Source organism: Panthera leo, chromosome F3 (genome assembly GCF_018350215.1).
Source record: "Panthera leo isolate Ple1 chromosome F3, P.leo_Ple1_pat1.1, whole genome shotgun sequence".
NCBI lineage: Eukaryota > Metazoa > Chordata > Mammalia > Carnivora > Felidae > Panthera > Panthera leo.
In genome coordinates, this window is record NC_056696.1 from 64445856 (window position 1) to 64515059 (window position 69204).

Below are 69204 nucleotides of genomic sequence, written 5' to 3' on the forward strand. Positions count from 1 at the left end.
CATGACTTACCGTTCCCAAACGTGGCCCGTGCCTTCGAGGCCCCGTGCTTCCACAGCTAAACTGCACAGCCTGCAACCCAGATGCCTCCTCCTCTGAGCAGCCTTCCCGGATGCCACCCCCAGTGCCCGGAGTCCTTCTGTGCGTTACCGGAGCACTCCGGAGATGCCGCACGTGATCACCCCGGATTGCACCGGTTTCTCCCCTCACCCCAACTGCCAGCCACTCAGGGTTGGGGCTGCGTCCCCTAAATTTCTGCAGCCCAGCCAGTGTCTCAGAGTGAACAAAGAAACGTCTGTCGAATGGAAAGTGGGAGGGTCAACGATGCTAACGCGGTTCTTACGAGGGGGAAGCCGGGGTTCCAAGGCTCCATGGGAGCCCCGCTTTGAGGGCTTCCACTGTCTCTGACAGAGCCGCACTCCTTGGGCCTCTGGAGACCCGGAGGGAGCACGTGGTAACAATTTCATGACTTCCAGTCTGAGGTCACCGAGCAGGAGGGCACGCAAGAATGACACATACAGGTCATGAGGGATAGTCTTTTAATGAAACTTGCTATTTATATATTTACACACACACACACACACACACGCACGCACACACACGGAAAAAGAAAACAACAAAAATAGGTATTACAGCTTAATAAAACCACAGCTAGCACTGAGGGCTGGAGGTGACCCGGCAGCACACCCTCCCCGAGGTGCCGTCTACGGGTCTGGAGACAGGACAGCAGGAGGGAGACAGATCGCCTGGCCTGCACCTCGGGGCTTCCTTGTGGTTTGTTCCTGGCATTCAGCCTTTGTGTCCTTCCTGGTCGGGAAAGCTGGGACTCGGGTGGGGTGGGGAGTAGGGGGCGGTCTAGGGCAGGATGAGAAGGGAAGAGGGACCCCGAAGAAGGGTAAATTAGGGCGGGCAGTTAGGAGTCAAACAGGAGCGAGAAGCTTCTATTTGCCCTCCCGGAATCGGGCAGGGGTGAGGAAGGGGAGACAGGTAGGGGGAGCTGGAGAGGAGAGGGAACTTGTTTCTCTCTCTTTGGGGCAGTTCTACTTGTTCATGTTAATTCCAGTCTAAGCAGGCCCAGAGAGGTTCCAGTGACACGCTAGTGGCCTATGTCCCCGTGGGACAAGTGGCCTAGGATGTGAACGGTAGAGCGGGCAGGAGTTGGGCTCCTCTCAGTAAGACACGGCTCCTGGCTCCCGAGGGGTGATGAAAAGGACGTCGGCCTTGGCGTTGATGCAGTAGGTGACGACGAGAGAGAAGACGAGGATGCCGAAGCCCACCATCAGGGTGATGAACTGCGGGAGGCGTGTGCAGGGAGGGAGAGAGACGCTGTCAGAGCCCAGCGTGGTTCTGGATCACCGCTTGGGGCTGGGAGCCAGGACCTCGGGATCCCAGAGCTGGCTCCAGGCACCGAGTGCTGAGCAATCACAGACAAGGTCTTCCCGACTGGAAGACGGAGTGGCTCCGTTCGAAAAGAGGAGTATCCCTGTTCTTCCTCCACTTTGTATTACTAAGATTTTAAGTATCTTTTTTTAAAAAAATTTACTTGAGAGAGAGAGAGAGGGAGAGAGAGAGAGAGAGGGAAGGAGAGAGAGAGAGAATCCCAAGCAGGCTCCATGCTGTCAGCACAGAGCCCAACACGGGGCTCGAACTCACAGGATTGTGGGATCATGACCTGAGCTGAGACCAAGAGTCAGACGTTTAACCTACTGAGCCACCCCGGAGCCCCTAGATTTTCAGCGTCTTGAAGTTAAGATCCATGACTTTGGTGGCAACTCTCCGGTGGCAACTCTGACATGCTGGTGATGGGGACTCAATAAACCGTGGCGCCCGTGCACACCCTAGTGCCAGCAGCTGGAAATCCCAGCTGGGAGGGGAGCTGTGGGGACGCTGCAGGGTGAGGAGCTCCTCCGGGGGGCCCTCCTCCTGGCGGGAGCCCACCTCCGGCGTGAACACACACTCACTCTGTCGGTGAAGACAGACTTCGCGATGGGGCGTGCCGGCGGACAGGGGACAGAGCGGCAGTAGGTTTTTGTGGCAAATGGGAGATGGCAGCAGTTAAGAGGTAAGAGGCAACAGAAAGAGGGCAGGGCGGTCTCTGGCATGCCCCTCCCGGCTCACCTCCAGCTCTCTGCTGGCTACCAGAAATATGCGGGCCCGGATGTCTTTCCAGCGGCTCTCAGTCCATGTGGAGTATTCAGTAGAGCCCCACTGCCTCAGTTCAAAGGCAGGGGACAGGGCCCTGGCCAGTCGCGCCGTGGAACGCACACAGCGGGGCAGCCGGTCCGTCTCGTTGGAGTTCAGAGGGCCCTGAACCCACGCGTACTCATACAGCTGCAACGGAAGACCGGCCACAGGGCGGGGCTGAGGCGATCCTCTCTCACCCCGGCCACGCCGTGCTTCTGCCCAGGCTCCTGCCCTCCAACACTCAAGTTCAAGGGGCCGCATCCCTCCGCCTTTGCATCCCAACTCCTTGGGTCCAACTGGGCCTAGGACGCTGTCCAACTTCCCCCGGGGGCACGGGGCCCTCGGGGCACCTTCGACACCCACTCCCACTCCCACTCACATCCTTGTTTTCACTGGGGACTTTACTTGGATCCTGGCACTGCTCTCGGGGGAGGTCGACCACCTGGCCAGTCAGATTCGCCAAGGCATACTGTACCACGTAGGTGGTGTTGGTGGGGCTGGAGACGGCGATGTAATGCTGAAGAGGCCCATCACCTGAGTGGAGAGCACAGGGAAGGGAGGGTTTGGAGGGTGGAAGGTGGGTGCGGGTGGGAGGGGAAGGAAGAGCCCGAGGTTGACGGGAGCCAGAGAAGAGAAGGGAACGGATCCCACATGTATCAGGGGAAAGAAAGGAAAACAGGGGAGAAGGAAAGGAAAGGAGAAGGAAAAAAAAACAGCAGAGATTAAACCAAGCTGATGACTTTTTCCATCTCTTGCCTCGGCTAAGGGTGCCATTCCCCCAGCGCGTGCTTACCCAAGTAGGACCTCAGGTCCTGCCGGAGGATGGACTGGAACCAGGAGTTGTTGGCCCTGACCAGGAACCCATAGAGCAGGCGAGTGACCTAGGATTGGGACAGTGAGAGTCAACAAGCCCGTGACCCAGAGCCAAGCAGAGCTCTCAGTGGAGACCCTGTCGCAGGGCGGGAGCCGGGTCGGCCAGGGACTCTGGGGCTGGGGACGCAGAGGCTGGCTCACAAGGATGCCGGAGGCCCACCGGGAGCGCCCTGGCGCAGCGGGAAGCCTCGCTGGCACGCGCTGGCATGCTGGACTCCCAGGTTTGGGAGAAGGGGTTAAGTGCAGTGCAGACGGGACGGCCTGCCGCGTGCGCAGAGCCGGAGAGGAGGCGGGCCCCGCTTGCCCTTACCGTTTGGGGATCGGCCTGAATGGTGTCACTGAAGTTGGTTCCTCCTGCCAGCTGGTACAGGGCACGTCCCAGCACCGTGGCCACATCCGCCAGGGCCTGTGGCAGGCGGGAAGGGGGGGCTGAACGGCCCACCTCTTCTACCCTCTACAAGATGGTCTAACCACCTAGAAGACGTTCTAACCATCTTCGCTGTGTTCCCCACGCTCCCGGCCAACCCGGGCGAGTGCTACCTTGGCAGTGTCCGTCACAAAGTTGAGGTCCTCTTCGGGGCTCTGCCACTCGGGGTAGCTCACGTTAATGTTCTCCGCTGTGTCGTAAATGCTCTGGTAATAGCTGCCGGGAGAGCGGGCATGAGCCTCGGCCACACTCAGCCAGGGCCCTGCCCCGGTCCTCCCTCACAGGCCCTTCATGTAGGAGCCTGGCGTGTCTTTTCATCATCCGGGGGAAGGAACAGAAAATGAGGGTCCCATACTGAAGAGGGTGTGGAGAGGCAGAGCAGTGAAATACAAGGACCTTCCGGAGAGACAAGGTAGAAGAGGCAGATGAGATCAGAAGGCAGGAGACTCCCTTCCTGGGAGGTCTTCAAACAGAAGAGACACTTCCCCAGAGTTTGGGCTGGAGACGGCTGAGAGGACTTTTGGGGAGCACGCCCCACATCACCAGAGGTTGGATGACGGTTCCAATGAACGTGAACATTGAGGGTGCCTGGGGGCCGAGGGGGATGAACGGGTCTTTCCCAGACACACGACACTGCCCTGGGTCCAAGCACCGTATGCTCCCTGGGGAGCCCCGTGAAGGCAGAGCTTAGAAGAGAAGCTTAGAGGAGAGCTCCCAGCCTTCAGCACCAACAGATGACGGCCCCACATAGAATCAAGGCCAAATGTGTGCAAATGAGGACTATCCCTTCACCCCGAAGCGATGCCGGGGTCGGCTGACCTCAGGTGCTGGAAGTGTCCCAGCCCTAAATAAGCAAGAAGGTGCTCCTTGGCTGGGGTCGGAGGGCCAGAGCATCAGCAGTGTTACTCAGAAACCCATTTGGCCTCATGGAAGAGGGGAGGGAAGCTGGGAACCTAGCAATCTGGCCCGAGTAAGAAGTCCCATGAGCCCAGGGCTTACGTTAGGGGCTCTTTGGGGTGCCCAGGACCAGGAGAGAGGTGACTAACAGAGCCTCACCCCGTATCTCTGGAGTCCCCTCAGCACAGGGGACGCTTTTACCCCAAAGGCAAGAACACGTTACATTTCAGAGTGTGAGTGTTGCCTGCGTCCCGCTCGGCACCCTTGGGCAGGCCCCAGACCCGGCCAGCTCGCTGTCCTCAGGGCGCTCCTGTTGGGGATGCTGCCCTCTGCTGGCAGCCCCAAGGACCCAGGCCTCGGGAGAGCTGGGGGAGGCGGACCAAGCACTTCCGGAAAGGCTGAGGGGGCCCGTGTTCTAAGATGACATCAAGTCACACAAGGCGACCGGCTTAGGTGCGAACAGGTCACTGAGCAAAGAACACAAATTGACCTGAGATTTGGAGGGGTGCTGTGGGGAGAGGGGAGACGGGAGAGTGGTGATCTTTCCTGACACAGGAGACACTCCCCCCTCTGGACCCCAGACCACAGGACAGATTCTCTGGGAGAAGGAAGAGGGTGTGGGCTCGGTGGCTCTTACTGGTTATGGAAGACAGCAGAGTGGTCGGCAAGGACGACACCAGAGATGTTCCGAGCCCGAAGAAACCTCTGCAGAGAAGACGGCGGGAGGGGCTGGGACTGGTTCGGCCTCCGGAGGACCACAGCAGGCACGCCGGCCCCGCTCTTCTCCAGGGTGCTCAGGAGGGCCTCCACCTGGGGGGGGAGGGGTAGCTCAGGGGAGGCTGCGGACAGGGAAGCCGGACGCATCTTCTAGGCCCACGACGCTCCCGCCACGTCCCCAGCTCGTGGTGCTGCCCCCGGCCCTCCTGCACCCCAACTCCTCAAGCCTTTCAGGATCCAGGCTCTGAATGTCCTGCAACTCCAGCTGTGTCATCCTCACTAGACGCCTAATTTCCTACTCTGGCCGAACTGGAGGAACAAGTAACAACGCCAAACGACACCAAGGGCCACCCAGGAGCCCAGGGCGGGGAGGGCGCGGACACTGGAGTGGCAGGAACCCCATGAGAGAAACAGGCCCAAAGCTGGACGCTGAGAGGAGGGAGGGTCTTGAACAAGTAGTGAGGAGCCTGGAGGACGGTTTGGGTAGAGGGTCCGACACAGCCAGGAAGCGAGCAGGGCAGCCCGGACAGCTGGGCAGCAGAGAGGGAGGGGCCGGTCACTCCCGGGCCCTCTGCGGGGCACGGAGGCGGGGAACCGCCCACCCCAGGGAACCGGGGCCACGAGCTGCGCTCACGGCGCTTCCTGCGGAGCCGGAACAGCCACGCTGTTCATCCTTGAGCTGGTACCCCGCCTGAGGTCCTGTCTCACAGGCCCTGGGGGGTGGCGGGGGTCAGGCCCGGGTGAGGGGTGCCCACATTCTGAGCCGTTGAAACAGAGTGAGGCGGAAAGATGCTCAGATTACCTGATTGTGTACAGACTCATTTTTCTGGGACATGGGGTCTGTGTGCATCCAGAGCTCTAGAGAATTCCTTAAGGCCACCTGGGGGAGGATGAAGAAACAACACTTGGCTGCCCGCGGGGGCCCGTGCCCCGAGACCAGAGGAAGGAGGAAGGTCAGAGAAAAGTCAGGGAAGAGGCAGTGGCAAGGAGGACAACGAACAGCGGAGGAGGAGGCGGGAGGGGGAGGGGGAGGGGGAGGGGGAGGAGGGCACATGCAGCACACCTGTCCCAGCTCCACGAACGAGTCAATGTTCTCTAACTGCACAGGAAACTTGCCCTTCTCCATGTCGTACACCATCCTGGAGCTGCCGATGTAGTCAAAGGTCTCCTGACGGCGAAGACAAGGAACAGAGATTCCCAAGGGTCGGGGCAGGCTCAGTCTCCAGAGGCCAGATCACCAGGGCTCAAGGCACGAAGGCTACGGTCTCATGTCACCGCAAGTGCTGGCCGGCTTACGCAGTCACGTGACCTCACCCGCCTCCCTGCCCGGCCTCCCAGCTGTGACTTTTCCTCACGTGTGTGCATCACAGGACTTCTCGAGCCCAGAAACGGGGAGAGCAGCCTCGGTAAAGGCCCGAGGCGAACATCAGCTGTTATGTGCCTGCTTCCTGCCTCTCCCTCCCCTCCGCCGACGCAGCCGCGGCTGCCCTCCCCTTATTCCAAGGCCAGGCTGCGGGGGCAGTGGGGGGAGGGGGCAGGAGCCTCAGGGCTCTTGGGTGGAAGTGGCAGTGAAAGAGTCCAGAGAATAAAAGCAAAAGGCTGCCTCCCAGAGATCGCATCAACGGGGCGCGAGGGGGCGGGCAGCACACCGATTCCAATCCCAGGCCAGGGTGTGAAAGCTTCCTAAGATGTGTGACTCTGGGGGGAGACACGTGGAGACATCTCCAGAAGCTCTTTGCTGAATGACGACTCAGGTCAAGCGCCCGGATCGTCCCCAAACGATAGCCACTCTCACATTTACCCTCCCTGCTGTCCTGCCCCTCCCCGCCTACCCCAGCAGAAGAGCCCCTACCCCTTGGAAGAAGACAAACATGACATTGCGGGGAAGGGTCAGCACATCAGGTGCCTTCTGCAAAGCTTCAGCGGCAGCCAGCTGGGTGACGAAGGAGGCGACGGCACTTTCAGCCCCTGGGGCCACGTTCCAGAAAAAGGAACGACTGTCCAGCTGGGTACAGTGGAAAAGGCAGGGGAGGTAGGCTTTGAAAATGGCAATTAGGACCGGGCCCCAGGCTCCCTCTCCTATTCCAGCCAAGGGAATGTGTGTGTCCTGGGACAATGGCCATATGAGGGGGCCCCACGGCCCAGACCCCTCTTCCCTGGAGGCTCCCCAGCACAGCGACTCTGAAACGTGATACGCCCGCAAGAGGCCCCCCAGCCCTTTTGGCGCCAGCCCTGTCCACCCTGACCAGGGACCCGCACTCACCCGGGTGGCAGCGACCACAACCCTGTCATCAGGCTCTAATGCCCCGGATATATTTATAGGCTTAAGCATGCTCCACACGTTGTAGTCGGACAGGGGGTCACAGACGATTTCTGAGCAGGACAGAGCGAGAGAGCGACAGAAGTTAGGGAGAAGCCACAGAGAAGGCCTGGAGACGCCTCTGACTGCTGCCCCGTGGACCCTGTCAATCATTTCCTGCCTCCACTGCTTTAGGTTGGTTTCTCTGCCCTGTCCGCTGCAGGGACAAGTGGCCTCAACTGTTGGGAATTGTTCCCGCCTCTCTCGCCCCGTGCTCCCTGCCTGAGCTCCCCCCTTCCCAGGTCCCCAGCACACCCGCCGGGCCTCGGGTCTGTCCTACCTGGGTTGATGCTGAAGGTGCTCTGGATGGAGCTGCGCCGCATACAGGTGACAGTGCTGATGACAGCATGCATGTGGGAGAAGAGCTGCATGGCGCACAGCGGGAAGGTGGGCGCTGAGCCGTTGGGGCTCAGGTTGTGATCGCGATAGCACTAGGAGGGGAGACGGGCCCCGCTGAGGCAGCTCGCGTAGAATCCCTCCCCTGCTTCCCAGGAGGGCCCGGCCCTACCCCGACGCTCGCTCGTCAGTCCCTGAGCTATAGTACAAAGCCAGGATGTGTAAGGTCCGAGAGAAAACCTCACCAAGAGATGCGAAGGGGCACAGACTCAATGACTGAGTTGGGGCGGACGGAGTGTCCCCATCCCAAACAGCCTGGCCCAAGTTCCCAACGTGATTAGCTGCCAACTGTGCTGAACCAAATATCAAAAATCAGATTCAAGACAGCTTGGACATCAACTCACCATGTAACTTTGGAACAAATCTAACCGCTCTACAGGTCAAAACAAAGAAGCGAGGCCAGAATTAAAGATTATTGTAATTCAGAACATTCAGAAGCCTCTGAGCTGAATCTCTCGCAGCTCCCAGTCTGATGACCTTTTTCCCACACTCGGGGTTCCTAACCAGGCACAGCGTATTTCAGATCAAGTAGAGTTTATGTTCTCTTCCAGCCTAATAGCCATCAATGCTGGAAGAAGAGGCAGGAGAGAAATGGGAAGGGACAGGCGAGAAAAATAAACATATTGGCTTTTCTTGGAGCATCTACCATGCAGAGGTGCCCTGGTGGACGAGCCCTCCAGGCGGGCGGAGCGCCTACGAGATTTCTCTTTGCTAGGAGCTGGCAGCCGTTACCTGCTTGATGACCTTGGTTTCATTTTCATCTTCAAGAAGGAAGATGGGGAAGCTAAAGTCTTCATAAGCCAAGCCGTCGCCTAGGGGGTTCCACGGGATTTCTCTGCAGTGAGCAAATTCTGGCCCATACGAGTTGGAGTAAATGCCTGAAGGGGAGGACGGGGGACCGGCTGTTGGGACACTAAGCATTCGGGGCCTGAGTGAGGGAGGAAGGCTAGGATATCGTAGGGCTGGGACCAAGAGCTCCAAAGGAAAGGGGGACTCAAGGAAGCAAGCATCGACCTGTCACCACCTACAGGGAAACAGACACTGGTATCAGGGCGCCCTGGGCTGGCTGGTTAGGGATCGGGGCCTATGACAGAAAAGGAGGATGGAGGGAAGTGGACGAAGGGGAAGCAGCAGAGGAAGCGATGAATGGCAAAGACAAAGAAACACTGTCTTCTGTTTGGGAGTCAGCTGTTCACGCTACACACAGACGGACGCATCCCTCCGACCCTCCAAAGACACGAGACTGAAGCACCAGTGAGCTCTGCGTGACAGGAGGTCCCCTGATCCTCCGGGGCTCTTACCAAACCCATCATTGGGACACTGCACACTAGGAGAGGAGCCCGACGCAGGCCTGGGTTTGGCCAAGGACACCGCAAGGCCAGCAATCCGGCTGGTTGTCCCCTTCAGCTTCTCCATCAGATTCCTGGGACAGGGAGGGAGTGCCATGGAGGAAGACTGGGAAGGTTACCCCTGGCCCAGTATCTTGCCCCCAGGGATGGAAACAAATGGGAAACTAACGGAATCCAAACCTCTGACTCCTTGTTGAACACATGCGGTGTGTTGACTCTACTCCTAAAGAAGTGAAAACCCCCCCACCCCAACTGTTAACTCGTTTCTTGCCTCTTTTCTGTCTCTAACTCCCAAGTGAGGACTATGACCCGACCTGAGCTTCGGCTTCATCTCATCTACCCTGTCCCTGAGTGCCCCTATGGGCCCTCCCTCCTGCCTGGGGTCTTTACTCACTGGATCCTATTTGTAAGGTCACCCAGACGACTCCTCTGATGGGGCAGGTTTTCTTCCGAGACTCACTCTCGCCCCCTGCCCCGATCGGACCAGGGCAGCCAAACGAACCTTTATACACAAGTGTGGGGATGGCCCCCCAGATCTTCCCGGCTGTGGCTTCCCTGAAGGCACACGCAGTTCTTACCTGGTGAAGAGCTCGCCCTCCAGCAGAACCACATACGGGGGGTTGGGGCCGTCAGTCAGCACCCACTGCAGGTCCCTTTCTTTCTCCACCACGTGGAGGATCCCTGTGTCCCCGCTAACGGAAGCTGCCAGGACAGAATGGGCTCAAATTAAAGCTCCCGCAGTTGACGACTCTGCCTCTGCCTCACTGATTCTGCAGATCACTTATCTCCCAAACATGGCACCGGACACTGGGTTAACGCAGCCACCTCCAGACTTGGGCTTGAGCTGAAGAGCTGACTGCCCCAGCTCCACCTGAAGGCGACCAGCAGTGACTGGAGGACGAGACAGCCCGAGAAGTCTACTCATTCGCTGAATCTCAGAAAGGTCGTACGATCATTCTCTCACCCTCTTCCCTCAACCTCATTTAGCCACATGTACACATTTCCAGAAGAGGAGACAGCATGGTTTTCAAACCTGTATTTTCTCCAGGAAATGGCAGGCTTTAGATCTCTGGCTCAGAGTTCTAGCACTGAATCTTCCTGTGTGAAGACATATGTGCAGACTCCCTTGACCTGAGGACAATTCCTGGGTCTCCGTTCCTTTGCCCTATTTGGGAATGACTTTACTTGCTTTTAGCCTGTTTTAGGCAGGGTTACTCAAGAACTTTGAGATCTCTAGAACAGAGCTTCCCAACTGATGGGTCTTGATGGGTTAGGGACGAGCTGATATTGACCCCCCTCATTTCTGGGGACCGAGGGTCTCCAGAGACCCTAGGCTGGCCACTCCCAGCCAGGAGCAGGCTGACCCGGTACCCGAAGATGCCCTACAAATACCATACGTCTCCATATATGCCAGGATGCCATACAAATACTATTTTCTGTATCTCACGAATGACAAAGATCGGGCAGCGCTGCGGTGAAGGATGGGTAAGCCATCGTCGAGAATGCCTTGAATTCTATGCAGCAGTGCCTGTCGCGTCCCTAGTGATCCACGTGGAGACATCCTACCATCTCCCCACGAGCCTTCTCGCCAGTGAAAATTCCTATCACGTATGAAAAGTCACATATTGTTTTAGAGCAATAGTTCTCGACCCCAGTTGAATCACTGTGGAGTTTTAAAAAATACAGACGCTTGGGCCTTATCTCAGACCTACTAAATTAAAGTCTCTGAAGGTGAGGCCCAGGTACGTGTACTTTCAAAACTTGCCACATGATTCTTTACTATACCTAGCCAGTTGTGAAAACTACAGCTCTAGATCAAGGCACTGAAACATTTATAATGTGCACAAGACAAAGACCTTAAGCACTTCCAGACTGCCGGCCAGGTAGAAGTTTTCTTCCGTGGGATTTGGCAAAATCGAGACATGGACCCAAGTCCCCAACATTCAACTATGTCTTCCACGTGGTAAGTACCCAATAAGTTCGTGTGGATGGTGATAACGATAAACTTTAGAGGAATATCAGGACCTGGAATAACCGTAATAAAGACTTAGCTACCACCGGCAGTTCTAAGTCTGACAAAAGGCAACAGTCCTTGGCATGAAAAACCCGGAAAAAGGAAAAGCTGTTCTGACAAACAAAATATATATAACTTCAGCTCCAAGGAGGACAGGGAAAAGATAAGCCAGGACGCTGGAATAAAACACCTGGATTCTAATCTGGAGTCCGACTGGTGACTGTATAGTCCAGAGTAACTTGCTTACTTTTTCTGGGCCTTCCATGAAGAGAAACTTTTTCACCCTTGTTCATCTCATACCATGGAGAGAGGTTTAAAAAGGAAGGAAAGGAAAGGAACCAACAGATAACCCTCTTTGAACACTTTAAAAGGGGCCAACAGGGGTGCCTGGGTGGCTCAGCCGGTAGAGCACGTGACTCTTAATCTCTGTGTTGTAGGTCTGAGCCCCACATTGGGTGTGGAGATTGCTTAAAAATAAGATCTTTAAAATAAAATAAAGTAAAATCAAATGAGCCCATAGAAACAGAGCAGTATAATCAGAAAACCAAACCAAATCTTTCTCTCCTTACGTTTACCATGCTAGCAAGCCTAATTAAAGAGGGTGTAGCTTGCTCGGGACGGACAAATACGAAGCAAGACTCAGAAATAAGCCGAAAAGGCGACGAGCTCTTAATGAGGAAGTGGCCAGAGTCCAGCCCCTCCCCTCTCCTTTCTGTGCTGGCACTTGGCTCACTCCTAGAGGCTACTGCTTTGCTTCCCACGGGGCTGCTCTCAGAACACGAAGCCGACTGACTCAGTCCCACAGAGGGCATCTTAAGAGCACACCTCCAGGAAGACAGGGTCCTAGCCTTTTGGCACGAAGAGTGGAGCTCCAGCAAGACCAGCAGTCTGATCTCAGCCCACACTTGGACCTGGCTCCCTTCTACGCACAGACCCAGTTGAAGAGCGGAGTCCGAAAACTTTACTTGGAACTGTTCGGAACCAGTTAACCCACCTCCAGCAGGGACACGGCACGGTGAACACAGAGGGCGGCTCAGGGAAGGTCGGGCAGGAAACGAGTTAACTGCCACATTAATCAGGTCCTTCACTTCGCAGCGTCTGTGTCCGCCTACCAAACTAGAAGGTTTCAGGCAATCACGCAGGACTCCTGAGACCGTAGTACTGACTCAGCATCATCAATCAATGTAGGAGATAGTCTGACTTTCAGCTTTGTGCAGGTATGTTCTAACCATTTTTATAGGCGTTTACTGAAATTCAGAGGTGACCGATATGGTGACGAAGAAGCCATGATCTGACTCTAAGTTTCCTGCTTACCGCAGAACTACATTCCGACAGAGCAATTATTCACAGAACAAAATATGAAGAAGGGAGGCTATGTAGCAGAGGAACTGGGGTTCGGGCTTCACATCTCTGCTCTTTCTACTTCCATAGTTTTATAACCATACTGTCATGGCACCCTGTTTTGGGACACATTTACAAAGCACAGAGACGAATCCAAATGCTTCACTAATTCCTCCTGCAACTATCTGGCTTTCTCAATGCCTTCCCTTCAAATAGACTACTGCCTTAAAGAAGTCCACTTTGGTTCCAAAAAGATGGTTCAGGTGACGACGGACTCATAGACTATGAGACTCCTTTCTCCTTAGAAAACAGTACAGTTTTCTACTTTAACTAGTGGATGCTAAGTGTCCTGACTTAGAACCTGAACCATGGGGCTCAATTCCTAGCCTCACCACTTAATAGCCTGATGATCTTGGGAAAGTTACTCAACTTCTTGCAGTCTCCATTTTGTCATTTGTAAAATGGGGACAATAAGAGAATCTACTTCATGGGGCTGTTGTGATGGTTCAATGAGATGCACACGCACGAGGCTCAAGTAAGCAGCACTTACTAAGCATTAGCTCCTATTAATTATCTTGCCTGGTTTGACAAATGGCTCTCTGTCACCTCCTACCCACACAGCCTAATTTGTGTGCTGAGACTCCCAAGCAGGACTTGGATCTTGAGATCTAAGGCACAGATTGAAACATCATTGGCCACAGGGGTGCCTAGGTGTCTCAGTCAGTCAAGTATCCGACTTTGGCTCAGGTCATCATCTCACGGCTCGTGAGTTCGAGCCCTGCATCGGGCTCTGTGCTGATGGCTCAGAGCCTGGAGCCTGCTTCAGATTCTATGTCTCCCTCTCTGTCTGCCCCTCCCATGCTCATGCTCTGTCTCTCTCTGTCTCTCAAAAATAAATAAACGTTAAAAAAAAAAAAAGAAATATCACTGGCCACAACACAAATCCCAGCCTCAACTCACATTGGCAGCCAATCTGATGAGTGGCGTTGAGCAGACGGACACAAGGAGCTGTTTTATTTAAGGAGATGTAGATCTTCCTCTCCACTGAGTTTCCCCTGCACAAACCTGCTCAGAAGACAAAAAGTGTTAGAAGAAGAGAGGCATTGGCACTATCAAGTCCTTAGCTCACCGTATGGCTTGGGTACATCATACTTTCTAAAAATTTTTTTTAATCTTTATTTATTTTTGAGAGAGAGATTGAGAGAGAGAGAGAGAGAGAGACAGAATGTGAGCAGGGGAGGAACAGAGAGAGAAGGAGACACAGAATCTGAAGCAGGCTCCAGGCTCTGAGCTGTCAGCATAGAGCTCGACACGGGGCTCGAACCCACAAACTGCGAGATCATGACCTGAGCCGAAGTTGGACCCTTAACCGACTGAGCCACCCAGGCGCCCCTGAGTACATCATACTTTCTAAAGTGGGATTAATGTCCATCCTTCTCACTTTCTGGACACATTACTGGATCAGATGAATGCGCCCAGCTATGTGCCCCAGAAAGTTATTACAAATTCCAATCAGAACAGCTGATATTAAAGCTAAAAGAAAGAAAACTTCATTTCCTAAGGGAAAAGGCACGTAACCTCAGATGTCCCGGTTTCCGGTTGCATGGGTGAGCATAATTCTGCTTTCTACCTTGCATGTGCATGTACCTTGCACCCTCGTTAATGAAAGGGTGCCAGTCTAAGAATATAGATTACGATAACACATCTTTGAGACATTTTTCCAGGAATCTGAACAGAATTGGGAGAAACCTTATGCCACAGATCTGTCAATTAATCTAACATCCACAGGTCGCTTGTGTGTGGCTACAGTGTGGAGCGACTATAATTTCCCCTCTGGGGAATCTTTAAAGATAATATGAACTTGAGGGGAGGTATGGTCATAGTTACATACAGGCACGTTCGCATTTTAGGGCTTGACCACCGCCCTGCACCCACAGAACGAGGCCGCTCTTGTCTCCGACTAAACGCACTGGGAAGAGGCTGAACTGACACCTGTCCTTTCCGACAGGGGGTGGGGTGGCTCCGGCCGTGGGGAAAACGAGGCAGGCGGACAGTCAGGCTGGAAGTCCGGGAAGAGGCCCGGAGGAGGAAATGGGGCGACACGACGTGCCGCGGGGTAGAAGGGGCCCTCAAATCAAATCCAGGCAAAGAAATGGGGGGGGGGGACTTCTGTCGTGGGAACGAAAGAGAAAGGATTTACAGGGTGGGGGCACAGAGGAGCAGAGGGGCCAGAAGGGGGGACGGCGGCGCTGGCGACCCGGCCGGTCCCGACGGCTCTCCTAACACACCGGAGCTCACGCGCGGGGGGGAGGCCTCACCTGCCAGCAGGACGCAGAAAGACAGAAGGCGAAGAAGACTCCGACTGCCCGGGTCGGCCACAGAGCCGCCCCCGGCCGTGGCCATCTTGCCTCTCGGCTGAGCGGAAGCCTCCCCTCCCCTCCAGCCCGGCAGTGGCCTCTCTAGGCCAACGCTGGTGCCGTCTCTGTGGTCCGGAGCTCCCGGGACCGGAAGTTCGTGCCCGCGGAGCTTCCGGGAGCCGCGGCGGAGCGGCGCTGACGTGGAGGGAGGCGAAGGGCAGCAGGGAGTGGCGGGGCTCGGGTCGGCAGCTCGGAGCCGCAGGTCTCGAGGATGCTGACCAAATTCGAGACCAAGAGCGCGCGGGTCAAAGGTAAATGGAGAAGACGAGGGGGAGCTCGAGGACCGGGTGTCGGGGGCGGTGCTGTCTCGGGGAGTGACCGAGGCCGAGTCGGGCCCACCGCACGGGCAGGAGGAGGGAGGGCGGCCTGGCGGCCGTTCTGCAGCCCTCTCTTCTGGAATGCCCTCGGGATGTGATTGACCTGCGGCGGCTCCCGCACCGTTCCCTTGCTTCCCTCCCGTCTTCTGCGGGGGCCGGTGCTCCCGACTTTGATTCTTTGGGTCCCTGTCGGCCTTTTGAGGACCGGGTTGTAGGGAGTGGACCTGGGGATCGAGTCTCGACCTGTGCCGTTCGCATCCACGTCTAACGTTTTCGGAAATGAGCACTGGCTGCCTCTCTCTTAGGGAGGCTTTGGCGGCACCGTATCGACATCCAGCGCCTCCATTGGGCGTTGTTTCCTACCTGGAGACAGGACATTGAGACCTGTAACCCCAGTAAAGTCTGAGCTTGATAAGGTTGTCCGATAAAATACAGGACGCCAAGTCACATTTGGATTTCAGAGAACGAAATAATTTCCAGTGTCGTTCGCTGTTGATCTGAAGTTCAAATTTTAACGGGGTATCTTCATTCCTATTTCCTAAATGGGGCAACTCCAAAGCATGACTATCAGTGGATGGGGGTGGAGGGCGAAAGACTGAAACAGCCGTAGTAGTCTTTTGGAGTGTTAGAATGGGAAAGGCAGAGAAGTAAGGTCTCTTGAGATTTCACATGTGTATAAATGTACGTGCATATGTATGCATACGTACCTATATGTGTATATGATTTGAATATTTAGTAAGAAGAGCAGAGCAGGTTGGCTTGGGAACTTGGTGTTTGGAATCACCTAGCCTTACTTTGGAATCCTGAAACATTTCCCTAACGAGCTGTATGACCTCGGGCAACTTATTAAGGTTTCTTAATATGGTTCCTCATCCGTACAATGTGAATAATTAACATTCTCCTACAGAGAGAATTAGAATGAGATAGCATATGACTACATTTATTACAGTGCCTGCTGTATACTCCGTAGCTCAAAAACTGGAGGCCATTGTTATGTAAGAATAGATTCTGAGCAGTTTTTTTTTTCTTAATTTTTTTAATGTTTATTTTTGAGAGAGAGAGAGAGTGCACACATGCAAACGGGGGAGGGACAGAGAGAAAGGGAGACAGAGAATCGCAAGCAGGCTCTGCGCTGCCAGCTCGAAGCCCGACACAGGGCTGGAACCCACGAACCGTGAGATCATGACCTGAGCCGCTGACGGACGCTCAACCAACTGAGCCACCCAGGTGCACCCCCCCTTTTTTTTTTTGAGAGAGAGAGAGCAAACGAGCACGTGCACAGCTGGGGGAGGGGCAGAGAGAGAGGGAGAGAGAGAGAATTCCCAGCAGGCTGTTAGTGTGGAGCCTGATGCGGGGCTTGATCCCATGAGCTGTGAGATCGTGACCTGAGCTGAAGCCAAGAGTCAGAAGCTTAACCGCCTAAGCCACCCAGGTGCCCTGATTCTGAGCAGTTTCTAAGTCTCATGGGAGTCTTGATAGCGAAGCATGCCAGCAAGAATTTATGGATGGCTGAAGTGGTCTCCCTAATCCTTGAATTTTCTCTTCTGCTCTTGATTTCTCAATGGGCAAAAGAAAAGTGAGGAAAAGAGATGTCAGAATATTTGAGAGTTAATATCTCTTAACGAGTATTACTGTACATCATGGAAAAAAATGAACAACGTAATAGGGAAAAACAGAATTCAGAAGAAAAAACGTGAGTGTTCGGTAAAAAAATGGAAATATTCTCCACTAACAGTGAAAGAAATGTTAAAAAAAAAAAAAAAGGTAAATAACCTTTTGAATTTGGATTAGTAAAACAAACAAAACAACAAATAACCAATAACAGCCAGTGTGTGCAAAATTGTTACCTTCAGAAATCCAAGGAGACTGTATATTGATGGTCTTTTTGAAATAAGGTAGTGTCTATAAAAATGTTAAATGCACATACCTATTTCTGGCAATCCTACTTCCAGGTCTTTAGTCTTAAGCAGTAATAATGCAAATAAGCTAGATTACGCATAGAAGTATTTTCTTTAGGGCCTATTTTCTAGTAGGTGAAAGTTAGGGGGAAAAACTTAAATGCTCATCACTAGAATAATTTTTAAATGTGGTACATCTGTGTTTTGCTGTTGTTATACTGTTGTTAAAAAGAAAGGTTAGGTTTGTGTGTATTTAATAAGATCCACGATGCATAGCTAAGTGAGAAGTTTGCATAACATATTTCCATTTTGATAAAATGATGCCGTCTGTGTTAGAAGTCTGAAAGGATACACTCCAAACTGTTAGCAGTTGTTACTTCTGTGGACTTCCATTTCCAGTCTATTACTCCAAGGAGTAACAGAGAGATTTACTTTCTCACCTTAAAACAGCTGCACAACAGAACAAAATGTGTGAATCAAAAGTTTTCAGACACTGGATAACAGGCGGTGCAGGAGAGTGATTCTTGAGAGAAGGGAAATAAACAAGGTGAGTCCTGTGAGTGTTTTTTAGCTTACTACCTGGAGAGTTCCCAGGCTGCAGGATAGGGAAGGGGGAAGAGCCCTGTGGTCTCACTGTGGAAACATAGTTTAGAGTTCAGGGCAGCCCAAACTGCTAGAATTTGCCGGACAGAACACCAGAGAGGGAGCTGCCCAGAACACTGGAGTTCTGCAGGGGATCCTGTCAAGCCTTTGTCTGATTTCTAATCTGCATATGCATGTGTGGAAATGACCCCAAGCCTGGGATAGAACCCCTGGAGCTCACTTAGAGCTGGGAATAGTTTTGTGTTCCTATCGGCTGGAATGGAAAGGCCTCCTAATACTGCAGGGCATCGTCTAGAGACCTCAGGTGGTATCGCCTTCATAGGGGTGCCAAATTAGATCTAGACTAAAGGCTGTTGTCGACCCATACTAGCAAAACTAAAAGCGAACTTTAAAACAGGCAACCTCATGGGGCGCCTGGGTGGCTCAGTCGGTTGGGCGTCTGACTTCAGCTCAGGTCATGATCTCGCAGTCTGTGAGTTCGAGCCCCACGTCGAGCTCTGTGCTGACAGCTCAGAGCCTGGAGCCTGTTTCAGATTCTGTGTCTCCCTCTCTCTCTCTGACCCTCCCCCGTTCGTGCTCTGTCTCTGTTTCAAAAATAAGTAAATGTTAAAAAAAAACTAAAAAAATAATAAAACAGGCAACCTCACAGCATCCTAAAACAAAGCCCAACAATATTTAAAGGAATATAACAAAATCTAGCCCCTAATAGCATACAATTCATAACGTCTGGCATTCGACGAAGGAGCGTCTGAACCTAGGATTAACCTAGGTGTTCGTTTTTCTTACCTGAATTGACAGGGGGTGGCATTGTGGGGCATACTTAGCTAACTGGATCATTCCTTGTTTTTTTCTTTTCTTCCCCTCTAGGGCTCAGTTTTCACCCCAAAAGACCTTGGATCCTGACCAGTTTACACAATGGGGTCATCCAGTTATGGGACTATCGGATGTGTACCCTTATTGACAAGTTTGATGAACATGATGGTGAGATGACACTTTCTAGGAGGGAATTAAAGAGATCTAAGTATTTATTGTCTTCTGGAGTAGTGTAAACTTTCTTTAGGATTAAAGAATACGGAAGGGCCGGAACCAAAAATTCCTGAATAAGGATCACTTTAGAGATGAGCAAATACAGCTCTCTAACACGTGTCGCCTGCTTCCTTCGCCAGGTCCAGTACGAGGCATCGACTTCCATAAGCAGCAGCCGCTGTTTGTCTCTGGAGGAGACGACTATAAGATTAAGGTACAGAGGGTCTGTCATGACTGGGAGTAAAGGACAGGCTGTCGGGTGTGGCACGCGTAGAAGGGACTAAAAACAGGACCTCTCATTCATACAGAGCTCAGGCTTTTGATGTTACCAGGAAACGTTTATTGAATACTTACTGTGTACCAGACACTTTTATTTTGGGGGAATTAAAAAAACAAGAAACGATCTCTGTTCTCAAGGAGCTTTTATTCTAACGGAGGAGATACATGTATACTCGAAATAATAGTACATGCAGTTTGGTGAGTGATACAATAGGGAGAGAACCGAAGTGAAATAGAGGACAGTCCAGGTACAAAGACAAAAAGGCATGGCACAGGTGGATACGTTTGAGAAGCTGTAATTAGTTGTGTGTGAATAAGCTCTGGAGAGAAGGTGAGAGAAGGGCCCGAAGATCAGAGGGGCCAGATCATGCAGTACCTGTTTGCAGTGCTCAGAAGTTTGGGTGTCCTCACACAGATAGGAAGGAGCCATTTAAGGGGTTAAAATAGAAGAGTGACATCGGATCCACATTTCTTTTCTTTTTTTTTTTTTTTTAAACTTTACCTGAGCAGTAGTCTAGAGAAAGGACTGGATGAAGCGGGCAAGCCTGGAGGCAGAAGTGCCGGTTAGGAGACTGTCGTATAAGCCCGAGCGGCAGGTGAGCAGGGCCTGGCCTCGGACGGTACACGCAGATGGAGACAAAGAGTTGGATGTGAGAGCTTAGGGAAGGGAGTCTGTGAGTCTGCCGGAGGGGCGGTTAGGGGAGACTAATGAGCTGACTGTATTTGTCTCCGGCCTCTAGCTCGGGTCACTGGGTGTGCGGGGCGCCATCCACTAGGAAAGGGAAAACAGGAGGCGGTGCGGTTCTCTGGAGTGCTGGGGGAGGCCGGTGTCTTAGTGTGTCGAGGCTGCGGTGACAAAACGCCACAGCCTGGGCGGCTTATTAACAACAGAAACTTCTCAGCTTCAGAGGCTGGAAGTCCAGGATTAGGGTGACCGCCCAGTCGGCTTCTGGTGAGGACCTCCTTCTAGGTTGCAGACAGCTGACCTCTCTCTGTGTCTTCGCGTGGTGGAAGGAGACGGGGATCTCTGTGGAGTCTCTTACGAGGACATTACCTTACCGTTTGGGAGGCCTCCACCCTTGTGACCTAAGCGCCCCTCAGAGGCCCCGCCTCGTAATGCCTTTGCCTTGGGCGTTAGGATTTCAGTGTATGAATTTGGGGGAGGACGCAAACATTCAGTCCATAGCAGATGGCTAACGAACACCGTCTTGACACTGATGAGTTTGAAGCACCTCAGGGACGGTCTGCGGAGATGTGTCTGCACCGGGGACATATTTGGGAATTGTCATCACGAGGAAGGGAGCCAAAACAGAGCAGTAGAGGGTGTCACCCCGGGATGATGTGGAACGAGAAGACAGGGTGTCATTTACGATAGAGGAAGTAGAGTTCATATAGGGAAGAATGATTTTAGAGGTTGGAGATGAACCAGAGGGAAGAAGCAGAAGCCTGTTGGATGCCCAGGAAGGAGGGAATTTTGGGTAGGAGGAGAAAGTGGTCAGAAAGAGGTAAGGACCGAGTAACCTTTGGATTGCTTCATTAGGAAGACATTCGTGATCCTAGCGCCTTAATATGAAGGAAGGAAACAGAATAGACGCAATTCTTTGAAGAAGCTTGACTGATAAAGACAAAACTGGAGTGGGAGGCTTTGAACCTTTAAAAAAAATAATCAAAATTTTTCTTTCTTTACTTCCACATGTTGTTTTCATTAAGCGTGTACATCCAGTCAAACCAGGAACTGAATAAAGTCTTTTTCGGAGGCTAGCTTAAGATTATACAGCAGAACTTAGGCATGACAAGTGATGACTGCCTGCAGAGAAAAGAGGCACTGTTTTTTTTTAGGTTTTTAGCACCGCATCCTGAGGGCAGCCAGTGGAAGCTCAACCACCTGATAGACCTCAGAAGCTTCTAGGAATGTCACTTCATTGTAATAATTGTAGTAAAGTATTTGTCGTTTCTTCTGATGGCCATTGACGCTCAAGAATGGTTAACTCAGGTGTTTGTAATTTGCTTAGGAAAGAAAAGACTGAGTGACATGTAAGATAAGAGATTTTTTTCCCCAAATCATTCACATGTTTTAGAAAAGGATTATTTTCCATGTAAATGAAATGTCCTGATAGGCAAATCAGTAGAGACAGAAAGTAGATTAGTGGCTGTCTGAGGTTGGAGGGGTTGGAAGCGAGTGGGGAGTGAGAGCTATGGGTACAGTGTTTGGGGGGTGGGGGTGAGGGAACGCTCTAAAACTGGTGATGGTCGCACAGCTCTGAACGTACTAGAAACCGTCGAATTCTGTACTTTTAGTGGCTAAGTTACATGGGCTTTGAATTATATTTCAATAAAGCTGTTAAAATGAGGGCATTGGTTAGCTGGTGGGTGTGCAGTGTTCTCACAGGAAGCCGTAAGTGGCCAGCTTCTCAAAACCGTACAGGCCTTTATGGATTCACAGTTTTGGAGTTCGGTAGCAGTCTGTGAAGGAGTCAGGACAGTGCAAAGTTGGAAGTGTGGAAGTTGGTGTTTTTATTTTTTTTTAAAGTTTTATCTATTTTGAAAGAGAGAGTGCACGAGTGTGCCAGTGGAGGGGCAGAGAGGGAGAGACAGAGAATCCCAAGCAGGCTCCGCGCTGTCCGTGGAGAACCCAAGGTAGGGCTCAAATTCATGAAACCGCGAGATCGTGACCTGAGCCTAGATCAAGAGTCAGTCGCTTAGCTGACTGAGTCACCCAGGTACCCCTGTAAGTGTGCGAGTTTGTTTTATTAATTAATTAATTTTAGTAAGATTTTGAAAAATGTTTATTTTAGGGAGAAAAATGTTTGTTTATTTTGCATGCACACATATGCGCTTGCATGCAAGTGTGGGAGGTGGAGAGAGAGCGGGAGACAGGATCTGAAGGGGGCTCTGCTGATGGCAGACAGCCTGATGTGGGGCTTGAATTTATGAACCGTGAGATCATGACCTGAGCTGAAGTTGGATGCCCAACTGACTGAGCCCCCCAGGCGCCCCTGGAAGTGTGGACGTTTAATATAAACACTGAACTCTGTAAAAGGCGGAAAAGTTACTTACCAACTGGCATTTTATTATGATCTAATTTTTGTGTGACACTCAAACTGCACTGTGTATGTGTATTTTGTTTATAGGTAATTCACTGGAAAAGCATTCCAGTACTTTCACCTTTGGTGGTGTTTACCTTTTCTCACTTCTGCACATACCTGTTGAGCACCTACTAGTGTTAACCTCTGTGTTAGGTGCTAGGGGGTTAGTGCCGAGCATGATGGACAAGGACCCCACCTTTAGGGAGCTTGCATTCATGTTTGGACAATCATACTTTCAGGTTATCCGAATTTGTTTCAGGAAATGGTATTACCTTTTGTAACTTACAAAAGAGAATTTTAAAAATTTTTAGTAAAGAATAGTAACTAGGTGGCTTGGGGATAGATTATAAAAAAAATATTAGGTGTTAAAAAATTTTTTTTTTTTTTTAAAAGGCAACTCACCTCTTATTTTTGAACTTTTTGGAAGGTTTTCTGGATGGGAGTCTATGCTCACATTTCTGTCTTTCTCAGTTACGTTCCTTGATGCCTGGTACTTTGGTAGTTGGCTCAACTTTGTATCTGAATATCGTGTTTTTCTGCTTAGTTCACCCTAATTGAGCAAGGTAGTATTTTCCATAGTGATGAGTTAAAGTCTGTGTGATAGACAAGTACAGACCGTGAAGGTATGTGTATCATTTGCCAGCGAGGTAGCAGTCTAGGAGGAGGTGATGCTGTATGTTACATTAATGTTTCCTTTAGAGTCATCGTATCTGTCCTGCTTTTTTAATCCTCAGCTAAGATAGTGGGTAACACACTAGGGGGTCAGTATTCAAACTAAGAACACACTTATGCAGTAGAAAGAAGAGTGTCAAGTCAAGCCCTGGACAAACATCTCATCTTGTTGTAAGTAGAGTTGGTTTCTCCCCAGAGAAAGGAAAAACCTTTCCATAATTTCCCCAGCCTTGCCTTTTCCCGTTGCCATGTGTTTAGCTGACCTATGTTTTCATCTTTGATTTTTTTTCCTCCAACCTTAAGCAAGTCTTAAATGAGACTTCCTATCAAGGTTCCTACCTATATAGAAATGCAAAAATATAAGGCAAACTTAGTTGTTGAGAAACCTGAGTCCCTTAGATGGATTTCTCTTTGCAGGTGTGGAATTACAAGCTTCGGCGCTGTCTCTTCACATTGCTTGGGCATTTAGACTACATCCGCACCACGTTTTTTCATCACGTAAGTGGCCATGGGAGCTCTAGTTGTAGAGCATTCTTCAGTTGCCCTGTGGGGATCTTTACTTGCTTCTCAAGAACCCATGACAGCAGAATTAGTGGAGTTTTGGGAGTGACTCTTGTAGAAACTATGTGGCATTGACCTTTCCGCTTTGTTTCTGTCTTCAAAAGGAAGCACTCAGGGTTATATTGAATTGAATTTAATTGGGTTCAGTGGGCTCTATAAGGAAGTCATTGATTCTCTGTAGGGAAAAGTAGAAACTGGATTTTAGGTTTACTGAGCTCTAGTGAATAAAAGTTTGCAGACTGATCCCATGTGAGGTGTTATTAAGTAGGTGTGTCTGGAGGGAGGTCAAGGTTAGATGCCCTTTGGATGAGCTAACAAATGTTTTGAAGCATTAACAATTAGGTGCTTCTATCTTAGGATTTTAGGGTACAGTAGAGGCTTTTCCTTTACCCAGGCTTTATACCTTTTTTTTTTTTTTTTTAATTTTTTTTTTTTAACATTTATTTTTGAGAGAGAGGGAGAAACAGAGCTTGAGTGGGGGAAGAGGCAGAGAGAGAGAGGGAGAATCTGAAGCAGGCTCCAGACTCAGAGCTATCAGCAGCACGGAGCCCGACGCAGGGCTCAAACTCATGAACCGTGAGATCATGACCTGAGCCGAAGTTGGACACTTAACCAACTGAGTCACCCAGGCACCCCCATATTTTCTTTGATCTATCAGGTATCCTAGAAGACAGATACCGAGTTACATATAGATTAGAGACTCCCAGCCTCTTAATCCAGTCCCAACCTGGCTGGATCTTTCTATAATCTTATGCTATTAGATTTAATTTGTACCATTTCTTGACTCTAGTAAACTGAGTCTCTTGAATTAAGTTAGAAAGAATATAATGAAATAAATGAGAATTTCCTGGCTAAGTATACTTTATATCTTCTTATAAAATTCAAAAAGTAAGTTTTAGGGTAGAACAATAAAAATTAGAACTAAAACATTTGAGAATGATTAACCAAAGAGGTAAAAGACCTGTCCTCTAAAAACTGTAAAACACTGATGAAAGAAACTGAAGAAGACACAAAGAAATGGAAAGAAATTCCATGCTCATGGATTGGAAGAACAAATATTGTTAACAGGTCCATACTGCCCAAAGCAGTCTACGGATTGAATGCAATGCCTATCAAAATACCACCAGCGTTTTTCACAGAACTAGAACAGACAATCCTAAAATTTGTCTGGAACCACAAAAGACCCGAATGGCCAAAGCAATCTTGAAAAAGAAAAGCAAAACTGGAGTTATCACAATTTCAGACGTCAGGCTCTATTACAAAGCTGTAGTAATTAAAACATCATGGTACTGGCATAAAAACAGACACAGAGATCAATGGAGGAGAGAGCCCAGGAATAAACCCACAATTAAATGGTCAGTTAATCTTTGACAAAGGAGGAGTGGATATACAGCGGGAAAAAGGCAGTCTCCTCAACAGATGGTGTTGGGAAAATTGTACAGCAACATGCAGAAGAATGAAACTGGACCACTTTCTTTCACCATACACCAAAATAAATTCAAAATGGATGAAAGACCTAAACGTGAGACCTGAAAACATAAAAATCCTTGAAGACGGCACAGGCAATTTCTTTGGCATTGGCCGTAGCAACATTTTTCAAGGTGTGTCTCCTGAGGTGAGGGAAGTAAGAGCAAAGGTAAGCTGTTGGGACTACATCAAGATAAAAAGCTTCTGTACAGCGAAGGAAATAATCAACAAAATTAAAAGGCAACCTATGGCATGGGAGATTGCAAATGACATCTGACAAAAGAGTTAGTGTCCCAGATACAAAGAGTTTATAAAATTCAACACCAGAAAAGCCAAGTAATCCAATTAAAAAATGGGCAGAAAACATGAACAGACATTTCTTCAAAGAAGACATCCAGATGGCCAACAGATGCCTGAAAAGATGCTCAACATCACTCATCATCAGGAAAATGCAAATCAAAACTGCAGTGAGGTATCACCTCATAGCTGTCAGAATGGCTAAAATCAACAAAAGAAACAAGTGTTGGCGAGGGTGTGGAGAAAAGAGAACCCTTGTACACTGTTGGTGGGAGTGAATACTGGTGCAGCCACTGTGGAAAACCATATGGAGGTTCCTCAAAAAGTTAAAAATAGAACTACCCTAGGATCCAGTAATCACACTAGTGGATATTCACCCCCAAAATACAAAAGCTAATAAAAGGGAATATATGCACTCCTGTGTTTGTTGCAACAGTATTTACAGTAGCCAAATTATGGAAGTAACCTAAGTGTCCATTGATAGATGAATGGATAAAGAAGTGTGTGTGTGTGTGTGTGTGTGTGTGTGCGCGCGTGCGTGTGCGCGCGCACACACACGGGAATGTTATTTAGCCATAAAAAGAATGAAATTTTACCATTTGCAATGACCTGGATGGAGCTAGACAGTTTAATACTAAGCAATATAAGTCTGAGAAAGACAAATACTGTATGATCTTACTCATGTGGAATTTAAGAAACAAAACAAATGAGCAAAGGAAAAAAAGTAAGAAACAGACTCTTAACTATAGAGAACAAACTGATGGTTACCAGAGGGGAGCTGAGTGGGGGGAATGTGTGAAATAGGGGGTAGGAATTAAAGAGTACACTTAAAATGATGGGAAAAAAAAATTCTCAGCAACAGTGCACACCTTGCTGTGAGCTTGTGGCTGGGTGTTGTCGATGAGGCCATCCTGCTGGCACTTAATTCTGGGGGACATACTTTAGAGAAATGAAGCCAAGTGCGCTCTCGGTTTGATGCATGACTCTTAATGCACAAAACAAAATAGAGGAAATACATTTTATTAAGGTCATTCTCCAGATTCTTTCATCCTAAATTTTCCTCCAGCACTGCTGGGACTTTGAAGAAATCATGTGCAGTGTAAGACCCTGTGGGGTCATGCTTTTAGGTTTAGAATGGTTGGAGGAGGTGGCCAACGTGAATTGAATGCTTGCTGAGCTGCCAGAACGGTCTTCTGTTACCTTTTCCATGGTTCTCAACCACAGGAGATTTTGTCCCCCAGAGGATGTGGCAGAGTCTGGATGTGGCAGTGTCCAGACGCATTTTTGTTGTTAGCGCTTAGCAAGGAAGGCTGCTGGCATCTAGTGCATAGAATCCAGCTGTGCTGCTAAAAACATCCTTCCATGTGCAGGACGGCAGCCTTCAGAGAATCATTCCACTCAAAAATGTCAATAATAACCCATTTTATGAACGGAAGAAACTAGGGTTCAGTGATGTTAAGTAATTAATAAACATATATGTGATTCATTAAAAAAAAAAAAAATGTTTGAGAATGGTAACCGCTCAATAGGATGATCTGTGAACTAGGGACTGTCATCAGTGCAAGGGACCTGCTGAAGACTTGCCTGGGACAAGTTGCCATCTAGCTGGAAAGTTAGGGAAACTTTATTTTCTTGGCCCAGTAAATATATGTGTGCCTTGTACTTGCTAGGTTCTGTGCTAAGCGCTGAAGATACAACCGTGAATAAGAAATGCTTCCTTTTCTCAATTACAGATTCTAAATAAGCTGCATTGTTTTTAGATGTTATTTTCTGTTTTGGTTCCTAAGATGGGAATTTTTTGAGACTGGATGGTCTGATAAGGAGAAGTCAGACCATAAATCAGTGGTCTAATCCTGGGGTTAAAGGGAGAAGATCATTTCATAGGATCTTAAATTAGGACTAGCCACGTATAAGTAGAAATGCACATATACACACACATACACATGAAAGTGAGTACAGTATATGTTATTTGCCTCTCAGGATCCTTTATGCCTTTGTCTGGCTTCCATTCCGAAATCTCCCAAGTGCAGGCGCCAACGTGGGAAAAGCTGATAGAATGGTGGGGAGGAGGCAGCGAGACGGACAAATCCGAGGCTGTGGTCCCTTTGCTGGTACAGCTGAGACGCCAGGCCATGGAATGTTTCCTCCAAAGAGAGAAGTGATCACAGAACCTGAAAGAACATGTTTGTTTAATGTTGAAACCCTTTGTCTTGGATTATCTTTCAGGAATATCCTTGGATTCTGAGTGCCTCAGATGATCAGACCATCCGAGTGTGGAACTGGCAGTCTAGAACCTGTGTCTGGTAAAGCAGGAGATGGGGCTCAGAGACAGGCTTTGTTCTGCCTGTGTTTACATCATGAACTTCTCTTTAGAACCATCGTCTCCCTTCCCTAGTGGGCTCTTCCTGCTGATTAATTACTGACTGGATTTGTAAGATGCTTTTACATACAAAATGAGGCAATCTTGTTAGTAATGTATGACTCTGGGTCTTCGGTCATTTCTTCCAGGGAAGGGAGGTCATATCATTAGGCTTTTAGAACAAATCTCTTAGCTGGTTTTCAGTTCTGTTCCCTTGAAATGTGAGTCAAGGTCTAGAACTCCATCCTGCTTTGTGTTTGGGTTGTGGGCTTTCCACAAAGATGTAAGGACCATGTAAAAGGATGCCCTTTAAGAGGGTTATGCTCCCCCTCTTATATAGAAACTGATAGTTTATGCTCCCCCTCATATAGAAACTGATAGTTTCTAGTATGAATTACTAAGACTCTGCTTATTTTGACATATGAATGTTTTCAATATGCGAGGGGGGCTGTGCTGTCTCACTTCTCCAGAAATTAGTAACGTTTGAATACTGAAGCATTGGAGGAAAGAAGGGGACGGTTGTTCAAACAGCTGACCTTGCTTGTTGCTACTAGTTCACAGTCGTTGGGATGGCTTGCCGTTGCCTCCAAAGAGAGTACTTGGGTCTGTGAAGAATAGAGAATGATATTTAACGTGTAGGAATCTGTTGAGTCCTGCCTCTAATTTGGTATCGTCTTTCTTTTTCTTCTTGCAGTGTGTTAACAGGGCACAACCATTATGTAATGTGTGCTCAGTTTCACCCCTCAGAAGACCTGGTTGTGTCGGCCAGCCTGGACCAGACTGTGCGTGTTTGGGATATTTCCGGTGAGCTGCCCAAGTTCAGGGGACAGCCTAGCCATGTCTGCCGCAAAACTGCAATTGCTTTGAAATAATGAGGGTGGTTGGCTCAGAACAGGAAAATGTAGAATATTCTTTCTCATGTAATGTCTTTGCAATATCATGTAGTGTCTTTGCTTCTGAGGGTGTTAAATCTGCTTTTGATGGTTCTTTGTGTTAGAGGTATTCCTTAAGAAAAGTGGCTGCTCCAGAAAACGTATTGAACTCAAAGAAAATTTTACTTTTTAATTAGAACTGTTTTTAGTTAAAATCTATGTACAGTTGGGAGTATTTGATTAAGAATCATGCTTTCCAGTAAAACAAAACAAGAAATAAATATGTGGTTGACAAAGACAAATTTGGGGAATAGATTAGTGCGGGGACACAGGACTCTTGGATCCTATGGCCTTGTTTAGAAATAGGACAATCCCTCTATTATATTTCTTCTAGTGTAAGGAGCACGGGGGAGGGTGAGATTTCTTATGTCTAGAACACCTTTTAATGGGCAGACTTCTAGAAATTAAAATAATCAGAAATTAAAACAGATGTGTACATGTTGGCTGATGGGGATAGTTCCTCCTTTCACAGTTTATGTGTCTTGATTTGGGGGTTCAGATTCAAATGTTCAGTGCTGTGTGGAGGAAAGCTGAGAAGTTGCTAAGCAGGGAGTTGAAATGCTGGGGAAGGACTGTAACCTGTGAGGCAGGCATGGGGATGGACAGAAGTGCTTTGTGGACGGATGGAACATGGAAACGGAGCTCTAGATGCTGGGGTCCTCTGCCCAGTAAAATTTACTTACCACTTGCTGAATTGTCTCTTTTTATTCGTTTGTTGCCTTAGGAATTCTTAGAGATCGGGTTCTGTGAAGGGTCAGTGGGGAGATTGCAAGACACCTGTTTGATTCTATAAAAGGAAGGCCCTCAGAGGTCCTTGCCTGGTTCTTTGTGGTGGTAAAGGAGCCACCCTTCTGAATTGTATGGCTGGGGTGGTAACTGTTCTCGGCCCCCTTGTGACAGGGTGGGCCGGGGCAGGAAGCCACTTGCTTTTACAAGCCACCAACGAGTAGCAAGTCAGAGGTTTGGATTTGCGGGAGCAGCATTTGGAACGTTGTAAGAGCAGTTGGTTAAGATTCACGCAGCAAGGGAAGCAGCCGGGGGAGAGGGGGGTCGGTTGCGGAGCAGAGTCTTGGGGTTTTTGTCTTTTGTTTTTGTTTTTGTTTTACTTTCTAGTATGTTTGGCAGAGATCTGAAGAGCTAGAAACTTAATTTCGGTGCCATAAATGATCCCTGTCTCCACCACCCCTTCCCTTCCCAACCGCGGGAAGAGCTTTTGACAGAAACTCCGCGTATGTTACATACTGGCTTTGACCCGGAGATGATAGTCTGAGTCCTGTGTTGTGGTGACTCTCCTGTTAGAATTCCTAGAATTACTGCCGTTTCCAGAGGGTCGGAATTAGAAGGGAATGGGCTCGGGCAGACTGTGTTGGAGATGGGGCGGTTGTGGCCTGTTCCACGAGGGCTTTTGCCATTGCGGCTTTTCGTCAGACTGACGGGGCTTTTTGAAGTACGCCCGGATGTGACCAGCCTTGCCGACAGGAGTTGAAGCACAGGCGCTGTGAGCCCGTGCCCTCTCCTGGCCGCTGGCACCAGGGACCTCGCTTACTCTCTCAGTAACCCGGCTGTGGCTTTTCGTGCTTTTCGCTGCGCGCACATTCCGGTCGCCCTCTCTGTCTCGGGCTGTGGGTGCCTGATGGGGGTGGACGCAGCTCACGCTCTTCCAGCTGCTCGGCTGCGATTCTTAGAATAGCCTTTCCCAGCCGGAGTCCTGTGACGGAATTAAGTGCTACTCAATACTTGGAGCGACTGTTTTCTCAGTTCTTATGAGATGGTACGTAGCTCATGGCACCGTAGGTCATGAAGAAGTTAATTTGTCCTCTGCACAAACTGCTGCTTTGGCCAGTAGGGCTTGATTCTGTCCGTAGAGCACCGGGCTGAGCAGCGCCTCCTACTGCCGCGCTCTGGGAGCGGTGTTGGCGCCGCCCGATGCCGGCGCGGCAGGTGCCTGTGGCCTGGCTCAAGCGATTGGGACAGTTAGGTGGACGGGTTCTCGCTGGTGAGCTGAAGTCCCCGAGGCAAGAAATCCTTTTCTTGACTTCTGTAGGCTGGAGAACATTTTCACGTCAGAATTCAGGGCCTGGAATCAGAGAAGGGAGGGGGAGAGCGTGGACCCCAGCTGGGGCTTACGCTGGCTCGTGACTGTGTGCAGCGCGTGGATGCGCTATAATAATTCTGCAGCGCTGCACGTATTTAGCGTAAGTGACACCGGGAGTTTCGTGCTAACGGGCTGCGCTAACGCCGTCGCTCTCTCCGCCGTTTCTGAGTGTTTTTCTCTCCTCACGGCTCTCTCGACTTCTAGTAACCCCTTAACCAGAGTGAAAGGAAATGCTTTGGTCTCTAACCAAGTGGAGCTCTGAGTTGGACTTTTACAGTTATTCTCTCCTCTTCTGCAAACCAGCATACTCTTTTTAGCAGAGTTATTTTCGCCTGAGTTCAGATGAGTCTGCATACAGGAAGAGGGATTACCTCTCGGATCTGTCAGGGACCAGAGGTGGTAATTCTGAGAGAGGAAAAGTTCGTTCTGAGTCACAGAATGAACACCCTCACAGTTAAAGGACTGCTCAAAATTCTAATTTCTCGGCATGTCTAGCTCTCTGAGTTAGATGAGCAATAAGGAAACAAATTTTAAAGGAAAACCTGTCTCCTTGTTATCTGTCCCATGAGAATCGAGCCCCATGGGGCTTACTTAACCTGAATCTTTTCTGTTAGCCTGGCAAAAATATGTGTTAAAAACAGAGTATATTTATAATCTACGTGTAGGAGGCAGGTTACTTTTTTGGCCTGATCTTCCAAGTAAACTGCCAGTTAAATTATCTCCGTGTGCTTCCACCTTTGCATGTCAAGCCCATGTAATTCAGGCTTAATCTTTGCGATGACGACTAAAAAAAGGACGAATTTGCTGCCAATTCCTGTCCTCATCCCTCTCTTTTTACTACTTCCCCTGGTCCCCATTGGGAAGCATGCGTCAAACTGGTCCAGTCTGAGAGTGGACTCCCTTCCCTCTGGATTTGAGTAGCTGCTGTAGAAATTTTCCATCTGTCGTTCCGTCGTCATGAGTGGCTTGTCGAAGGCTCAACTGTTTCTTCTCTAAGTATCTCTTCACTGCCTGTCACTGTTCATCTGTCTGTTTTTATTGCTCTTCCCCTTTCCTGGATCATGACAGCAAGTGCAGCAAAGCCTTGCGTTCTGTCATAAGCTTTCCTTTTAATGTGTTTGTTGACGCTTATTGGAGGCGAAGTCTCTCGCCGCTGTCTGTCTTTGTGTCTTCCTTTGAATCTGTTTCGTATACCAGACTCATTAGAAGAAGTGGGCAGATCCCATTAAAGAGACCAGCGAAGGAAACGGGAAGAGGCATCCCTTTGACAACGTATTTATGAAGCCGTGGAGAGTGCATTTTTGTGACAGCATCGGCTTTCTTTCTCCCACCTGTTGATGCTTATCTTGGACGGGACGAGATAATTAACACCGTCGGGTCCTTTTAAGCGCCTGCCTCTCCAGTGCTGACGTTTACGTGCTGCTGGAGTAGAAGAGACATACTGTAATTTTAAAACAACAAACAGAACTATAATCATTAAACTTAAATGTTTATATTTTCCTGCAGATGCCACAATTTAGGCTTAAAATGACGTAGGTTTTATTTTCAATGATAGCTTTTATTTTCCCCCAAATTATGGATACTTGTCTTTAATTTTACACGTGCCAGTAGTTCCAATTTCCTCTTTCCTCCACAGATGCTTTAAAAGATAAAATTTTAGTCCCTCTTCTATTTTGTTTATAAACTGGTATAATTATATCTGCTTGCCTGTTTCAAAAGGCCGTTCTCAGGATCAAATTACATAACATGGTAGAGAGTGCTCTGAAAATCACAAAGTGCTTTCAAATGTAAGGTAGTTGCATTGTTAGCATAATTTTGGTTGTGACTGTACCGCAAATAGCTTTTAAAGATAGGTGTAGTTGAGCCATAAATTTGGGTCCTACACAAATAAGACTCTTCTTACTCTGGGAGTTTTTTTCTGTTGTTTTCAAATTATGGGTAGTTCCTCCCGGTGAAACTAGCCTCCCAAAGTTTTAATGGCAAAATACACGTATTCAGATCTGTAACCAGCTTTCTTACGTAAGAGCTTAAAGGGACATGACAGTTACGCTCTAGGTAGAGTTTAAATAAAAATCTGAAACGAAAAAGACATGACAGTTCTGATCATTTTGCTCTCTGCCCAGGAGTCCCACAGAAGAATGAGGACACTTCTTGCATGGTTTGTAGTTTTACGCTCTTCATCCACCAAAGAGCCATTTAGTATTTAGTAGGTCTCGTTTCCATATCGGCTTTGGAACCTCCCCATGAGGTGCCTAACAGCTGCCAGTTTGAGAAGCACTCAAAAGTTTTTGAGATGATGGAAGAAAAGTTGCTATAGTCACAAAGTTGAAAGTGGAAATGGAACGGTCATCATCTGAGGCCACATTTCAAGAACAAAAAAGACTAGAAATTCCAATAGACTGCTCTTGAGGTGAGGCTTGTTGAGGAAGTTCACTGTGTCCGAGGTTTGGGTTGTCGTCCTCTGGGAACACAGCCCAGTAGTGGGTCTGTTAAAAGAATGGTTAGTGAACGTACTTTAACGTTCTGAACGTCTCTAGAAAGAAACACATAGGAGCTCTTGAGTCTCCTCTTTTTTCGATCTCTCTAGATTGCTTTTCCCTTCCTTTTCCTTAACACTAGTCGTATCACTGTCCCTTCCTGTGCCTCTGTGACCGTGCTCTCTTTGGTAACACTGTTCTGTGTCTTTCATCCCACTCCTTGTCCCTTCAAAGGTCTGAGGAAGAAGAACTTGTCCCCTGGCGCAGTGGAGTCCGACGTGAGAGGAATCACCGGGGTTGATCTGTTTGGAACTACGGATGCGGTGGTGAAGCACGTGCTGGAGGTACTTACCTTCACAGCCCGAGGCTGCTCTGGGCTCCTCTCTGGGAAACAGGAAGTGGCCGCTTACTTGTGCGTTCCTTCAACACAGATTTGTGCGGTGCCTGTTAAGTACCGGGCATGGTTCTGAGGCCCTGGAAATAGAATAGTCCGTGAGCCGGGAGACGTGAAGCTTCTGTGCCACCTAAGGGAGGGTCACATCACCTGCTAAACCCGGTGGGGAGAGAGGGAGAAGGCCGGCATAGATGCTGTCACCATCCCGCAGCAGAGCCCATTCTCAGGCCTCTGGTAAAAGTGGGGCCGGTGGGAGGGGAGATGTACTCGTTGAGGACCAGCCAGGTGTAAGTCACTTGTGTGCATGGTGGAAAATAGAAGAGTATTAGAGAAAGAAACTAGATTTTTAAAAATACTCAATTTAATCCTGTCAGCTGTCCGGTGAAATAGATATTATCAACCTCATTTTACAGATGAAAAAAAAAAAATGGAGATTTAGAGAAATTGAGCAGTTTACCAAAATCCAAATGTGTCTAGTAAATGGAAGAACTAGGATTTGAACTTGGGTCGGACTCCAAAACCCAGGGGATTTTAACCACAGCATGAAGTCTCTCAAAGACACTGCCAATTTGAAACTGCCTTTTCTATGATCTTGCCATGGTACAGAATATAACTATATAAATAAAGTGCAAGATACCTTAAAAGCAGCAATCCTTAAACTTTGTGGTCCGAGAACCTCTTTATACTCTTAAAACTTACTGAGGACCCCAAAGAGTGGTTCATGTGGTTTATTATATCTTTGAGTTTTTACCATATTTGAAATTAAAACCAAGAACTTTTTTTTTTTTTTTTTTAATTTTTTAACGTTTATTTATTTTTGAGACAGAGAGAGACAGAGCATGAACAGGGGAGGGTCAGAGAGAGGGAGACACAGAATCTGAAACAGGCTCCAGGCTCTGAGCTGTCAGCACAGAGCCCGACGCGGGGCTCGAACTCACGGACCGCGAGATCATGACCTGAGCCAAAGTCAGACGCTCAACCGCTCAACCGACTGAGCCACCCAGGCACCCCAAGAACTTTTTATCTTCGGGGGGGGGATGGGAGACCCAGTTGGTTGAGTCCAACTCTTGACTTCGGCTCAGGTCATGATCCTAGGGTCGTGGGATCAAGCCCTGTGTCAGGCTCTGCACTGAGTGTGGAGCCTGCTTAAGATTCTCTCTCTCTCTCTCTCTCTCTCTCTCTCTCTGTCTCTGTCTCTAAAATTAAAAAAAAAAAAAAAACCTTTTTTAAAAATTTGTTTTCATTTTTTTAAAACACGAAATATAAAAGCACACATTCCATTAGCTGTGAAAACAGTGATATCACCACATCACCGTAGCCCTCTGGAAAACTCTACTCTCGTGAGAGAGTAAGAGTGAAAAAGGCAAATCATGTCTTAACATTATTATGAAAATAGTTTTGACCTTGCACGTTTCCTAAAAGGATATGGGGACTCAGCTGAGAGTTTCCCAGCCACATTTCCTCAGTAAGTTATAAAATTGGTCTTTGTTCTTCAGATGTTAATAATGAGTTGGGGAAATAATATGTAAGTAGATAAAACAAGGCAGTATATCCCAAATGCAAATGAAGCTGAACTTGGGAGTGGAAAGATCTGGGAGTTGCCATGAGAACTTGGATGTAATATTGGATGGGTTGACACGGTGGCTCTCGTGTTCATACCTTAGAATAGCATCACCCCTCGCGTCTTTTCACAGGAAGAGTAGAAGTCAGAGACGTCTTTTATAACCACCAGCGTGGCCCTTCAGTTTGCTTTGAGTAATAGTTATAAAGGCATTTTAGAAGAACCACTTCTTGTTTTCCGCAGGGTCATGATCGCGGAGTAAACTGGGCTGCCTTCCACCCCACCATGCCCCTTATTGTATCTGGGGCAGATGACCGCCAGGTGAAAATCTGGCGCATGAATGGTGAGTAAACCAGTGACAGTATCACTGTGTCCAAAAAATGGACTGCTGGCCAGCAAGGTGACGTAGCCAGGTCGTCCGGACTTCACGACCCGTTTTCCTACCTTAGATGGTTGTGCTAATCCCAGGAGCACAAAAATTGCCGCATCCTCTATTTTCCTGTTTTTGAGGCATCCTGATTTGGGGGAGTCAGAACACAGTTAAGTGGAAGAATTTATTCTTTCAAAAAATATTTATTGGTTGAGTATCTGCTTTGTACTAGTCACTGTTCAAGGCTCTGAAGATACAGAGGTGACTAAAGCATATGGAATTTGTATATTTATTCAATCACGACAGCTAGTGACGAGTAAAACAGGGTAAGAGGATAAAGAATGATGGAGAAGAGGTGCTATTATTGATAGGAGGGTCAGAATGGAAGAACAAACGCGTAGAGATTCAGAGGCTTAAGTGGAGAAAATTGCCATTTTAGAAGTTGCTGATTTAACGTTTTGAAGTATACCTAGCATTTGGTTAGAGATGCCATAATTTTATTTTATTAATTTTTAAATTTTTTATCTTAGGACACGCGAGTGGGGGAGGGGGCAGAGAGAGAGGGAGAGAGAGCATCTTAAGCAGGTTCCGTGCTCAACGAGAAGCCTGATACTCCATCTCATGACCCTGGGATCATGACCTGACCCAAAATCAAGAGTCAGACCCTCAACCAACTGAGATGCCATCATTTTAAATCCTAAACATGTAGCAGTAGGGAGTTGTGAGAGATCATCTAATTCTTTTTGGTCCTTTAGAGTCAAAGGCGTGGGAGGTTGACACCTGTCGCGGTCATTACAACAACGTGTCTTGTGCCGTCTTCCACCCTCGCCAAGAGCTGATCCTCAGCAATTCTGAGGACAAGAGCATCCGCGTCTGGGATATGTCCAAGAGGTAAGGGGGTTATGATGGTGTTGACCACAGCTGGGGGAAAGGCCCTCCTCTGTCTCGTTCTGTCTCCTGCCACTTAGATTAGACTGCTTCTGTGTGCCTCTTAACCATCTTCAGCATATGGAGAGGTCAGATCCGGTGTTAGGAAAGCTCGAGGCGGCCTGGAGATCAGCCAGCATTTACAGATTGCCCATCAAATACAATCTCCACGTGCATTCTTTTCTCCTCCAAATTTAAGCATGTTCTTCTGTAGCTAGAGACGTAAGAAATACGCAATAAAGGTAGCGTAACGGGAAATCGTGATGAATAAGAAGAAATTGAAATTCAAAATAATAGGACCAGTGAGGTTTTGCTGACTTCCACTCACTGCTCTTGTATGTGATAGGCTGAAGATGTCTCAGAAATTAGTATTTTCTTTTGCTTACCTGTTGCTTTCCTAGGACTGGGGTTCAGACCTTCCGCAGGGACCACGATCGTTTCTGGGTCCTGGCCGCCCACCCCAACCTGAACCTCTTTGCGGCAGGTAAGGGTCATTTCTTCTCTTTTTTCCTCGTTGAAGCTCAGAGTTTGTACGACTTGAGCATGATGCTCTGTTAGCTCTGACTCCGGTGGACACAGAGTAGGATGAGAAGGGGATTTCTCAGAGCCACACGGCCGAAGCCCTTGTCCGTCTGTCCCCCTTACCGTCCTGGAGGACCCTTCGTGTAGTGTTCTGTCTCCACCCGGGTCCGCTGGGCAATAAAGCCCATCCTCTTTGACAAGTCAGGAGGCTCATGGTGGACACTCAGCGTTCTCCGGCTGCGGCGCCCGTGGCTGAGCGGCAGTCACGCGGGTAGCGGATGCGCCCTGAGCGCCGGGCCCCGGTCTGGGTGCTGCTGGTAGAGCGGTGCCCGAGGCCGCGTCCCTGACTCTATGGAATGTTATTTGTGGTGAGGGGAGAGGGACCGTAAGGCAATGAACACGCAGAGGAGGCTTTGAAGAAACATTCAGCCAAAGGAGCGTGGAGGGGGACCGGCGTTCAGGAAAGTGAGGAGGTGGCAGGCCCGGGCGGGCGGGGCCGCGCGAGACTCCGAGTGTGTGTGAGGGGGGGCGCGGGGCTGCGGGGCCCGGGGTCTGAGGGGGGCGGTGAGCGCGCGTGAGACGGCGGAGAGGCCAGCGGGAGCACGGTGAGTAGGGGCCCAGTAGCCCGGGAGGAAGAGCAGGCCCAGCTGTGCTCCGCCTTGCAGGCAAGGCCGGGGTTGGACTGAGGATTTTATTCTGAACGGGCGGGTGGAAGGTCATCGGAAGCGGCTGGGGAGGGAAGCGAATGATCTGATTTACGCGTGGAGAGCCGACAGGTGGACGGTCTCTCTGAGAGATGGATGATGCTAGTAGGGAAAAGGAGAACATTAAAAAAAGAAAAGAAAGGCTTTTTAAACTAGTATCCGCATTCAGCAGAAACCTGTATGTCCTTGGTGTTTGCTAGGGACTGGGATGCTTGGAAATTACCATGATTCCCGTCTTCCAGAGCTCATGGGATAGTGGAGCTGGTGGACTTCATTACAGTGCAGGATGCTAAGTGCGATGCTAGGGGCTTCTTTGTGTTTTGAATCAAAGCATAATCGACGTATGTATAGCCTGTTAGTTCCGGGTTTACGTGGTAGTGATTCGATATTTTTATATATTACCAGGTAATCCCCATGATTAAGTCTAGTTACCGTCTCTCACCACGTGAAGTTACTACGGTATCATGGACTATATTCCTTAAGCTGTGCGTCACATCCTTAGGGACTTACTTATTTTATACCTGGATATTTATACCTCTCAATCCCCCTTACCTATTTTGGTCACTCTCTACCACCTCCAGCCTCTGGTAACTACCAGTTTGTTTTCTGTACCTAGGAGTCTGTTTCTGTTTTGTTGTTGTTGTTGATGTATTCTTTTTTTAGATTTCACATAGAAGTGAAATCTTAACATTAGTCGTTCTGACTCACTTCACTTAGCCTAATTCCTTTAGGTCCATCCATGTCGTTGTAAGTGGCAGGATTTCATTCTCTACGGTCGAGTAATAGGCGCGCGCGCGCGCGCGCACCACATCTTCTTTATCCATTTACCAGCCCTGGGACACTTAGGTTGCTTCCTCCATATCTTGGCTGCTGTAGATAATGTCGCAGTGAACATGGAGAGGCATGTATCTCTCCAAATTGGTGTTCTGTTGTTTTCTTCAGATAGATACTCAGTAATGGAATTGCTGGATCATATGGTAGTTCTATTTTTAATTTTTGAGGAACCTCCATACTGTTTTCCACGGCGGCTGCACCGATTTACATTCCCACCAGCAGCGCGCAAGGGTTCTCTTTTCTCCACATCCTCGCCAGCACCGTTATTTCTTGTCTTTTTAATACTAGCCACTCTGACAGGTATGAGCCGATGTCTCATTGTGGTTTTGATTTGCATTTCCCTGGTGATTAGAGACGTCAAACACCTTTTCATATGCCTGCTGGCCATCTGTAGGTCTTTGGAGAAATGTCTATTCAAGTCCTCTGCCTATTTTCGAATTGGGTTGTTTGTGTGTGGTTTTCTTTCTTTATATTGAGTTGTGTTCTTTTTATATTTTGGACATTAACCCTTTATTGGATATTTGGTTTGCAAATATTTTCTCCCATTCATTCAGCAGGTTGGTTGCTCTTGCATCTTGATGATTTCCATCACTGTGCAGAAGCCTTTTAGTTTGATGTAATCCTGTCTGTTTACTTTCAGTGTGATGGAACTTTGTACAAGGTGTTAGGAGAACACAGAGGAGGGTGTGTGTAAATGTGACAGTGTTAGGTAGAGTATTAGAAAAGGATTCACAGAAATTGATTTGAGGGAAGCTTCTAACAACTGTGGGAATGTAGACAAATAAAGGACACATTTAGGTACCTTTGTTTTTAGCACAAATATAATCCTCATCCTCGTGTATCTCCTGTTTCCAGCTTGCTTTCTTGCCTTCAGCTAATTCTTTCCTCTCTCCTCCCTGTGCCCCAGGCCATGATGGTGGCATGATTGTGTTTAAACTGGAACGGGAAAGGCCAGCCTACGCTGTTCACGGCAATATGCTACATTACGTCAAGGACCGATTCTTACGTCAGTTGGATTTCAACAGCTCCAAAGACGTAGCGGTGATGCAGCTGCGGAGGTAAATCAGACACGTTTCCTCCCGCCGGACCCTCTGATCTGTCACCACGCTGCGATACCCACAAATAGAATTCTGTTCTTTTGATGACATTTTGGGTCTCCTCTCCTGTCGCAGATCGAGTCCCCACTGGGGAAGCTGCTCAGTTTAAACCCCAGGAGCATGGTGGGCAAGGAGGAGGCCATGAAGAGAAGGGCAGCTTCCCTGATTAGAATGCTAGTGAGCCTGTGCACAGGACATCACTACTGCCACAGTCGGCCGGGTTTCTTGCGAACCAGAGAAAGTTTCCTGGTTGAGTGGCCCGACTTGGTGACAGGCCTTTTTGCCTGTGTTTGGCATTTCTGGGACTGCTTTGCTTTCCAGCAAAACGCATACAACTCTAAACTAGAATATACGTCTCTGGAAGCTCTTCACTCTGAAGATGTGATCAGCTCTGGGATGTCTGGCAAAAAAACTGTCCTTTCGGAGGGCCAGCTGCATCAGCATGCTGAAACATTGATGGTGGCAGGCTCTGGCACGAGGCTTTGATAACCACCCTCCAGCATTACTACAATAAAAAGATGGGTTTATGTGAACACTCCAAGGGACGGGACAAATTAGCCAGAGACGGAGCCCATCACGTTGCTCTGTGGTGTCCCCTGCAGTTATGTGTAGGAATTTGTCCCCAAGAAGACCCAGTCCCGCTCACTGCAGCGAGTGCTGACCCTACGTTCCGTTGAAAAATCGGACCTGTACCAGGGTTTGCCTTTTTTAAACTGTTTGTCAAAGCTGAGCTAGGGGTGTCCTAGCCTTGAAAGAAGGAAGAGAGTAGATGGAATGTTTATTTTTATTCCTGATTATGAAAGTGACGAGTTATATGTGTAAAGATTGGGTAAGTAGGAGGTGTGGGAGTCATGCCTTTCTTCCTTCCGTCCTTACTCCCCTTCCTCATTTTCTCTTTTTCCATGTACATCCCTAGTGGTTCCAAGTTCCCGGTGTTCAATATGTCGTACAATCCAGCAGAAAATGCAGTCCTGTTGTGTACGGTATGTGACCCCTGCTGTCCTCCTAGGATCTTCCCGTTTTCCGTAGGTCTCTTTCTCATGCCCTTAGGAAAACCGTAGTGGCCGTTTAGAAGCTCTGTAGTGGTCATTTTGAGAGAGCTAACACAGTAAGCAGCCTCAAACCGGGTCAGCTCCAGTTACCATAAGCATGTTAGGGGTTTGTGAACTTACATCTTCACTAAGGCTGGCAATTTCTACACGTAATGCAGCCTCAAGATGAATGACCCGACTCGAGAACGCTTGTCTTGATTCCTTCACGGGGGCAAAAATAGAAGAGCTGACCTGGAGGAGGGGTGCCTTTCAGTGAAGTTGCCTTCAGGGTCAGCAAGTAGCCCCTGTACTTCTTGCCGTGGAATTTGGGGGAAAGAGAGGAATGACGTTCTAGTTTGAGTGCCCTGTTTGCCAAGTTAAAAGAACGAAAACTTGTCTTTCCCCGTATGACTTCTAGTGTGTCTGATCCCGTTCTTTGTTCAGTATCTAAGAGTCTTAGCATTTTTTCCCCGGGAGTTGTGTTTACTGTCGTCTTTGATTTTTTTTCCCCCTTGAACAAACTTTTAAGCTGATGAGTATACTTAGGTAGAGCACCAGAATACTGGGGATTTAGTTTATTAACGTGTGGAGTCAAGAGCAGTCCTTGCTGCCTTTCAAATAATACCTGCATAAACCTTTGGAGGATACAAAAAATATGAAGTGACGCGAATTCCGAGTTCTTTGGCGACGAGTCTGAGAACTGCTAGCTGTAGACACGTCCCCCTGTCCCTGTGGGTGACAGGTGAGAAAGGGATGGCTACAGATCATCGTGTGACGGCGCGGTTTCCTCTGTCAGAATAAACTGCCATCTTGGGTTCCTGTCACCATCTGATTCCTGTTTCCTCTACAGAGAGCCAGCAACTTGGAGAATAGCACCTATGACCTGTACACCATCCCCAAGGACGCGGATTCCCAGAATCCCGACGGTAGGTGCCCCCTGTGTCTGCCCGGCTTTGCGCACAGCTCTCCTCCGCCGCGCTGTCGCGCCTCTTCAAGTTTTTCACGTTCCCCCCCCCCCCGCCCCAGGCCACGGTCACATCACTCGTGTCTGTTGGCAGGTGCTGCTGACAGTTGCATCAGAGGCGACCATGGTGTGAAATATTCATGTTCCTCCTCCATTTTATTACTCCAGCTAGATATATATATTTTATAATTTGGTTATTAGAAACTCTCCGTTTTCCCTTTCAGCACAGCATGTTATCCTAGTTTATTGTCAGCCGATATGACTTTCACCCTGGTAGTTTCATTTATTTAAGAATGTGGTTCCAATCTTGCAATGTCTCATCCTGGGACTGGGGATTTATGCTCTCCCATCCACATCCAGATCCGATTTGCTTCCTTTGCATGTCAAAGAAATGAGGCTGCTAACAGCCCCACACCCCGCCAGGGATCCCAGGATCCAGCTGAGACCCCTGTCTACCTCGTCCATCACCGCCAGCCCTTGTCGCTGTCCTTCCTGTTAGGATTTGCAGACAGCCTTCCAGAATGGGGGTGTCTCACTTAGGCTCTTTTCAGTCCACTTCCTCCCGTTGCTTTATAGAGGCTTTCTTGGGTCCTCACCTTACTGGCACACTTCTATGATATTTTAGACTCCGTGAGCAGATTGTGAGAAGTAATTTTGCCAGCTCTGGCCCTTTTGCAGGTGCCACTCACCGCGTCATGATTGTTTGCTAATACGGTTCACTCTTTTTTGAAAGCGTGGTCTTGGTGAAAGGACAGGGAACTTGTGTGTCTTTGGTATCCATAACCAGTCTCCCCTATAAGTTAAACAGTTGAGCCATTTGTGATCAAATTGTGATTGTGCCCCTCCCTACCCACCTCCTTGTTCTTTTTCCCCACGCATTCACGATTATTTCTTAGTTTTGCTTTGTTACCACTTAGGTTTTATCTTCTCCATTTTTCAAAGGAGGTAATAATTGCAAAGGTGGAAAGGTGCAGCCCGGTGCTAGGCAGCAGAGAGGAAGAGAAAGACCAAAAGCTTGAATAATGTGGCCCCCCAGCCCCTGGAAAACGGGGGTGTCGGTCATGATTAGAATTGCCTGTCACCACAGGTGCCAGAGGGGCACAAAGCAAGGCGGGCCAGCACGTTTTGTCCACTTCGCCGCCGATGGGCTCGCATATGGGTGTTTCGACGCATCCTTCTGCGCACGACCCTTGAAGTTTCCCCGAGGGTGGAGTGCCCATTCGGAGTCGTAGTCAGCCAGTGAGGTGTTTGGGAACCGAGGAACATTTCGTAACTTTCTTCAGGGTGATGCGAGTGAGTGACATTTATGGAGCAAGGCTTGGTGCTAAATACTGCCCGGCACCGAGCTCATCTGCCTGTCAAGATTCAGTTGGGAGCGCTCTGCCCCACCCTGCTCTACCGGGGGTCTGCATTTGCATGTTAAAAGCAGCAGAGCAGCTGCGTCCTGGGGAGGGGGCTCTGTCTCCACTCCAGCTTGTTGAGATAGGAGGTCCTGGACACTGACGGGCTGCTTGCCGCGCCACAGCTTGGCCAGCGAGGCCCCGCTCGTTAGCTCGATGGAGTGTGCTGTCTCCCAAGATGGGCGGTCCCTGTGCCAGTACCCGGTGTTGGCTGACAGGCAGCCACTTGGCCTGGAGAGAAGAGGCTTGGCAGGGTGCAGGTTGGAGTTTGGAGGGGACTGGTGGGGAAAAGTCACTGACGATAGCCTCGGGTTACAGCTGAATTAGTCAGGAAGCAGCTGAACCGGCAAAGCGGGCGTGGCAGCCAGCAAGACGGGCAGCTCCGTGGCGCCGACCTGCCAGTGGCTCGCCACACGCTTCCCGCCCTTTGGTTTTGTTCTCAGCTCCCGAAGGGAAACGATCCTCAGGCCTGACGGCCGTTTGGGTTGCTCGAAACCGGTTTGCTGTCCTGGATCGGATGCATTCGGTGAGTTAGGGCAGAAAGGGGAAACTGATTTGGGAAGTGTGGGGGCAGTGGTGTATTGCATGAAGAAAGAGCACGTTCTCTTTCTCCTCTCCCCTGGGGAGCTGCGATCATCGTGCAGATACCACAGTCCCCTTGGGAGACAAAGAGCCTTAAAATTGACTCGATTGGCTTGATGGTCACTGTGGATCTGGGTTTGAGAACAAAGGTAAAGTCACTGTTGACAAAACAGAAGCCCAAAAATGTCAAATTTGAAAGCGGTGGTCTGGGTGAGGAGTAATTCCTTTTTTATCCTAACTACCCTCATTGGTACTTGAAGTGGAAGTGATCCTGAGCGAGAGGAACAAAGATCTCAAGAAAATATGTAAGCCCCAGCCCAGAAGTACCGTCCTCGCTCTGATCGATGGAGGAATTCGGGGGTTAGTTGGACTTCTCAGGGTATTTCAGTTGAGGGAAGAAACAGAAGCTGTCAGGGCCTCCAGAGAGGGTCTTGGTTAGGGTGGTCTGCCAAAATGGTGACCGGCCCGGACAGAAAACACCCGAACTTGGTTTATTTTATTTGTTATTATTATTTTTTTTTTTGAAAGAGTAGATTTAACGTTTATTTATCTTGAGAGACAGAGAGAGAGTGCATGCGCGTGCACAAGCAGGGGAGGGGAAGAGAGAAGGAGAAACAGAATCCCAAGCAGGCTCCGTACCTTCAGCGTAGAGCCTGATGCGAGGCTTGAACTCACGAACTGTGAGATCGTGACCTGAGCCGAGATCAAGGGTCAGACGCTTAACCAACTGTGCCACCCAGGCGCCCCCTAACTTGGTTTATTGAAACCAAGGGACAGTTGCTGAGGCGTGTTGTCAGCTGTCATCATCTTATGAGCACACATTTCCGATAACCCCACTTGTGATAATTATTTCAGCTTCTGATCAAGAATCTGAAGAATGAGATCACCAAAAAGGTACAGGTGCCCAACTGCGATGAGATCTTTTATGCTGGCACAGGAAACCTCCTGCTCCGAGATGCAGAATCCATCACGCTCTTTGACGTACAACAGAAGCGGTAACGTGTCAGGTGCCCCTAAGCAGACAGGCATGTAGTGGATGGGAGTGGACGTCTGTAGTGGGAGCTCTTCCCCCAGGAAGTTCGCCTCAGGCTTGACCACTTCTGTGTGTAACTCCGAGACTCTTTCTTGCCACTTTTCCCCTCTGTGATCACTGTCCATCCTGTCCGTACCCACTAGCGTTACAGTGAGGGCCTTATTTATCTGTTTTTGGAGCACTTACCTGAACAAAGAATGCTCTCGGCACTTAGAATCACGGGCACGTAGGGATGAGTGGCATCCTGTGCTTAAAGGAGCTTATGGTCCTCTGGTGAGATCAGACGTACACAAATTCCTGAGGGACAGGGAGTTGATGGCTGGGGTGGGGGGGGGGGGCGGGGGTACGGGGGAGCCTACAGTGTGAGCCGAAGTGTTTCCATCACTCAGCTACAATACAGGGACTGTTTATTTGGTATTATTTTTTATTTTTTTAAATATATATTTTTTAGTGTTTATTTCTGAGTGAGAGAGAGACAGAAGGCGAGCAGGGGAAGGGCAGAGAGAGAGAGAAACACACACACACAATCTGAAGCAGGCAGGCTTCGGGCTCTGAGCGGTCAGCCCAGAGCCTGACAGGGGGCTCGAGCTCACAAGCTATGAGATCGTGACCTGAGCCGAAGTTGGACGCTTGACCGACTGAGCCACCCAGGCGCCCCTAGTTGGTATTATTTTAAGAAATTAGGGTTTAATTTGGTGATGAAAAGGATGTAGGTCGTGACCTGGGACTTTGGAGTCAAGTCCACTCACGTTCGCCTTTCTCTGTCCCAGGACTCTGGCATCTGTGAAGATTTCCAAGGTGAAATACGTTATCTGGTCAGCAGACATGTCCCATGTAGCACTACTGGCCAAGCATGGTGAGTCTCCCTTATTCCCACCCTGACGTAGACACCAGTCCTGCGCTCGCATCCCTGCCAGCCTGCTTCACTCACCCTGTCCAGCAGGGCACTCATGGCCTTTGCCTCTTACAGCCATCGTGGTCTGTAACCGCAAACTGGAGGCTCTGTGTAACATTCACGAGAACATTCGCGTCAAGAGCGGGGCCTGGGATGAGAGCGGGGTGTTTATCTATACCACAAGCAACCACATCAAATATGCCGTCACCACTGGGTAAGTGGATTCTCTGATACACAGAGCGGGCGAAGGTAGCTTCTTAAAATCACTGTCCCGTCTCAAGGGGTGTAACTGAAGTCCTCCTTGAACTTTTCTTCGTGGAAAATCGTTGGCGCATATGTGCTGGGCACAGCTGAACGTTCTTTTTCAAGTCTTTAAAAAATCGTGACCTATGACTCGAATAAAGAAAAACGCGGAGTATATACGTAGAGAATGGCAAATCGTCATATAATGAACGTTCCTGCCACCCAAGTCAGGAAACAGAAGAGGCCTCTTGCCACCATGTGGTTGTTGATCACAACCACCTCCGTTTCCCACCGAAAGATAACATTATTCTGACTTTTATGGTAATTTCGTCCAAGGTTTTCTTTGTAATTTTACCACCCAGTATGTCTTCAAATGATGTTTTAATTTTGCCTGCTTTGAACTGCATGTAAATCATCCCGAGTATGTTATTTGCGTATTTTGCTTATTTTGCTCTTATTTCGCTCCATATTTTGTTTGTAAGATGTACATACCTACGTTACAGCTCTAATTTACTTGTCTTCGTTGTTGTATAATATTCTGTGAACGTACCACAGTTTATCCGCTCTGCTCTACAGGGATATTTGAGTTATTTCTAGGATTTTGCTCCTGTGATAAAGTGTTCTCTGTTTTCTGGTGCATACACACACAACATTTCTCTGGAGTGTCCGGAACCAAATTGCTGGATCGTAGAGTGTGCGTCTCTTCACATTCACTAGGTAACGTGAAACTGCTTTCCAAAGTGGCTGTACTGATTTGCACGGCCATCAGCATCGTATCAAAGCTTCCTCGCTTGTCATCCTGGCCAACGCTTGGCTTTGTCAGACTTCTTTTGTCTTTATGGTGGATCCGTGATGGCATCTCACTGTCATTTAGCTTTGCCACTCTCTGATTCCTAATGAGAGTGAGCAACTTTTCAGTTGACCACCCCTCAGGGTTCCCTTTTCTGTGAATTTTGTTCAGGACTTTTATCTGTTTTTGTTTAATGGGTTATCTATCCTGGTTACTTTAGGAGTTTTTCATATATTTGAGCGTCAGTCCTTTGGGCTACATGTTACAAATCTTAATGCCTCCTTCCATTGTGTAGTTTGTCTTCTGATTCTTTTCATGATATCCTATCCTTTGATGAATAGATGTTGTTATGTTAATATAGTTGAATTTATGACTCTTACCTATTGTGGATATTGGGTTTTGTATCTTATTTGAGAAACCTTTATTGACTCCAAGGCTATAAAGGCGTTCTTTTGTATCCTCTTGTAGAAACTTTTTGTTGTTTTTTTGTCTACCTTGGGCGGGAGGTGGAGAGAGCATGAGTGGGGGACGGGCATATAGAGAAGGAGAGAGAATTCTAAGCAGGCTCAGTGTGGAGCTCCATGCTGAGCCAGGCATGGGGCTTGATCTCACAACCATGAGATCATGACCTAAGCCAAAATCAAGAATTAGACGCTTAACCAACTGAGCCATCCAGATACCAGACACCCCTTTTATATTGTGTTGTAAGAACTTTATACTTTTTTTCGTTTTCTTTTCCCCTTTTTTTTAAAGTTTATTAATTTATTGTGAGAGAGCACGAGAGCACACAAGTAGGGGAGGAACAGAGAGAGAGAGAGAGAGAGAGAGAGAAATTGATTGAGAATCTGAAGCAGGCTCCACACTGTCAGCTCAGAGCCCGAGGTGGGGCTTGAGCTCATGAACCATGAGATCATGACCTGCGCCACCCAGGCACCCCTATACTTTTGTTTTTCATACCTAGGGCTGTGATCTTCCTAAAGTTGATATTTGTGTGTGGTGTGAGGGGCTGTGAGGGGGCTCAGTTTCAGGCTCAGCTGTCCCAACATCATTTGAACAGACCAGCCTTTCCCCCTAGTTCTGCAGTGCCTTCCTTGTCACACGTAAATCATGTTTACAGAAATGCAAGGACCTGTTTTCTGGGGTCTGTGCTTTAGGGGTCTTCCCACATGCTAGAGCAGATTCTCAGATCTTTCCTACTTTTATTTTTCTTTTAAGTTATAGGCTATTTTCTAATTAATTTTGCCTTGAAAGGGCAAGTTTTCAAAACGTTTTTGCCTTAAAGTATAAGTTTTAGAATCAGCTTGTGAAATTCCATGCGAAATAAAACAAACAAAAAGCCCTATTGTGATTTCAGTTGGGATTGCATTGAGGGCGTTTATTGTTTTGGACGTAATTGACATCTTCGCAATATTAAATTTCCTGGTCTGTGAACATGGTGTAGTAACTCTTCATTTATTTAGGTCTTTTGTGGGGCGCCTGGGTGGCTCAGTTGGTTGTGTCAAACTTTTGATTTTGGCTCAGGACTGATTCAAGGGTCGTGAGATCAAGCCCCATATCAGGCTCCACGCTGAGTATGGAGACTACTTGAGAATTTCTCTCCCCCTTTGCCCCTCTTCCGTGCCTTAGCACTCTTCTCCCTCTAAAAAAAAATTATCGGGTCACTGGGGTGGCTTAGTTGGTTAAGCATCCACTTTTTTTTTTTTTTTTTTTTTTAATTTATTTTGAGAGAAAGAGAGCAACACAGAAAGAATCCCAAGCACGCTCCATGCTGCCAGCACAGAGCCCAATGCAGGACTCCAACTCTTAAATTTGGCTCAAATCATGATCTCACGGGTTCGTGAGGTCAAGCCCCGCATCTGGCACCTCACACTGACAGTGTGGAGACTGCTTGGAATTCTCTCTCTCTCCCTCTCTCTCTATCCTTCCTGCACACACTCTCTTTCAAAATAAATAAACTTAAAAAATTTTTTGTTTTAATTTATTTAGGTCTTCTGGAACATCTTTCAGTAAAGTTTTTAGAATTTTCTCCATAGAGATCTTGGATTTCTTTAGTTAGATTATTTTAGGCACTTGGCAGTTTTCAGCGCTATTTGTTGATGGATATGGGGCACCTGGGTGGCTCACTCGGTTGAGCGTCTGACTTCAGCTTAGGTCATGATCTCACACGATTCGCGCGTTCGAGCCCCGTGTCAGGCTCTGTGCTGACAGCTCAGAGCCTGGAACCTGCTTTAGATTCTGTGTCTCCCTCTCTCTCTGCCCCTCCCCTGTTTGTGCTCGCTCGTTCGCTCGCTCTCTCAAAAAATAAACATTAAAAAATTTAATGGAAACTATCCATTTAAAATTTAACCTTCTGGGGCGCCCGGGTGGCTCAGTCGGTTAAGCGGCTGACTTCAGCTCAGGTCATGATCTCGCAGTCCGTGAGTTCGAGCCCCGCATCGGGCTCTGTGCTGACAGCTCAGAGCCTGGAACCTGTTTCAGATTCTGTGTCTCCCTCTCTCTCTGCCCCTCCCTGTTTGTGCTCGCTTGCTTGCTCGCTCTCTCAAAAAATAAACATTAAAAAAATTTAGTGGAAACTATCCATTTAAAAATTTAACTTTCTAAGTTCTGATGATATTTAGAAATATAATTAAGTTTCTAAATTGATTTCAGAGATCTTATTAGACTTTTATTTCTAGTAATTTGCCTTATTTTTGTAAGTAATCATAGCATCTGTGGGTAATTGACCGTTTGTTTCTTCTTTTCCAGTACTTATACTTTCTTGTATTTTCCTTGTCTTGCTGCACTGACCAGGATCTCCAACATAGTGTCAAATACACATGATGAAAGTAGACTTTTTCGTCTTGGTCCCAATTTAAAGGGCAAGCTTTCAGTGTATTGGCATTACCTAAGCTTGCTGTAGATTTCTTTAGAGATAGCTTCTACTTATTAAGGGATGTCTGTCCTGTATCTCAGATAAATACTGAATTTTATTACATAAAATTTTTTTTACTGCGTATACCGAGGTAGTCCTAGGATTTTTCTCCTTTTGTTGATTAGTGTAGTGAATTAAATTGATTTTTTAAAAATACGAGACCAACATTGTATTCTTGATACAGATCTAACTTGGTTATGATGTTTTACCCTTTTCTGATACTGCTAGTTTTAGTTTGCTAATATTTTGTTTTGGGTTTTTGCATCCACGTATATATATAAATGAGATTGGTCTACGACTTCCCTTTTTCTTTCTGTCTTTGCCAGGTTTTGGTATTGAGGTTGTGCAAATTTCATAAAATAAGGAAAATAATATACCTTCTTCTGTTCTCTTAGTGAGTTTGTAATAAGATTGGGTTTAATTCTTCCTGGAATATTGGGTAGAATTTGCCAGTGAAGTCATCCAGTGAAGCCCCCATCCTAGGACTTTCTTTTATAGGAGGATTTTTTGTGACTCAGTTTCAGTTTATCTTGTGTAACAGTTATAGGACTGTCGGGGTTTTCTATTTGTTTTTAGTCAGTTTTGGTAAATTTTACTTTTCTTGGAATTTGCTCATTTAAAAAAGTTTACGCCCACCCTCATCCTGCAGGAGCTCTAAGAATATCCCCTTTTTCATTCCTATTTTGGCCATTTTGTCTTTTCTTCTTAATTAGAGTCACAAAAGGTTTATTTTTTATTTTTATTTTTTTTTTAATATGTAATTTATTGTCACATTGCCTAACATACAGTATATAAAATGTGCTCTTGGTTTTGGGGGTAGGTTCCCACGGTTCATCGCTTACATATAACACTTAGGGCTCATCCCAACAAGGGCCCTCCTCGATGTCCATCCCCCATTTTTCCCTCTCCCACTGCCTCCCCCATCAACCCTCAGTTCGTTCTCTGTATTTAAGAGTCTCTTACGGTTTGCCTCCCTCCCTCTCTGTTTGTAACTATTTTTTTTCCCCTTCCCCTCCCGCATGGTCTTCTGTTAAGTTTCTCAGGTTCCACATATGAGTGAAAACATATGATATCTATCTTTCTCTGCCTGACTTATTTCACTTAGCATAATACCCTCCAGTTCCATCCAAGTTGCTACAAATGGCAGGATTTCATTCTTTCTCATTGCCAAGTAGTATAAACCACATCTTCTTTATGACTCATAAGAGGTTTATGAATTTTATTTAGCTTTTGCCTTTCTTGAACTGCTGTATTTTGTTTCTTTTTTCTATTTCTTAATTTTATGATTGGCTTCTTTTTTCGAAGTATACTCTGGTTTAACTTGTAAAGGAACAAATTTTTGAGTTGCTGGCTTATTTTTATTGTATTTATTAATTTTCCAATGTATTTGTATAGAGCTCATTAGTTTTCAGCGTTTCTTCTAATGCAGTATGTGCACTTAACGCCCTAGATTATACATTTTTAATTTGCGTTCAGTTTAAAATTATTTTTGCCTTTTACCGTTTCTCGTGTGTGTCAGACTTCACGTCTCCCTCTCTTCCACTTCCACCTGTAGCTGCAAGGAGAGACTTCAGCTGCCCCTAGTGGCCCAGTGATTGTACGTCAGAACTTAAGATTTAACTTTCAGGCCTGATTCCTGCAGCCATGTCTGTTAGCTCCCAGAGTAATAGCTTATGAGGAAAGATCAGACCATCGGCCCTATCTTTTCCCGCTTCATGCAGAAGAATAAAAGCAGTAAACGTGGCATTTAGCTCTGCTCTCTTTTGAACCACTTCCTGTCTATACCGCTGTGCAAATGGCACTTGGCAGAAGAGCAGCGAGAAGATCCAAAGTCGTGTCCTAGTCTTGCTCCATGTCCTCCCAGGCTAGATTTTCCCCCTCGCTCGCTGAAGGTTGAATCCGCTAACTCCTGTTTGCAGGGACTACGGGATCATCCGAACTCTGGATTTACCCATCTATGTCACGCGGGTGAAGGGCAACAATGTGTATTGCCTGGATAGGGAGTGTCGTCCTCGGGTGCTCACCATTGATCCCACGGAGTTCAAGTTCAAGCTGGCCCTGATCAACAGAAAATATGATGAGGTACGAAACGAGAGGGCCCCCTAGGGGTGCGAGAGGGCAGCACTGCTTTCTCCCCGAGTCATGTCTCCTTCCTGCCCTGCCGCACCCCACACGTCTAGGTGCTGCACATGGTGAGAAATGCGAAACTAGTTGGCCAGTCTATCATCGCTTACCTCCAGAAGAAGGGCTACCCTGAGGTGGCCTTGCATTTCGTCAAGGACGAGAAAACTCGCTTTAGCCTGGCACTGGAGTGTGGGAACATCGAGGTGAGGGGGACGGGGTCCTGAGCCCCGCGTCGTCACAGAGAACGTGAGAGGGTGCGGGCTGCGGTGTGAGGGCATATTCCGGGCTTGCCTCTTCAGCGGGGAGGATGGAGTCTGAGGTGGTCCGGTCGTCAGATGGAGCTGTCTTCCTGTTGCGGCTTGCCCGTCTCTGCTACTTGCTGCCTCTGCTTCCGCCACAGCAATGCTACCGTCCTCATTGTCCGTTACTCTGAATCCAGTAGCCTCTAGCGTAGGAGCAACACGGCAGGGACTCTGCAAGTTCTCATTTCCTTCACCTTTTACTTGCCGATTGGCTGCTCAGATGAACAGGGCCTTAGGAAGTATTGGGACCTAGATGTACAGGCATTATTTTTAAATGGGGAGGTGGCTTAGGTACATTGACTCTCTGGTTCTGAACTCCCTTATTACTTCTTATCTTTTCTAAAGCCCCCGGAGATCTTTAGACCCAGCAGGTGGAAAATAAGGTAGCTAAGCAAGAATTGACCCTGTGGAGTCAGCAACTGCTAGGAGATGATTTTGTTTGTCAGAGTAAATTTCTGAGGAGGAGGATGTGCGATGGGATTCTTCTCTCCGTGGAGCCAAAGGGATCCTGTTTGGGGATAGGATTTTCAGTAGAATTAGACTGAATGGTAGGCGTGATTGCAAGTGTAGAGAGTCTGCGGGAGATTTATGTAGAGGCGGATACTTCGACCATGGTCCCTGGTTTTGAGTCAAGGTACCCGCCAACCTGTGACCTCTGACCCTGGGGGTTCTTTAGATTGCTCTGGAAGCAGCCAAAGCACTGGATGACAAGAACTGCTGGGAAAAGCTGGGAGAAGTGGCCTTGCTACAGGGGAACCACCAGATTGTGGAAATGTGTTATCAACGCACCAAAAACTTCGACAAACTTTCTTTCTTGTACCTTATCACTGGCAACCTGGAGAAACTTCGCAAGATGATGAAGATTGGTGAGCCCCAGAAGCTAAGGGTGGGGAGTGGGGGCCTTGAGGGAAGGTGAAGGCAGGTAGAGGGGAGGAGAGAGGGAACTTCGGAAAGAAGACCTAACCTGGTGTCTTACTGACTTGATGCAGCTGAGATCCGAAAGGACATGAGTGGCCATTATCAGAATGCACTCTACCTGGGTGACGTGTCTGAGCGGGTGCGGATCCTGAAGAACTGTGGGCAGAGTAAGTAAGCATGCGGGACTCACCAGCTCCTTTGCGGCTTAGAAAGTATTTTCTCTTCGTGGTGAGTTACCCACGTATAGTGGTGAGGTATTTCCCTTTGTTGTGCATTTTTCCAGAAGAGACAGCATGCTCCTACCATGCTCAGAAGGCATGCTTCAGGGCCAAAGGGAGGTACAGCCAGAATATTCAGTCTGTCCAAGCACTCTTAGGAAAACAGTTAATAGTCAGGAGGAACTAGGAGGTTAGGAGGTTTTAAAAGGTCCTGAAGCAGATACTCTAGTAAATATAGTTGGTTAGAGGTTGTTAGAGTTTTTTTTTTTTTTTACTTCAAGTCTGGAGGTTTTACTCATTCACTTAATTTGTTATAGTCGTGTTTTTTCAAGTTTATTTATTTATTTTGAGAGAGAGAGCACGTGCGTGCGTGCGAGTGGGGAAGGGCAGAGAGAGGGGGAGAGATTGAGAATCCCAAGCAGGCTGTGTGCTGTTAGCGTGGAGTCCAGCGTGGGGCTTGAACCCCTGAACTGAGATCAGGACCTGAGCTGAAACCAAGAGTCGGACGTTCAGCTGACTGAGCCACAGCCACCCAGGTGCCCTCTTATTTACTTGTTTATATATTCTCAAAGGGAATTTTCTGAGAACCCACTATGTACCAAGCACAGTGCTAGCATTTGAGATACGCCAGGAGACAAGGAAGATGTGATTTGGATGACGGTGCTAAGGAGTGAAGGGGTCAGACTCCGCATATCTTGCGCGGGTGGAAACAATGTGATCTGTCGAAGGGCTGGATGTGGGATGTGAGGATTGGAGTCAGGGACGATTCCCAGGTTCTTGTCAGCATCGATGCTAGAGCTTAAGGATAAGCGAGTACATCAGTCACTTGCTGCCGTGTGGCAAATTACCCTAGAGTTGAGCAGCTTAGAGCAACAAATGCACGTTACCTCGGTTTACAGCGTGGCTTAGCTGGGTACCTCTGGCTCACTGTGTGTCAGGAGTCTGCATCAGGGTAGGGTGTTGGCCAAGACTGCGGATGTCTCCGGCTCAAGTGGGGAGGATCCCTTCCCACGCTCCCTGCATGGCTGCAGGCAGTCCTCCGGTCCTTGCGGGCTGATGGCTGGGAAATGTCAACCTTCTGCCACACAGGCGTCTCCATAGGGCAGTTTGCGACACGGCAGCTGGCTTCCCTCAGAGCAGGCAATGGCATCCAGGTGGAGGCCCCGCTCTTTGTATCCCAATCTTGGAAGTGGTATTCCGTGGCTTCTGCCACGTCCTGTTTGTTGGAAGCAAGTTAAGTCCGTTCCACGGTTTAGGGGAGGGGATGGTGCACAGGCTTGAATACCAGGAGGCGGAGACCGCCGGGGGACATCTTGGACCCTCTACCACAAAGTCTGTTTTCTCTACAGAGTCCCTGGCCTATCTCACAGCTGCTACTCATGGCTTAGATGAAGAAGCCGAGAGCCTGAAGGAGACATTTGACCCAGAGAAGGAGACAGTAAGTTTTTATTTACGTGAGTGTCTGATTACAGAATTAACTCTGAGATCGGGGGACAGTTTAAACCTACAAGTGTCACTCTCCCATCTGGTTAGCAGGGGAGGCAGAGGAATAAATGAGGTCAAAGGAGGCTCTGTAAACTTCCCCACATGTTTGCTTTTAACCTTCTGCCTTTCAGATCCCAGACATTGACCCTAATGCCAAGCTGCTCCAGCCGCCTGCACCTATCATGCCATTGGATACCAATTGGCCGTTACTGACTGTATCCAAAGGCTTCTTTGAAGGCTCCATTGCCGGCAAGGGTAAGTGCCCACCCCTCCTATAGTGTTTTTGTTGTCGTGTGTTTGTGTTGTGAAGAGCTGTCCTCCAGAGCACCCTCAGCTCTGGAGCAGTGACACGCCAGTCTGAGCTGTGGTACGTTTGTTTGTTTTTTTTTAATGTTTGTTTATTTTTGAGGGAGGGAGGGACGGAGAGAGAGAGAGAGAGAGCGAGCATGCAAGGGAAGGGCAGAGAGAGGGGGAGACAGAGAATCCCAGGCAGGCTCCGTGCTATCAGCGCAGAGCCTGACTTGGGGCTGGAACTCAGGAACTGTGAGATCGTTACCTGAGCTGAAATCAAGAGTCGGATGCTTTTAACCCACTGAGTCGCCCAGGCGCCCTGTGTTTATGTATATATGTATGTATGTATTAATAAATAGATCGATGTATGTATGGATTAATAAGTAGAGAGAGAGGCAGGCTCCATACCCAGTGTGGAACCCAATGTGGGGCTTGAACTCACAACCCCAAGACCAAGACCTGAGCTTAACCGACTAAGCCACCTAGACATCCCATCTTTTAAAAATTAAATAAGAGTATATGAGATGATTAGAATTTGGAAAATAGGGGGAGAAAAGAGAGTTGTCTTAGTCCAGGCCTCGGGCAGCCACTGTGACCACGTGGGTGTGTTTCCTCAGGTTTTAGCGTCTGTGTGGTCAGTCCTGGTCAGTATCTCATCATTCGTGAGGGACAGTGTTAAGGCACCGAAGCAGCAATGTCAGACTCTGTCCCGTGGGCGTTTGCAGATGTGTGCTACCACCGTCCCCCACTCCCACCCTTACCTGCTCCTGTTGTTTTGGAGATGTCTGCTGGCTTATTTTTCCTGGCTGACAGCCTAGATGGACCCCAGGGCATTTTGTGCCCAGCCCCGCCCTCTCCTCCGTCTCTGACCTACCCTGTGTCCCCGTGCCCTGCACACGCTGGAGTGGCAGTAACTTAGAGATCTCGGCAGGAGACTCCAGGAGTTGCTAAGTAAAAAAACGGTTCAGGGGGTGGTGTTTGGTGTCAGCAAGGCCAGTTGTTCCCATCTCTCTTCTACCTCCTCTCTTTTTGAAACCTGCTGCAAGGTAGCATAGCGTCTGTACTACAGAAGTAAATAATAAAAACACTAAGTGGACAGAGGCTTGGCATCTGCTTTTGTAAGGACGCAGCTTGCTTGCAGAAGAGGCCGGATCTCAGACTTGCCTGGCTATAACCAGCTCCTTTGTGTTCTTCTGTCTGTAGGCAAGGGAGGAGCCCTGGCTGCTGATATTGACATTGACACCGTTGGTACCGAAGGCTGGGGAGAGGATGCGGAGCTGCAGCTGGATGAAGGTGAGAGTTCTTCTGGGGGTCTCCTGGCAGGATGGGTGGCCTGGGGTGGGGGGACGGGTGGGGGCTGGGCCGTGGGGCGGTTCTGCAGGCTTCCAGACCGCGGAACCGACAAGGATCCCGGCTTTGGGCTTGCTTCATGCTGAAATTCCGTCACTGCAAATCCGCTTTGAGCCTGGATTTTCCTTACAGATGGGTTTGTGGAGGCTACGGATGGCCTGGGGGATGACGCTCTTGGCAGGGGACAGGAAGAAGGAGGCGGCTGGGATGTGGAAGAGGACCTGGAACTCCCTCCTGAGCTGGTGTGTGGGGTTCTCGCCCCGGGGAGGCTCCCTCTGGGTCTCCCTGTGAAAGCCGGTGGCCATACTGCCCCCCACCCGTCCCGAGGCCCCCAGAAGGGAGGGGGTGTCGATCCTCCCGACCTGATGCTTATCTCCCATCAGCCGGTCAGGCTGCAGCAACAGCAGCTTATGAAAAGGCAGCAAGCTTTGTCGTCTGAATTGGAGCTTTTGGTTTATCGTTTTGTTACTGGTGAAGCTGCCCCTGTTTTGAGGGTCTTCTCCCACTAGTGCCCCCCGCCCCTTCCTCCCCGGTCGAGGCTGGGAGCAAGGTCAAGGACTGTGTTTAGACTTATCAGAACAAAGTGCTTGAATAGCTTATGAATGACTGATGTTTTTTCTCTTAGGATGTACCCCCTGGGGCAGCCGGGGGTGCTGACGACGGGTTCTTTGTGCCTCCCACCAAGGGAACCAGCCCAGCTCAGGTGAGCAGGGAAGCGCCACCCTGCGGGCATGAATGTTTCTGAGCTGGCTCTGCTGGACTCGTGTGTAAAGAACGTGGCTACTCTTCTGCTCTAGGTACAGGGGAGGGTACTTTGGGAAGAGAAGGGGCTGTGTTTCAGTTGGCTTGGGTTTTCTGTTTCTTGTTAGATCTGGTGCAATAACTCTCAGCTTCCAGTCGATCACATCCTGGCAGGCTCTTTTGAAACAGCCATGCGGGTAAGTCTTAGAGTAACGTTGGCTCTTGCGGAGTGTTTCTCGCCCGGGGTCCCCAGGGAGACGGTTGACTCCTCTTAACCAAATGGAAATTAACCTATGCACGAGGGCAGAGGCGTGCATTTATCGTGGAAACCCCGGTCTTGCCTAGGGAAGGTAGCCTCCTAAGGCCTTCTTCTACCGGGTGGATCTTTGCAGCCATCTCCCACCCATTTATAGTCTGCTTTCTGGTTCACATCAGTAAGTTAGTGCCCCCTCAGGAGCGGGTATGTTACAATACGTTACGATAGCAACAGCAGTAACTCCAGTAAGTACAAATGCAACAACCGCTAACATTGACACACTGTGTGTCAGGCACTATCCTGAATGCTTTATAGGTATTACTAAACGAGGTAGGCCCTATAATTAAGTATAATTTACTGATGAGGAAACAAGTACAGAGAAGTTAAGTACCTTGCCCAAGGTTAGCTAGTTTTGCAGTGGCAAGGTCCCAATTTTTATAGTTCTTTCCTCTTATATTCTAGCTCCTTCACGACCAGGTGGGGGTGACCCAGTTTGGCCCCTACAAGCAACTGTTCCTACAGACCTACGCCCGAGGCCGCACCACCTATCAGGCTCTGCCCTGCCTGCCCTCCATGTATGGCTACCCTAATCGCAATTGGTAAGGCCCCTTGCTCCTGGCTTCTGTGTCTTCCACGTGGGGTGGATATTTCAGATGATAGCCTGAGGGACAGTTAATGGTCGTCCCAGAGGGGAGGTTTCCTAGTAGGAAGGAACTTGGGCTCGACACTCTGTGAGGTTTGGTTTATACATCCGCGTCCAGTTCCCCCACCTGTTTCCCCTTTGAGTCTAGCGGCTTCCGGGTTATCCCTTTTTCTTCCTACTTTTCCAAACTTCCAGGAAGGATGCGGGGCTGAAGAATGGCGTGCCAGCCGTGGGCCTGAGGCTCAATGACCTCATTCAGCGGCTACAGCTATGCTACCAGCTCACCACAGTTGGCAAGTTCGAGGAGGCCGTGGAGAAATTCCGTGCCATTTTACTCAGCGTGCCCCTCCTCGTCGTGGACAATAAGCAGGAGATTGCGGAGGTAGGAGGGGGTAGCCCATCCTAGCCCCGGGCACCCTCACGGTCTTGCCTCTGTGCCGTGACCTTGCTTTGCCCCTCTCTCAAGGCCCAGCAGCTTATCACCATTTGCCGTGAGTACATCGTGGGCCTGTCCATGGAGATAGAAAGAAAGAAGCTGCCCAAAGAGACTCTGGAACAGCAGAAGCGCATCTGTGAGGTACGATCTCTCTGGGCTTCTGCACGGTGCAGAGAGGTCCGCCCCTTCAGCCTCCATTAGGTCTGAATTCTTAAAGTCCAAACCCACATTTCAGTCTGGGGAGTAAGAGAAGTGTGGGGCTACTTCCCTGAGGAGAGGGTGTGTTTTTCTCCGCTTCTTCATTCCATCAGTCCTTCACACCCCGGGGGCAGAAGATCGCTCTGCCTCGTAGTCAGCCCCGTTTTCGTTTGCTTTGTGTTGTGTTTACTGCGTGGGCCGCAGCCCATAAATGACCTATGTCTGCTGTACCATCAGCCTGGCATGTGTCCCCCTCTCTGTCCACCAGATGGCAGCCTATTTCACCCACTCCAACCTGCAGCCTGTGCACATGATCCTGGTGCTGCGCACGGCCCTCAACCTCTTCTTCAAGCTCAAGAACTTTAAGACGGCTGCCACCTTTGCTCGGCGCCTGTTGGAACTTGGGCCCAAGCCAGAGGTGGCTCAACAGGTAGATGGGAACTCCTTCCTCAGGCATAAAGGGACCAGACCGGCTCTCACATGGAGGGAGTAGAGGCCAAGGCCTTTGCCTCTAAAAACAAAGCACTGATTAACAACATTCAACAGAAGGAGGCAACCGAATGCCGTCTTCTCTTTACTTAGTGGCAAGGGTGCTTCCTTTTGCTCTTGGAAAGCGAACTCGTGACTCCTTCAGACAAGGCACAGGTGTAGAGTGACCTGCCAACTAGAAGAGCTCCGCCTTCCCGTCCCTGAGCTCTGCTACCCGTTCCCACCACTGCTAACCTCCGCACACAGGTCCCGTTACTTGGGGTCTCTGAAGGCATTCCTCCTGGGCGGTGCAAGCCAGTTTTAACCCTTTGAGTCCTGGCTCTGATAATCTCCAGGCTTGGTGGAGGACTGTGGGTCTAGATCCGTGGAACCACTGATACTGAGAAGGGGAGATCCTGATGCAGCAGGAGTGGTCGTAGTTGTGACCCCTTCACGTGTGTCCTGTCCAACTCGTTCACTCGGTACAATGGCATCTCGAGTCAAGGAAGTTACTGAACCGTGGTGAGTTGTGACGTGCAGCTTTCAGTCCTCTTAAATAAAATACTCCTTCCCTCCCTTAGACCCGCAAAATTCTGTCTGCGTGTGAGAAGAACCCCACAGACGCCTGCCAGCTCAGCTACGACATGCACAACCCCTTTGACATCTGTGCTGCGTCTTACCGGCCCATCTACCGTGGGAAGCCAGTGGAGAAATGTCCACTCAGTGGGGCCTGCTATTCCCCTGAGTTCAAGGGTCAAGTCTGCAAGGTCACTACAGTAAGTACTGTCCTCTAGAAAGACATCCGGGATCTGGAGGGAAGAGGAAAGAAAGAGAAAATAGAAAATAGCGTGTTGGTTCTTTTTTTCTTCCGTTTTTGCCTCTAGCTCCTTGAGACAGTGATACTAAAGAAAACTAGAGCTTCTCCCCATTGCTGTTTACTGAGCAGTAACAGATCTTAACCACATACTCTGCTGTACTCACTGAGGAGTGGAGGGAGTAAGCTTTCTGGGCTGTGCACCCTCGCAGATTCCCTAACTTTTCTCTGTTTCCTTTTCCACAGGTGACAGAGATTGGCAAAGATGTCATCGGTTTAAGGATCAGTCCTCTGCAGTTCCGCTGAGGCTCCCTCTGGTGCGTGCAGGGTCAAACACCGTATTTTCCTCTAGAGAACCAATCTCTATATCCTAACTTCTTTCTTCCTCAGCTGCCCTTCAAATTATCGACATTGAGCTGTCCTGCCCTAAAACTTAATGTCCCTTTCTCCTCTTCTCTGGTTAATCAAAATGTCTAGACCTCTCTGTCGTCTTGTCAAGGTGACTACAGTTGTGGTGATCTCCCTCCCAGCTTAGATCGCTCAAGGAACAGATGAAAGTTCCGTGATGAAACTTTGCCTACTGCATTCCTTCAGTGTTTATCTTTTCCCTCCCCACCACCTTTGTATCTTTCTTTTGGATGGAAGCCGGATGTGATAAATAAGACCGTAACTTTTACTCAGCCACAGCAGACTCTTAGCCATCCCCCCCCCCACGCCGTTTTCCTTGGGCATGTGAACTCCCAGGCAGGTACCCTGTGTGTGCCCAGGAACTCAAAAGTCTGAGAAGAAACTGGTTTCCCAAGAATGCACATCACTTTTCTTTGGTTTGTTCTTTATAGCCATTGTTCTTGTGTTTGTTTCTCACACTTAATAAAGTAAATTTCTATGACAGTTTTGTGGCTCCATTTGTTTCCTGGACACTCTCACGTTCCTACTTTATGTAGCTGCCCCACCAAACCAGGTGTCTTTTTCTTCTTCTTTTTTTTTTACGTAGAGAGAGTGAGACAGAGAATCTGAAGTAGGCTCCAGGTTCCACGTTGTCAGTGCAGAGCCCGACCCGGGGCTTGAACCCACAAACCGTGAGGTTGTGACCTGAGCCGAAGTTGGATGCTCAACGGACTGAGCCACCCAGGCACCCCGATATCTTTTTTTTAATTACAAAAGTAATAAACACCCACTGTCTTTTTAAAAAATACATTTTTTTCATAGGATATATTAAACTGTGAGAACATAGCAAGTAGCTCCCCTGTTCCGTTACTGACAGCAACCTTTCCCCTTTTGCTAGTTATAGCCAGTACTTACTGAGCACCTACCGGGTACTTCTCGCTGTTCTAGACGTTTTACAGGTAATACACATGTTACAGCGGTTACATTGGCAATACAGGGTTTTGCTTGTCGTGTGCTAAGACTACATTGGGTAGATTGGCATGCTGTGTTTTTGATTACAGTTTGTACTTTTCCTTTTAAACTCCGTTTCAGGGGCGCCTGGGTGGCTCAGTCGGTTAAGCATCCGGCTTCAGCTCAGGTCGTGATCTCACGGTTTGTGGGTTCGAACCCCACGTTGGGCTGATAGCTCAGAGCCTGGAGCCTGCTTTGGACTCCGTGTCTCCCCCTCTCTCTGTCCCTTCCCCACTCTCACTCTGTTTCTCTCTCAAAAATAAGCATTTTAAAAATGCTGTAAAATAAGGTTTGGCAACAACTTTCACTGTACATTAGGCAGGAGGTGAATAAATATGGAAAGGAGGTGCTAGGAGTATCACACTAGTAAGGATAGAAAAGCAGAAGCAAGTTTAAGAGATGATGCAAAGGACAAATCATGTTTCAACTCCATCGTAGTTCTCTCCAGTTACCTGCAGTATTTTTCTTTTTTTTTTTTTTTTTTACCTCCAGTATTTTTCTTATTAACATGTTTATATTAACATAATAGTATAAAGCCAGGCGAAATACCTATAATATGTGCTTGATATAACTATAGTCCTATTAGAGACATACATGTAAGTGGGTTGGAGTTAAATGAGAAAGCCTGGAATAACAGGTGTTGGGGAGAAAGCGGTTAATCAGAGAAGGATTAGGTTATAGAAGTTTAGAATTGAAAAGAACTTTAATCTGAGGCCTAGAGTGATAAAGGGTTTTGAACAAAAGTACTTAGTTACGGGGGCGCCTGGGTGGCTCAGTCGGTTCAGCGGCTGACTTCGGCTCAGGTCATGATCTCGCGGTCCGTGAGTTCGAGCCCCGAGTCGGGCTCTGTGCTGACAGCTCAGACCCTGGAGCCTGTTTTGGATTCTGTGTCTCCCTCTCTCTGACCCTCCCCCGTTCATGCTCTGTCTTTCTCCGTCTCAAAAATAAATAAATGTTAAAAAAAAAAAAAAAAAAAGTACTTAGTTACAGAATTGGGACTGGGACTTAAGTCTTCTGACTTTCAGTTCAGAATGTTTTCTCCTCACCACTTGTGTCTGGAAGAACACAGTACGATTTGCACAGGTATGATTTACAAACCCTGTGCCCTATCTGTGCCGGAAAGAGTACCTAATCTGGTACCCGACACGGTACTCAAGTGTGCGTTTAGGAAGCTAAGGACGGAAGCCATGAAGTGACTTCATTTAGTTTAGTGTTGTTTTGTTTTTAATGTTTACTTTCGAGAGAAAACGTGAGTGGGGGAGGGGCAGAAAGAGGGGACTCTGCCGCTGACGGCAGGAGTCCCATGCGGGGCTTGAACTCATGAACTGTGAGCCAAACTGGGCCAAACTCAGACGCTCAAACGGCTGAGCCACCCGAGCGCCCCTAAGTGACTTCACTCAGATGTGATTTCTCCCTTTTAAGCTTTATAGCGCTTGACCCTTCTGTGAAGACATTTGCCTTGTATCATCCTTACTGTGTGTACCTGTCAGTCTCATCCTACCTCCAGCCTAATCCTCAGGCAGCTCTTTTACAGCAGGGGCTAGTCCCATCTGTGTCACTCTCCGGGGTTGTGCCCCGCACAGGATCCTGCACAACAGTGGGTGCGCTCTAAATGCTAACACAGATTTGCGTGGGAGGCAGCTCTGACCCATCTGAAGAGGAGAACCATCCCGGAGGAGGGAAGGGGTGTCTGGAGTTGTCTTTTACCGAGGCTCCCCCCCGCTTCACTGGATTAGAGGTTGGGTTCTATATGGAGAAAAGGGGATGGTTCGGGGAAGGTAGGTCTATAGCTACCACGATGAATGGTCCTCTGGCTCAGTCCGAGGTTCCAGACTTGCTTTTTCTGCCTGAATTGCTCCAACGCACCCTGTGCTCTAACTAAGCTCCTAGTCCTGTGTCCTTCATTCTGGCAACCCTGTCGGAGAACAGGAAATGAGAGACAGCCGCCGGATCCCGCGGTGAAGTGTGCCTCATCAGGGTCCGGGAGGGCTGCGAGTGGCCAGTGAGCGCCAGCGGGGTTGTAGGCCCTCGCCTAGGAGCTGAGCTTACATCAGTGAAGACCACGGATGGCAGTCCTCGCCCGCTGGGTGTTCAAATTCCACGCAGTGCCTGGGGGGCCAGTGTAAACAAGGAAGTAAAATCAATAGAATGTCAGAGAGTGCTAAGTGTTGAGAAGCATATGATGAAAGAGCCTCTTCTCTGGATAACGCGAGAAGTTGAAATAAAGGAAGCCGGGCTAATCAGTAACCTGCTAGAATTTCACAGTGAGTTTCACTCCGTTAGTTCAACGGTTCCTGGCGAGAAAGAAAAAAAAAAACAAAACCCAACCCACAGAGCTTCCTGTCCCTTTAAAAATGGCGGCTCCGGCCCGGCCTGCACTACTACTGGTTGCACGAGGACAAGGGGAGGGGCGCGGGGCGGGGCCGAGGCACGGACGCCGCGAAGCCCCGCCTCCTACGGCAAGCCGGAGGTAGCAAGATGGCCGCCGCTGAGGAGGCTTGTGGTGCTGGGGCCGACGCGGACCGGGAATTGGAAGAGCTTCTGGAAAGTAAGAACTCGTAAAGGGGAAGGCCCGACGGTGGGCGGTTGTAAGGGCTCATTCCGGGGCAAACTGCGCCCGAGATATCGGGGGCGGAGCGGGAGAGGCTTTCCAGAGGTTGGCCGGGGGCAGAGGGTCTGCCTGTGACTCCGAAGAAAATCTCTGGGTCACCCTCTCCTTCCTCCGCGGCGGGAGCTCGGGAGCCCACGTTGGGCCCCAGAGCGTCTCAGACCGTTGATCTCCCTGCCGGAGGGGAAGCAGTAGCCCGCCGGACGGTGTTTCACGATCCGGCACCGAACTCCCCTAGGTTTCGGTGAGCAAGTTCTTGTTAACCTAACTTCCTTCCCGCCAGCGGCTGTTTTCGGTCTTTGGTGGGCTGCGAACCGACTGCTCGCCTTAAGGGTCGACCAGCCCTTGGCGCGGCCTTCTGTGCGCTGCCCTCTCCCCCATTTTTTCCTCTCGCCAAGCCTTTCACCCTTCCCTCCCCGGGCCCCATTCCAGTACTTTCACCGTGTCAGACAGCTCAAGCCGACTCCCCTCCATTACTCTGAAAAACTGAGGGGGAGAGGGCTTTAGGGGGAGACAGCTCACCCTCCTGAAAGAGGCTGGATGTTCTTTTCTTCCCCGCCCTCCGCTCTTCTGTTGGTTTCTTGCCCACAGTGGGGCCAGTGTCCTCCCGCTAAGCCCAGCAAGCGGATTGGTGGGGAGGACTCAGGTTTTTAGAGCAGAGGTGAATATGTTTTGTCTCTTGCCCAGTCACAGAGACGTGGGCAGGCAGAAGGATGAACAGAAACGGTGAGGAGTGCCAAGTGACTCTGTGGATTGGCACATAGTTATCTGCGGAGATGAGGCCAGAGGAAGCTCTAGGAACCTTGCCCAGGGAGGGCTGAACCCGTGCTATCCCTCAGTCTGTGCGAGTACCAGGACCCACGGGAAGCGGGGTGGAACGTCTTGTGGCTTTTGCTTTCTTGCCAAAAATTACGCCCTCGAGGGCTCCAGAGTGAGTTCAGGAGTTTAAGGACACCTGTGTTCTCTGCTCTCGTCGGATATTGGTGTGGGATTTCTGGGGAATCGGTAGAATGTGGCAAGGAAGTCACTGCGTAGATGGAGATGTCTTTGCAGAGCTTTTAAGTCTCTCTTTCCTGCTATGAGAGAGACGCCTCTTCCACCTTTAGGGATTTCTTCCTCTTTGATCACAATAAATTGGGTAATGAAGAGGGAAGTGGGCAGCTTACTGAGGGGTGGGCCAGGAGAGGGACACTTAAAAGGGAGATGGCACTTTGAAAGACTGTTCTCGTAATGCTGTGCCCAGAACTTACCCCGCACCCCCCCCCCCCAACCAAGCCTTGAATCCTCATCCGTCCCCAACACACACACTATGTCTCTTGTCTCTGAAGGTGCTCTTGATGATTTCGATAAGGCCAAACCCTCCCCAGCACCCCCTCCTACCACCATGGCCCCTGATGCTTCGGGGCCCCAGAAGAGATCGCCAGGAGACACTGCCAAAGTATAAATTCCACCCTCTTAAGGGAGGGTGGGGGGGGGGGGTGTGGGCAAGCACCTGCAAGCAGAGGTGGGGCAGGCCCCTGTGGGCTGGAGTGGATTGGGGGGAGGGGGCCTGGCCTGACCCTGAGGATGGAGTGGTGGGATCTTGAGGAAGTGCTTCGAAGAGACGGCAGATTTAAAAGGTTGGTTTGGGAATGCCACCCTATACCCTTCCCTCAGTGGCCCGGTGCCTTTCTTACTGTCCTCCTGAAAAGAGGTAGTTAGAATGTCCAGTGGAGGTGGGCAGGAGGGCAGCACTGCATTTCCCTGAGCCCCTGCCTGTGGCTTCTGTTGGTGGGGGCCAAGTAAGAGATGCATTTTGCCCCCCCCCCCCCCCTTCGCTGCAGGATGCCCTCTTCGCCTCCCAAGAGAAGTTTTTCCAAGAACTGTTCGACAGCGAGCTGGCTTCCCAAGCCACTGCAGAATTCGAGAAGGCCATGAAGGAGTTGGCTGAGGAAGAGCCCCATCTGGTGGAGCAGTTCCAAAAGCTCTCAGAGGCTGCCGGGAGAGTGGGTGAGGAGGCGGCCCTGGGGGGCTGGAGACCCCTGAACAGACCTCCACAGTGTCTGTTGCGCACAGAGAGCACTCTTAGTCAAGCTGACAGCACTCATCATATCACGACCATCGGGTGGGACCAGGAGATGGGAGGAGGGACGGGGACACTGCGTCATGCAAGGGGGCGAGGCTGAAAAGTCACAGAAAAGATTACGGAAAACTGACCATTTTAAAGGTCATAGTGTTGTGGGTGTCTTCGTGGAGAACAAAGTGACACCCGGTTCGAGTTGATCTGTGAAAGTGACTATGAAGGTGACCACGGAGGATTCAGAGGTTTGGAGTGCTAGTGACTCACCAGTAAATGCTGCGTATCCAAGCTGATAACCAGCGCAGTCTGGGGAAGCAGACAGTAAAAATCCAAAAGACTTGGCCTTTCTCGATCTTTCCTAGGCAGTGATGCAACCTCCCAACAAGAATTTACATCTTGCCTGAAGGAGACACTCAGTGGACTCGCCAAAAATGCCACTGATCTTCAGGTGAGGGGAAGGGGTAGGGGCCACGAGAGCCCATCAGACACATCAGCAAAAAGACAGACTCTCTTGGGTAGCATCTGAAGTCTGTCCCTGCCACACTGTTTTGCTGCTGGCAAGTTTAAATAGTTCTTTCCCACTTGAAAGGGTGCTAAGCATCCCAAGAAGGCACTGTCTTCAGCTTACGATGGGGTCACATCCTGGCCAATCCACCGTAAGTTGGAAATACCACAAGTTGAAAATGCATTTAATACACGTACCCTACCAAACATCACAGCTTAGCCACACCTACCTTGAGTGTGTTTAGAATACTTATGTTAGCCTGTGGGTCTGCAAAATCACCCAACACCAAGCCTATTTCCTAGTAAAGTGTTGAGTATCCCGTGTAATTTAGTGAATGCTGTCCTGAAAGTAGAAAACACAACGGTTACGTGGGGACAGAATGGTTGTCAGTGTTATCAGTTGTTGATGCTGGTGATCACGTGACTTCCTGGGAGCCACGGCCACCGTGGCATCTCGAGGGAGTATCATCTGCATATCGCTAGCCCCGGTCAAGGATCCAAATTGAAAATTGGAAGTAAAGTTTCTACTGAATGTACATCCTCTTCACACCATCTAAAACTGAAAAGTGGTCTTAAGTCGGACCATCTGTATTTGCTCACCTCTCTCCTGTCCTTTCTAGAACTCAGGCATGTCAGAGGAGGAACTGACCAAGGCCATGGAAGGGCTGGGCATGGAAGAAGGGGATGGGGAAGGGAACATCCTCCCCATCATGCAGAGTATCATGCAGAACCTACTGTCCAAGGACGTGTTGTACCCATCACTGAAGGAGATTACAGAAAAGGTTTGTGAACTTCTGTTTCTGCCTTTCCTCCTCATTTTCCACTGTGTCGACGACGCCTGTGGGCTTCCTTGTCTGCCTCGAGCCTACAGAGCTGGAGTAACTCGAGTGCACAATCTCTCTGCTCTTTTCTCCTTTGTGTATTTGGAACAGGAGAGTGGGGAGGAGCTGTGTCTTTGGGAATAAACGTACCCCACTGAAGATGCTTAAGGTAGAAGGGGAGGCTCTTCAGCTCTGGTTTTCTGTAAACTGGTTCGAGGCTGTTGTCTGATCAACCCTTTCTTGTGTCTCTTACCAGTCATTTCTCTGACGATGATTTACTGGCTTTATGCTAGAAACAATTTAAGATAGTGTAAAAGGTGGTCCTTGCTGTCAAAGAGCTTACAGTTTCACTAAAGAAACAAAACACAGGAACAGAAGCTTTTCAACGACACGGTGCAACATGCGGTCAAGAGTGAAGTGGACAGTGGAGACCAGGAGGCAGCAGACTGGGGTCCGGGTGCACCGAATCCAACTGTCAAGCGAAGAGTGGCTCTTGACGTTTATAAAGGTTGTAAAATCAGAACAGACAAAGGAAAGAACATGTGCCAGAGAGATCACACATGGCCCATAAAGGCTAAAATATTTACTGTCTGGCTCTTCACAGAAGAAGCGTGCCGTCCTCTGGTAACTGTAAATGCTGGCACAGCCAGGTGACGTGGTTGGAGTCAGTGCTACTGACGTCTTTAGTTTTGACTTCCCCTGTGTCCCCTCCCCCTTCGCCTCTTATCGCTTTTCAGATTTTATTGCCCTTCCTATCCACTGTCCATTAATTCTTCTGCACCCGTTCTCCCTTTCCTTAGTATCCAGAATGGTTGCAGAGTCACCGGGGGTCTCTTCCTCCAGAGCAGTTTGAAACATATCAGGAACAACATAGTGTCATGGGCAAGATATGTGAGCAGTTTGAGGCCGAGACCCCCACAGACAGCGAGGCCACTCAGAAGGCTCGTTTTGAGATGGTGCTGGATCTCATGCAGCAGGTGAGGCCTCCTCTTGCCGCTGGGCGTGTGTTCGGTGGAGCGGGTATCTGGGAAGGAGGCCACACTGCCAAACCCGGGTGGAGGAGGGAGCACGAGAGACGCCGCGTAGCCTGGTCCCCAGGAGAAAGGAGAGAGACAGTGGCTCAGATACCTCTTTCGGACTGCCGTTTCGTGGGATTCTCTCCTTCTCAAGTTCCTCTTACTTTCCAGCTACAGGATTTGGGCCATCCTCCAAAAGAGCTGGCTGGGGAGATGGTGAGTATATCTTCTCTTAGATTTGAACCTGAGCCCAAGTTTCTGGAATTCTGTAGTCTCGAATGATTCCACTTGAGGTGATCGCTGTGGCCACTGGGGACGCACCTTCAAAAGCTGTCGCTTGAGGTAAGAGCAGTAATCTCAGTCCCTCCGTCTCTTCTCCAGCCTCCTGGCCTCAACTTTGACCTGGATGCCCTCAATCTGTCAGGCCCACCAGGTGCCAATGGCGAACAGTGTCTGATCATGTGAAACACAACACGCGTTCGGCCCTGATTCCCAGCCATGGGGAACATCTGGAGTCAGCAGAACCACTGGGAGCCGAGGCAGGAGTGTCGTCTGCAAGAGCAGTCTGCCCACTGCCCTCTGTCATCCCAGCTGAGATTGTGCCATACCAGCTGAGGCTCTTACTCTGTCTTTCTGGTAATAAGGCCTATTGTGCGGGCCGTTTCTGTGAACCCTATCCGTTGTGGTTGCTGCTGCTAGCAAAGGCCCAGCTACCTACCAGGTGAAGGAAAGCATCCCTTCGGGGGCATGCCCTTCTTCCCCCTCCCAACTAATGTTATATATGGCCACACCGATGTTCACTTTTACATCCAGGGTCTTTGTGCCTTGTCTCTACTCCCTCTCTCGGACTGGGGAGCAGAGACAGAGTCCTGGGGCTCCATATCTCTCTAGTTCTTTTGGGAAGAGCCTTTGGAAATGAATGGGGAGAAATTCAGCCTGGGCTGGGGCTCTCGGTCTGTCACCGTGTCCTCTTGCCTTCAGACAGACCGTTGGGAATTCCGTGGAGGGAAAGGAAGTAGGGGCTTTTGCCTCTGATCACAGTAGGGTTGAAAGAGAAGCCCTGGGATTCTCCTCTCGCCAGGTGCTGAGCCTCCAGGTCCCTGGTGTAGTTTGAGAACTCAAGTCACCAGCTTGGGTCTTTGTATGACGCTGTGTGACCTGGGTGAACCCAGCCCTTGACCTTCCTGTGCCCCTGCCTCTCCTCCTCTTCTCTCTTTTTAAATACCTGTTTATCCCAGCCCTTCTCTGCACCCAA

At 49.0% G+C, this 69204-nt stretch overlaps 3 protein-coding genes across 3 annotated transcripts in view; 2 read left to right on the plus strand and 1 right to left on the minus strand.

The window, feature by feature from the left end:
- Positions 1-520: 520 nt before the first annotated feature.
- Positions 521-15001, minus strand: NCSTN (nicastrin). The gene is made up of 17 exons (XM_042925324.1): positions 14874-15001; positions 13516-13620; positions 9779-9902; positions 9153-9274; positions 8584-8729; positions 7736-7886; positions 7360-7469; positions 6949-7101; positions 6160-6264; positions 5899-5976; positions 5017-5189; positions 3596-3698; positions 3366-3461; positions 2976-3063; positions 2562-2716; positions 2117-2329; positions 521-1290 (listed from the first exon to the last, which is right to left on the minus strand). Exons 1-17 carry the CDS (start codon positions 14956-14958, stop codon positions 1168-1170), a joined length of 2130 nt encoding a protein of 709 aa, XP_042781258.1. The 5' UTR covers positions 14959-15001; the 3' UTR covers positions 521-1167.
- A 98-nt stretch (positions 15002-15099) lies between these two features.
- COPA (COPI coat complex subunit alpha) lies at positions 15100-60434 on the plus strand. Its single transcript, XM_042924715.1, has 33 exons — positions 15100-15223; positions 18658-18771; positions 18957-19030; positions 23271-23351; positions 27405-27481; positions 28232-28341; positions 33276-33385; positions 35240-35339; positions 36122-36257; positions 36695-36777; positions 39261-39411; positions 40367-40433; positions 41332-41407; positions 43289-43371; positions 44283-44422; positions 45231-45316; positions 45431-45569; positions 51219-51381; positions 51480-51626; positions 52402-52591; positions 52715-52810; positions 54211-54299; positions 54478-54601; positions 55841-55930; positions 56120-56229; positions 56613-56690; positions 56857-56925; positions 57447-57583; positions 57823-58009; positions 58094-58204; positions 58530-58691; positions 59311-59505; positions 59790-60434. Exons 1-33 carry the CDS (start codon positions 15184-15186, stop codon positions 59847-59849), a joined length of 3675 nt encoding a protein of 1224 aa, XP_042780649.1. The 5' UTR covers positions 15100-15183; the 3' UTR covers positions 59850-60434.
- A 2960-nt stretch (positions 60435-63394) lies between these two features.
- PEX19 (peroxisomal biogenesis factor 19) overlaps positions 63395-69204 on the plus strand; it is a 6043-nt gene continuing 233 nt past the window's right edge. The window contains exons 1-8 of the mRNA XM_042925630.1: positions 63395-63489; positions 64878-64987; positions 65373-65538; positions 65971-66056; positions 66733-66894; positions 67734-67910; positions 68121-68165; positions 68331-69204. The exon at positions 68331-69204 is cut by the window's right edge and continues 233 nt beyond it. Of these exons, the coding sequence (XP_042781564.1) occupies positions 63420-63489; positions 64878-64987; positions 65373-65538; positions 65971-66056; positions 66733-66894; positions 67734-67910; positions 68121-68165; positions 68331-68414 (900 nt within the window). The 5' untranslated portion in view covers positions 63395-63419 and the 3' untranslated portion in view covers positions 68415-69204. The remainder of the gene's footprint in view (positions 63490-64877; positions 64988-65372; positions 65539-65970; positions 66057-66732; positions 66895-67733; positions 67911-68120; positions 68166-68330) is intronic.

Coding starts and splice junctions, on each gene's coding strand:
- NCSTN (XM_042925324.1), bottom strand. CDS start 14,958: ATGGCCACGGCCGGGGGCGGCTCTGTGGCCGACCCGGGCAGTCGGAGT. Junction 9,275..9,778: donor GAGGGCGAGCTCTTCACCAG/GTAAGAACTGCG, acceptor TCCCTGTCCCAG/GAATCTGATGGAGAAGCTGA. Junction 3,462..3,595: donor TTGTGACGGACACTGCCAAG/GTAGCACTCGCC, acceptor CGCCTGCCACAG/GCCCTGGCGGATGTGGCCAC.
- COPA (XM_042924715.1), top strand. CDS start 15,184: ATGCTGACCAAATTCGAGACCAAGAGCGCGCGGGTCAAAG. Junction 27,482..28,231: donor CAGTCTAGAACCTGTGTCTG/GTAAAGCAGGAG, acceptor TTCTTCTTGCAG/TGTGTTAACAGGGCACAACC. Junction 56,230..56,612: donor TGGAACTCCCTCCTGAGCTG/GTGTGTGGGGTT, acceptor TTTTTCTCTTAG/GATGTACCCCCTGGGGCAGC.